The following is a 72089-nucleotide window of genomic DNA, read 5'->3' as shown; positions in this document are numbered from 1 at the left end:
TGGGAGGCCGAGGCGGGTGGATTGCCAGAGCTCAGGAGTTCGAGACCAGCGTGGGCAACATGGTAAAACCCCATCTCTACTAAAATATAAAAAATCAGCCAGGCATGGTGGTGCACACCTGTAATCTCAGCTACTCGGGAGGCTGAGATGGAAAGATTGCTTGAGCCCAGGAAGTGGAGGTTGCAGTGAGCCAAGATCACACCACTGCACTCCAGCCTGAGCAACACAGTGAGACTCTGTCTCCAAAAAGAAAAAAAAAAAAAGCAAATCTAGTATGGAGTACTTTTCAACTTTTAGATATAAGCCAAAAAGTTGGGATGAAAGCAGAAGGGTAAGAATAAGACATAAAACAGAACTTGCTTTATTGGGCACCCTCTGTTGAGGGCTATGCATTTGGACAGTGAGCCTGGGGCTGGGCTCACAGTGCTTAGCATCCACTTCTCCAATGGCTCTGTCCAAACATGCAGGCTGTAGGTCAGGCTGTCTCTTACACAATCACATACCCATTATTTGCAGAAAGGAGTAGGGTGAGGGAGGACAAGGAGAGAGAGAGGGAGAAATAAGGCATATCTCAGAACCACCCTTCAGAAAAAAACCTTACTCAACTCCAGAAGACCCAGGGCCAGATTAACCTCCTTTAAAGTGCCAGGGGAGAGGGCAGACTCATCTCCCGGGAGGACTATGGAATCAGCATTGACTTCTGCCCAAAGCCTCAGGACCAAACACTGGAAGGTTAATGGGTGGCTAAGCTGGTGAGGGTCAGACCCCTTACCTGGTTCACGTAAGGCAATTGTAAAACACGTTCTAGATTATTCCTTAACATGGTTGACATGAGGGCCTTTTTTGAGGCGTGCATGAGTATGTTATGGATATCATCAAAAGTCCCTAAAGCTAGCCAAGTGATATCATTGAATTAGTAGAAAACAGTACCTCCTAGATAAACATAGCAGTCTCTGGATGATCTAAAGTTAAAATAATGAAAAATAATGGCAGCTCTCACTTATAAACCCCTTTCCTTTGCTGATATTAACCTAAATTATCCTCAGAACAATTCTATTAGGTGGGCAGGGGAGAGCAGAGGAGAGGATAGCTATGCCAGCTATCACTCACCACAACCTGAATGCACATCCAGAGTTAATTGGATGATAAGAATAATTGCTTTCATCTCTTGAGCACATCTCACGTATTCCATGTTACCCAGGAAGCAACTGTGACCCAGAGACCCTAAGCAATTCCCCTGAGGCCATGCAGACACTAAAGACCAGAGCAGATGCCATCCCAGGGCATCAGACTCCTATGCCCAACCTCCTAAGGAACATGGGGCCCATTTCAAGGTGGATCCTCAGAAAGGTTCCGACTCCCATGCTGGGCACAAACAGGCTCCACCACCTACAAAAAGAGAACCAAGGGCACTGTTCATTTTGAAGAAAGCCAAATTCTTCCATTTGAAGAGCACTTCTTTATTCTGATAGTGTCCTTTCTAACCTTTTCTTTCTAGTAGAATGTCCTTTCTTTGGTAAATTGGTGGTGCTAAGAAAAGGTAGTTTGTTTATCTTAACATCATTTTTAAAGCAAAATTTTGTCAACATATATGGTCTCCAAAATATATATATCTGTACAAATTATTGTGAGCCACATTATCCTAGGGTCTGTGAGTGACCTATCTAGCATCTGTGTCCCACCTATGTGTTGGCAAAGGAAGGATGGTGACAAGGGCCCAGCCCCAGGGGAGGGGGAGAAGATGCCCCCTGTGTCCTGGCCACAGGGCAGTTCTCACCTGGTCTTTCTCCATTAGTGCTTGGTCAAGGAGTAAGGCTTATGCTTTACATCCCCACTCTTGGGACTTGGTGCCCAGGTTCCTACTCTTTGCTCAGAAGCAAGTGGCCACACCTGTTGGACAGCAGATGTCCCCAGAAGATGTGTCAGTGGAGTCTATACTCTGGAAAGCTAAGTACTGAGCTGTCCCTCTGTCCCTATTGCTCTCTTGGGACAACCTGAAGGTCTTTCTTGCTTTGGGGCTGGGAGTATTTTGCCTTCTTCCTCTTTCCAGCAGCCTCCCCCTTCCTTTGCTTGCTCTCTGGTCTTTGACAATGGAAAACGGCTTCTGCAAGAATCTTTTCACTTTATGCCCAGGTGTCTTCCTTCAGAGGTTTCTTTGGGTCTTTGCCTCAAGTTTGAGACCGGGGTGGCCTGGGGGACCCGGGGGAGAGCAGAGGAGAAGATAGCTATGCCAGCTATCACCCACAACCTAAATGCACATCTAGAGTTAATTGGATGATAAGAATAATTGCCTTCATCTCTTGAGCACTCACCCATTGTGGGGTGAAGGGCTGGGCGGAAGTCACTGAGTCCCAACAACCCTTCGAGGGAAGTTTTATTATTCTGCTTTTATAGAATGAGAAGACTGAGATATAGTGAGTCTGAGTAAATTTTTCCAAAGCATCATAGTTGGTGAATTAGGCTCGGTCTAACTCCAGATCCATCTAACTCCAAAGCCAGTGGGTCTCATTCTATGTGTACCGCCACCATCACCAGTGAGCAACCCTCCTCCTTCCACCTGGAGACAGGTCCCTTATGCACAACAAGCTGCAGCTCTTCAAGGGTCTCTGAGCAAGATCAGCTCTGCCCCTGTTACCACAGAGCTCTTCCACAGAGACGATTTCCATGGTGAGAAAAATCACAGACCGTGTGCCAAATTGAGATGCTTCAATGGGCAAGAAGTATCCAAAGGAAAGAGACCTCCCTTGGCTTCCATCCATCTGCACGGTGAACCTGGCCTTGTAAAAGCCTCTCTGCATTTTAAAAATCCTTGCCATATGTCACCAAAGAATCACAGACTTTGGGATTTCTTGCTATCAGAACAGACACCACTTACCCGCTCTGTCCACCTGCCTTCAGGCCCCTCAGTGGAGAGCTTACTTTTTACCTGAGACTTGAATGCAGTTTTCGGCTCATGTCACCTGTGATTCCTTCCATAGGACCTGCCGGGGGCCTTCACATAGGCATGGAATAAACTAGAAAGATCGAGCCTCCCATCCAGGCAGTCTGAAAGTATCACCTGGATCCTGGGAGCCTGTACATTAGAGCAAGGCTCAGACTCCTCCTTCCTAGCCAGGGGTCTATGGGGATTAAATCCAGAGCACAGACCCCAAATCTACACCTCAGAACACGTGGAGATAGGGTATTTGGGCCATGGGTAACAATTAAATCAGAACATAGAAAACAATTCAAGGCCAATTGTAAGATGTCGAAGAACTTTGAATTTCAGATTTTCAATAGGTTGAATATAGTTATCAAGGATGCATCGTTTTTACATTTCTTCATGTCTACCATTACGTCAATAAGAAAATCAGTCGTGTAAAAAATCTACTTAATGATACAAGGAGTTTCTATCTGGAAAAACAGTTCTAAAAATTTTCAGGAAATTAGAAATAAAATGCCTGAAATAACTGAAATAATAATAATTTTGGACTACAGCTCTTTAAAATAAAACTGTAGCTAATAAATTATTATCTACTCACTCAAAATAAGTTTCAAGAAAGGATAAAATATACCTGAAAATTAGAGTTGAAAATATTTATTTCTTGCAAACCTGTGATTGCCAGTAATAAGTTTTTGTTTTCCCAAAAAAAGAAAAAAAAAACCTTTTGTGAATTATTAGAAATTTACCAAAGGTTAAAGGAGAAGAAAGAGCTCTAATGACGAGCTCAATTTGACTTCTATGAAAATATCCAAAGTTCTATAATCAATCATAGCATATCTATTTATTTACTAATGCTGTGTAGCAAATTACCACAAAACACAGTGGCTTAAAGTAACCACGGTCATTTTTTATCTCTCTTGGATTCTGTGGGTTATCAATTCAAGAGCAGCTTGATTTTATGATTCTGGCTCTGAGTTTCTCACAGAGCTGAGTCAGATTTCAACTGGAGCTGCCATCATCTGAAGGCTTGATGGGGGCTGGAGAATCCAATTCCAAGATGGCTCACTCATATGCCTGGCAGGCCAGTTTTGGCAAGTCTTCTTCTCCCCATGTGGACTTCACCATAGGGTTATTTGAGTGTCCTCACAACCTGATGCTAGCCTCCCCCAGGGCAAGTGACCCCAGAGAGCAAGGTGAAACCTGAAATACCTCCTATGTCCCAGCCCCAGAGTTCACACATTGTCACTTCTGCCACATACTATGAGGCACAAAAAACCAGCACCAATTCAGTGTGGGTGGGGATACAAAATGGCATAAGAAATGAGAATCATTAAGGGCCATCTTGTAGCTAGTTATTACAGAACACTATGGACTAAGATATCATGGGTGGGATCATCATTATCTAAGCATATAAGATAACACACAATAATATATCTTTTAGTGCAATGAATTAACAGCAGCCAATCTAGTACTTTATATTTTCTATGGCTATTTTACTAAAAGCAATGTTGCTATTTTTTCATTAATAAATAGGTAAACAAAATAATGATAAAAGTATTTTTACCAATCATAAAAGTGTTTCTACAAAAAATCAAAATTCATTTTGATAAAATGTGGCATGGCCTGTGATAGAACGGGCAAAATACCAGGCTATGCAAATACAAAGGAGTCTTAGCAAACTTCCTGAAATAAATGCCAATCACTGTATGCATATGATCACCATGCATATGTGTATGTGTATACATAAATATATGTACCTACACCTATAATATATCTGTGTATTTTTATGCATATAGTTTGAGGTTTTTGAGGATTTGAATTATTTACAAAATGATATCACTATTGTTGTATTACTTAGGATTAGTTTATGTTATACATAACAAAAAAATAGACTGGGCGCCGTGGTTTACGCCTGTAATCCCAGGACTTTAGGAAGCCAAGGTTCGTGGATCACCTGAGATCAGGAGTTCAAGATCAGCCTGGCCAACATGGCAAAACCTCATCTCTACTAAAAATACAAAAAAATTACCTGGGCGTGGTGGCAGGCACCTGTAATCCCAGCTGCTCAGAAGGCTGAGGCAGGAAAATCACTTGAACCTGGGAGACGGAGGTTGCAGTGAGCCGAGATCATGGCACTGCACTCCAGCCTGGGCAACAAGAATGAAACTCCATCTCTCTCTCTCTCTCTCTCTTTCTATATATATATATATATGTGTGTGTGCGCGCGCGTGTATATATATATATATGTTTTAGCCAGTATATTATATATGTGTGTATATATGTCTATATATGTGTGTACATATATACATATACACACATGTATATATATAGAGACGTATATATATGTGTGTATATATATGTGTGTATGTGTGTGTATATGTGTGTGTGTGTATATATACATATATACATATATACTCACATACACACATATATGTATATGTATATATACATATATGTGTGTATACCTACATATATATACACACACACATATATATAAATAGTGGCTAAAACAAAATAGAAGATTTTCTCTCTTCCTTAAGAGAAAGCAAGAGGTCAGCACAAGGTTGATAAAGTAGCTCCAGAGTCATCAAGGACCCAAGCTCTTTCTCTCTTTCTACCCTTCAAATGTATGGTTTCCATTCTCATGTTTGTTTCATCGTGCAAGCTGGCTACTGGAGCTCCATCAATCTGAATTCTAGGCTATGAGGAAGAAGGAGAAAGAAGAGAAGCCAAAAGAGGACACAGCTCCCAGTGGGGCCAGTTGACTTTAAGGAGTTTCTCAAAAGTCCCACACGATGCTTCTGCTTATGTCGCATTGACTGGGACTTAATCACATAGTCTTACCCACATGCAAGGGCAGTTGGGAAATGTAGTCTTTATTCCAACCAGCTAACATGAGGGTTATTTCTCTGGTTCTCTTAAAAAAGGACAAGAAAATGGATCTTGCATAGGAAAATAGCAATCACTCCCAAATTGTCAATTTTTATAAGACGTGATTTACATTGCAGTAAGTATTGAGTAGATTTTTAAGTATTTGAAGTACTGGAAGTTTGTGAAACAAATGTACTAAACAATTCCTCAGTGATACGAGTTTATAGACATTTGTCTAAATTTAAATTATCATATTTTTACCATGTGAGTGTTACACACTTTTAAAAATATGCTTCAAAGTGAAATGAGGGATTTTCTTTTTCAAAGGAAACAAAAATACTGTTGTTATAATTTCAGAGAAATGATGAAAGTTTCAAAGAAGCTTGGAAGGAGTAAAGGGGTTATGCCAAAATTAATTTCTGACGGGTTTTGAAATAAAAATAACCTTCCCAGTTGAGTTGAAATATCAAAAAGGAGGATACTGGGACAAGAATGACTTAATCTTAAATGCTAATCTGCCGTGTCACTTCTAACTAACCCCAAGTCTGGGAATGCGTCCACAATGTTGTTGATAAATTACTCTTTATGCAGGAACACCTATTCACCATAAGTTTTCTTCCAAACAACCCTTGATGTTGTTGCAGAAATCATAGGCTGTGATACCTTAGCTACCTACACATTCCTTCCAGAGCACATATCCTTTTTCCCCAAACACAATCCCTGGGTCTAGGGGGTTATGGTGTGGCAATCTACCTGTCTTGTGGCCACCCAAGACCACACTTCTAACTCTAAGTTCTCCCACTGAATCATCCCATACTGACAAACAGGATTTGTCTACCTTTCCCTTTGGTCTCTCAGCTCCTTCAGCATTTTGGGGGGTTACTTTGCATATACGACTGTTTTACAAAACAGAAGTATTTCATAGGAGTGATGATTGCAGTGATGTGGTTGGTGTGTTAAGAGAACAGTAAAAATCAGTGTACAGAACCAACATTTGCGTATATAAAACAAAATTTTAATTTTTATGGTAACTTAGAGAAAAAGATAAAAATTAGAGCCATATTTAAATGAAAGGAGTCATTATATGTAATATAAAAAATCAAATATGTGTGAGAATTTTACAGATTCATTGCAAAACCTCATCCCAGAAGTTCAATATACTTGAAGCTCTCAAATTATTTTTCTGTTGCTATCTAGCTAAGTAATCCTGGCTGTTTGTTAGATGGTCTTCGAAAGAAAGTTATTGGGTCATCAGCACTATTAGATATTGGGCTGACCTAGCCCATCACTAGAGTGAGGGTAAGGGGCTCATTTCCAATTCTTATTTACCTAGAAATATACTTACATATCTCAAGGGGAAAAATAGACTCGCGGCTCAGTGGCCTGAGACAGGTTCCTATCAAGCAGAATTTGTAACCAAATTCATGGAGCCTGAAGGACTCTGTTGGTGTACAAAATTTGACTGCTAAAACTGTGAAAGGGTAATGGTTTATTAACGTAATTACCCTATGAGAATTTTACACTTCAATTGCTGTGTTAAAATTAGAAATGTAAGACGTAACTCTAAGGTTTATCCTTTGTTTATAATTGGGTCTCTTTCCTTCTTTCTATGATGTTAAATTTTAAATATTAAAAGGTTGTTTTAAGACAATATTCTATTTTGTTCAAAACAAATACATGGACATTTCTGCTTCTGGCCAAGATGGAGTAACAGAGACCTTCCTGTCTTAAACAACTAGAGAATGGTAAAAATAATGTTTTCTATAAACTGGGTGATTTAAAAAGTTCAGGGGCCTGTAGAGAAGACAAGTAAATAATTCCCTAAGGTTTCTCCAGCTCACTGTCTAGAAGAAGTTTTCAAGATTCAGCAAAGGGAAGAGAATCCAAACAGAGCCTGGTAGTCTTCCCGAGTTGAGAAAAAGAAATTGAAGTTTGGTCAAGATGGCAAGAATTTTCACGGCAAAATACTGGAGAGGAGAGAGCTACAAAGAGAGAGTGAGAGTTCTGGAGATTGCCAGAGAAGAGCCTTCAAATCTTTGGCTGAGAGTTCATCTGTGAATACCGGAGAGGCAGTTATCTGAGTCTGGCACAAAGTCACCAGAAAGTAGAATGCAGAACAATTCTCTGAGCTCACCCAGAGCTGGAAATAGTCTGTGTTCCCACCATCCAGAAAGCCTTTGTGATACGTGAGGCAATGGGCAAAACCCTCAGAGAATTGCTTTCCTCGTGGGGCTAGGAACTAGACCTAGATTAAAAGTTGCACTGAACAAGCCCTAACAAAGCTTAAAAGCAAGCCTTAAAACATCTGACTCCAAGTAACTTAACTAAGTGATAAAACAAAATTAAACATGAGTAAAGAATTCAAAAAATCTAGCACTTGAGAACAAAAAATTAACAATGTTCTGTGTCCAACAAAAGTTACCATACAAAGAAGCATGAAAAAAATTTACTCATTAGCCACTGAGCCAGAAATGATAGACATGATGAAACCAGCAGAAGAGGATGTTAAAAACAGTTATAAATAGCCCACATATGTTCATGAATGTATAGGAAAACATAAATATGATGAGGTGAAAGATGTAACATATGAGAAGACCCGAATAGAACTTCTAGAGATGAAAAGTAAAATATATCTGAAGAGCCATTAACAGCAAATTAGACACTGCAGAAAAAGATATCAGTGAAAGGGAATACAAAGCAATAAAAAAACTATTCAAAATGAAACAGAAAAAAGATGGGCGGAATTAACAAGAGTATCCATGACTGTGTATACCATTAAATGTTCTAACACACTGTATGGAGTTCTAGGAGAGGAAGGGCAGATACAGGGAACACATTTGAAGAAATAATGGCCACATCTGATGTTTTACAAATCTTTATGAAAACTGTAAGTCTTCAGATCCAAGAAGGTCAGTAAAATAAACTTTCAAACCATTTCAAGCCACATCATAACCAGATTTCTAAAACCTAGTGACCAAAAAAAGAACACTAAAACTTGTTCCTAAAAATGACACTTTAGGGCCGGGCGTGGTGGCTCATGCCTGTAATCCCAGCAGTCTGGGAGACTGAGACAGGAGGATGACGAGGTCAGGAGTTCGAGACCGATATGACCAACATGGTGAAACCCTGTCTCTACTAAAAATACAAAAATTAGCTGAGCGTGGTGGCGTGCACCTGTAATCCCAGCTGCTCAGGAGGCTGAGGCAGGAGAATTGCTTGAACCCGGGAGGCAGAGGTTGCAGTGAGCTGAGATCGTGCCACTGCACTCCAGCCTGGGTGACAGAGTGAGGCTCCATCTCAAAAAAAAAAAACAAAAAAAAACAGACACTTTAAACAGAGGCAACAAAGACAAGGAAAACAGGAAACATGAAAAGTTATGCACATCAGAATACAGTAAAGCCATGTTTTTAAAGTGCTGAAAGAAAAAAAATCAACCTAGAATTCATCACTCAGTGAAAAAATTATACTGGAAATCCCTTAGAAACCATTAAAAAAGTAACATGAAGAGGAATAACTACCATAAAAAGTGCTCAATGCAAAAGATGTCAGGGAATACAGAAAAATTACAAGGGAAACAGGAAATAAATATAAAATAAATCTCAGCATGGTAAATTTAAACCCAACTCTATTAATAATTACATTTAATGTAAATGGCTTGTAATCAACCTCACTCTGATGGCCTAATGATGTGTTGGCTTCTGTGGGCTACAGTTCACAATATCTTAATCAAACATGAATCTAGGTGTTGCTATGAAGTTATTTTGTAGACATGATTAAAGTCTGTAATCAGTTGACTTTAAGTAAAGGAAATTATCCTAGATAATCGGGGTGGGCCTTATTCAGTCAGTTGAAAGGGCTAAGAGCAGAGCTGAAGCCTCTCCGATGAAGAAGAAATCCTGCCTGTGGACAGCAGCATCCACCAAGCCTGAGTTCCGGTTCACCCTTCCCAGTGACCTGCCCTATGATTTCCAACTTGCCTAGCCAGTTACCACAATCACATAAGCCAATTTCTTACAGTAAATCTCTTACTATGTATCTCCTACTGGTTTTGCTTCTCTGGTTGAAATGCAACATATATCCATCAATTAAAAACCTTTTCTGAATCAATAAAGCAATAAAATTCGACGGCATGTTGTTTAAGAGAAATGCATTTTAAATATAAAGCCACAGACAGGCTGAAAGTAGCATGATAGAAATACACACACACACACGTGTGATATATATATATTTGCATTATATATATTTGCATGGAAATTATATATATATATATATATATAATGCAAATATCGATCAAAAAACCTGGAGTGCTTATATTAATATAGACGAAGAATTTTAGAATTTTAGAACCAGCAATATTAAAAGGGATTTAGAGGAAGCATTTTATAATGATAAATGAGTGAATTGATTAAAAAGACATAATAATCTACATGCATGTGTGTCTAGTAACAGCTTCAAAATACATAAACAAAACAATGATAGAAATGAAAAGAAATTGGCAAATTTGTAATTATAGTCTGGGATTTCAATCCTACTCTTTCAGTAAGCTATAGAGCAAATAGACAAAAATCATTAAAGCTATGGAAAACTTGAACAAGACACAAAGATGGGCATTGAAATTCCTTTTATGACTTATCCTTAGTCACACACTGGCACCTCTGCCATATTCTATGGGGCACACAGGGCCAACTGTGACTCAGCGTAGAGGGCCCTTCACAAGGGCATAAATACCAGAAGGTGAGATCACAGACAGTCATCTCAGAGGCCAGCTATTACTGGCCTCTGAGATAATAATAAGAACAGAAATGTCATGGGTGGGGTTATCATTATTTAAGATCATAGAGTACCATAGAGTAATATACTTTCTAATGCAATGCAAGAACAATAGCAGTCTGACAGTTGACATTTTCCATAGGCATCTTAAAGCAATGTTGTTCTTGCCTGCTTTTATTCAGGAATAAAGAGACAACTGGAATCAATGCACACCAGTTATAAAAACATTTCTACAACACATCAACATTGATTTTGATTAGATGGTGGCATGCCTCGTGATGGCACTACCAGTAGGAAGTGGGTCCATACAACTGGAAATGCAGCTTAACAAGAGAGTTGCTGACGAATACGTGAATCAATACATACGTGTAATTAATGTGTGCGTATGTATATGTATTTTTTCATTCCCATCATTTGAGGCTTTGTGCTGAGATGCCCAGCAAGAGTCAGCCCAGAGGTTCACCACAGCTAGAAGCTGATGCCATCATTACAGAGGGACAGTGCTGGCATAGAGACAATTCACTGGCAGATGATAATAAAAGTGACAACCTGCCCCACTTTTGAGCTTATAGAAAGCAAATGGTTTCAAGCATATTGAGATTGTAATCTTCCACTTATTCTTTCCCTTCCAAGACTACAAAAGCTTGCTTTTCCTATGTTGTATTTGCCAAAAAGCAAAAGAACACTCCTGAAATACTGTCATCTGAGACATTTAGAACCTTTCATCAAAAGACATGTGTCACAACAGGCATACCGAGCCTTGCTGACAGAGGAGGATCTCAGCTTGTGAAGCCTGTGCTTGTCTTCAGCCCGTCTCCACTCATCATCCCCTTAACTCTGAGTCCAGGTACCTGTGATCCAGCATCACACCTCCACCAGCCCCCAACCACAATCCTCACAAAGCACTGCCCAGATATGCAACTCAGTGGCTAGTCCCCAACTGAAAAGGACCCCCAAGCCATCAACAGTTCCTCTACTGAGGTCAGTTTTGCTGTCCAGGTACAACTGGAAGACCATAGTCCAAAAAAGGTCCTGGCATCTTATTCGTTAATCAGGGCCAAGCATATGATAGGTTCCCACTGGAAACAAAAGAGACAGTTAATGGCTACTCTTCAGACAGCAGGGGAAATCTATGGTTGCTTACTACCATTTGCATGTTTGGTTTATACCAGGAATGGCCATGAGAAGCCAGAATGTAAGACTTCAAAGAACCATGGCTATTTAGAGAAACCCTAGAATATAAACTGCAGGAAGCAGGGAACTCATGATTTTCTTGCCATTCACTCCTCAGCACCTAGGACAGTGCCTGGCACCTAGTGGGCACTTCAATACTTATGTAATGATATTTAATTTCAATGAAAAAAAAAACTTTTGCTGAGACTTTACTCCACAGCTCTTTGGACTAAGGATCTGGAGGCTTTACTTATTGTTAAGACCTATTCTTTCTTTTCCCAAATTGTTTATATAGGAAAGTTCAAACACAAGAAAAAGTTGAAAGAAGAATAAAATAAACAATCACACACTCACTATCTAGGTTTAATAATTGTTAACGATTTATTTGACTTCTTTTAACATTTCAAATACATTTATGTTTGTTTATGATTGTACGTATAAGCATAAATATATAAATGTTTATACAAAAATAAAATGTATATATTATATAAACATGAATATATATAATATATATGAATATATATATATATACATATAATATGCATACATAAATATGTTCTTATTTGTATATGCAGGTAGGCTTGTGTATCAGCTGGGTTCAATCAGAAAAGCAGAGTCACTGTTTATCTGTATTTCTTCATATCTGCAAGGCTGTTCTTCATGTTTTATGCTGGAGCTTAAGGCTCACAGAGCAAGAGTCAAGAAAGCAAGATGGATGTGGAACGGGGGAGACCAAGAGCAGGCTGGAAGCCACTAGTGTGAGCTGGGCCTTCACCTGGATGGACAGATGACTGGTCTTCAGGGAGCAGGTAAGTCTACCATTGGTAGACTCCCGTCATTCTTGTCGCTTCCAACCCTGATGAAGTGGGTGGCCTAGTGAAGCCAGGGGTCCCTCCCTATGAAGATAAATGCACACACCTGTCCCAGGAGCTGGAACAGCTGGAGGAGGATTCCAGAGAAGGCGGAATGCTTGCAGGCCCCGCTGACTCACACCAACAGGTGAGGGGAAGGGGGAAGACACGGGTCCCTCCTTATGAAGCTAAAAGCACACACATGACCCAGGAGCTGGAGCAGCTGGAGGAGGTCCCGGGGAAGGCAGAATGCTTGCCAACAGGTGAGGGGGAGAGGGGAGCCAGGTACTCCTTGATGATGCACTAGAACTGCCAAATGGCTGTGGCTTCCCCTCTGCCCTCAAAGTCTCCCGTTTGTCTTTTGTGGTCCAACCTAACGAGAAACATACAGAAGAGGGAATCCTGGGAACATAGTTCAGCTTAGTCAAGTTGACACATTATAAAGCCATGATTTCAAAATAGGTTTCAAAAAATGTTGGCCCTTTACCTCTAAATTCTTCAGCCTTCATGCCCAAGGCCTACTCTTACATGGCAGAAGAGAACAGCAGACCAAGGAACGTACAACGGCAAATGCTCAGCTCTCATGAGTGGCATGGATGTAAGTGTTTGCAACAAGGCCATGCATGATTGCAGTTTGATGCTGCTCTCATTTAATACAATACCTTCTTTTTAAAAAAAAGATTTTGTTAGATTCATCTGGTCTGGTATGGAGATGATTTTTATTTTCCTCTACTAAATGTAGAATGAAACCATCAAAATTGTTTTGACACATACGAAACTTTAAAAAATTTCTTCAGGAAAAAGCAGCACAAAACTTGTGGTGGGGACACTGCTTTCCAACTAGTAGCTTAAGCTTTAGGATTAGCCTATTGACAAATATTTTTTTCTCCTGTTCTCAAGCTATTACAGCAAAATTTCCATTCTGGAAAAGGCAAACCATTCCAAATCTTTCTTCTTAAGATCAGTACTAGAGACCAGGCGCGGTGGCTCAAGCCTGTAATCCCAGCACTTTGGGAGGCTGAGGCAGGCGGATCACGAGGTCAGGAGATTGAGACCATCCTGGCTAACACGGTGAAACCCCGTCTCTACTAAAAATACAAAAAAATTAGCCGGGCGTGGTGGCGGGCGCCTGTAGTCCCAGCTACTCGGGAGGCTGAGGCAGGAGAATGGCGTGAACCCGGGAGGCGGAGCTTGCAGTGAGCCGAGATCGCACCACTGCACTCCAGCCTGGGCAACAGAGTGAGACTCCATCTCAAAAAAAAAAAAAAAAAAAAAAAAAAAGATCAGTACTAGAGTTCTTATGAAATATCACTCTACCCTGTTCTGCTTTCTTCTCTTGGTACTGCTTGGATAGCCATTGCTAGAAGAAAGACTAAAACTATTAAAAAATTTATGTATTTTCTCTCATTAGAGTCAAAATATCCCTTTAGCTGCAGAAACTTGAGCTGAATTAGAAACAGCAGATGAAGAATTTGTAACCAAGCAAAACTCCATAGCAACAAGTAATTAAAGTTGATTATAATTGCAAGACATTTATTAAGGATTTCTTTAATTCCTAAGGAAAATTCAACATGAAAGGACATGTCTCAGGATTTCAAGGCACATAAGTTGGCAACAAGTAAAAACCATTCATGTTAGATTCAGTCATTCAAAAAGGGGTGCATATTTTAAGCTTGAGAAAAAGCTTTGCTGTGAGAAATCCAGCAAAGTCCACTACCCCATTTAAGCCCAGGTTGAATTCTGCATATAAGCTGGTTGCAACCTTGAGTAGATTCTTCCTCAGTGACAACTTCATTCCTGGTGGTGTGATTTCCAGACAATGAGCAAAAGTTTATTTAACCCACAAACACCCAAATTACAGCTCTAATCGTACTATTTTTACTACATCTAGCTGCACTGTTTTGTGAAAAATGCATTGTGACTTCCGACTTGCAATGTCAAAAACACATCTTTCCAGAACCCAAGAGCCTGAAAAGTAACTGTGGTGGAAAGAGGACATGTTGGTCAAAGAGTGAAGAGTACAGACTGAAGAGTGCAGCTAGACAGGAGGAATAAGCTTTAGTGACCTGTGGCACAAAATGGGGACTATAATAAATCATAATGCATTGTCTATTTCAAAAAGATAATCATGTGTTGTCTAAGAGTAGATTTTAAATGTTTTCACAGCAAAAAAAGTATATGAGGTGATGGATTGCTTAATTAACCTGATTTAATCATTCCATACTGTAAACATATATCAAGACATCACACTGGACCTCATAAATATACAAAATTATTATTTGCCAATTAAAAACAATTTTTAAAAAAATTTTACTTCAAGTTCTGGGGTATACGTCCAGAACCTGCAGGTTTGTTATATGGTATACATGTGCCATGGTGGTTTGCTGCACCTATCAACCTGTCATCTAGGTTTTAAGCCCCACGTGCATTAGGTATTTGTCCTAATGCTCTCCCTCCCCTTGCCCCCCACCCCGCAACAGGCCCCAGTGTGTGATGTTCCCCTTACTGTGTCCAAGTGTTCTCATTATTCAACTTATGAGTGAGAACATGTGCTGTTTGGTTTTCTCTTCCTGTGTTAGTTTGCTGAGAATGATGGCTTCCAGCTTCATCCATGTCCCTGCAAAGGACATGAACTCATTCTTTTTTTATGGCTGCATAGTATTCCATGGTGTATATGTGCCACATTTTTTTATCCAGTCTATCATTGATGGGCATTTGGGTTTGTTCCAAGTCTTTGCTACTGTAAATAGTGCTGCAATATGCATATGTGTGCATGTGTCTTTATAGTAGAATAATTTAGAATTTGGGGGGTATATACCCAGTAATGGGATTGCTAGGTCAAATGGTATTTCTGGTTGTAGATCCTTGAGAAATCGCCACACTGTCTTCCACAATGGTTGAACTAATTTGCACTCCTACCAACAGTGTAAAAGCGTTCCTATTTCTCCACAGCCTCACCAGCATCTGTTGTTTCCTGACTTTTTAATAATCGCCATTCTGACTGGTGTGAGATGGTTATCTCATTGTGGTTTTGATTAGCAAAAAATAAATTTTTTAAAAAAATCTTTCTCTCTCCAATTAAAGTGATATGATACAGATTCCTTGCTACTCAAACTGTGGTCTATATATCCAGGAGTGCCTGATATCATCATCTAGAAGCTCATTAGATGTGTAGACTATCACCAGCTCTAATGAACTAAAATTTACATTTTAATAAGAACCCAGATCATTCATAGGGACATTAAAATTGAGGTACACTCTTATGGATAATTGATTTAAATAATCAGGCAAAAGAATTGATGATTCCACCTTCCAACAGAAGGAGAGGGATGTCAGAGCTTGGCAAGAAACCTACCCATTCAAGTCAAAGGTCGTGAAGTTAATTTGGTCCACATTGGGACGTCAGGTGGCCAAACGCCACTCAACAATAACAATAAGCCTAATGTAAAAATAGAACTGGACATTGCAAAAGAAGGTGGAAGGGTCCCATTGAGGAGGCTTTGACACAATGAGGACAGGGTTCAGTCTATCATTGTCCAACAGAGCTTACTAAGGTATGGTAGGGTCTTGCTACTGGGCTGGGATTCAAGGAAAAGGCCACATTCTCTTGGGGGAGAAGCTGGGAGGAGCAGGAGAAAGCCAAACAAAGCAAAGCAGAATCCCAGGCCAGGAAACTGAGGCCCAGAGAGATGAATGAGACTACAACATGGAAAACGGGTGGCTCTGAAGATGAGAAGGCATCCAGGACTGAACCACCAGAGACCAGCTGCTGAGGCTTAGATGCCATCTGAACCACTCTGGAACCAGGGTTAGGGCAGAACTTGGGGAAGGAAGCCATGGGGATCTAGTGAGGCTCACAGGAATGAAAAGCCACAGGCTCACTATGGACATCATTTGATATGAAACGTCAGCCCAATAACCTCTTCCTTTCACAAATGCACACCAACGTAACAAGGTGTCCTTGTAGAAGGATGACTCGAATGCTGGTTGCCGGAAAAATGCCAACCCTAAGAAAGAATGCTCCCTTTCCTTTCCTTTTTCTTCTTATCCTTTTTCCTGACTGTGTGAGAGAACAACTCCTCTCTACCCCCATTTGTTGTGGTTGAGATAATACAGAACTGTACATATCTTTTCGTTTCTAGCTGACAGACAGTGAAGCTTCAACTGTTGGCTCATCCTTTTCATGTTGTTTTTAAATACATTATTCATTTCTTGAATAGATAATAAGTGTCTGTGGGCCAAAATTCAGAAAATAGCAAATATTAAACAAGGGAAAACACCTGCCTCCTTTACCTTCTCCAGTGCACAGTTTCCTTGTCTCCTGGTTTTCATCAGCTGCATAATTTCGACATGCCAGTAACCAGATCATTTTGGTCTTAACCCTACACCTTAATGGAGTCAGTCAGTGCTCCCTGGTGGTCTTTTTACCATACTTTTTTTCCAGTAAAAAATTGCCTGAATGTCATCCTTTAGTAGTTTCTTCGAAAGTGACTCATGGGAACCACACTCCCTAAGCGCTTGCAGGTTCAAAGATGTTTTCTGCTGTCTTATTTATGATGCATGGTACAGACTGCTATAAAATACACGTTTTCTCTTTAGGACTTTGTAGACTTTGCTCTACTGACTTCAAGGGTCGATTGAGGCTGTGAAGTGCTTTGAGCCAGGCTGATATTTTCCCGTTAAGAGGTAATTTGGTCTCTTGATCTACCTGTCCAAAAGATTCTTTCTTTCTCTCTGATGTTCAGTAACTTCACTCAGATGAGGCTCCATATCAATGGTTCTGTAAATATTTCCCTCTAAGACATACTGTTATGATCTTTCAAGTTGAAGAGCCAAGTCTTTCTTTATTTTTAGTAATTGTACTTGGATTTTATCTTTACTTTTTATTTTTGGTAGGAAGGTTGAATTTATTTATGTCTTAATGACAGATAAAATTGTACATATTTACTGTGTATGACATATGGTTGAAGTATGTACACATTGTGGAGTGACTGACTCTAGCTAATGAATCTATGCATTACCACACATAGTTTTATCATGTTTATGTTGAGAACACTTGACATCCGCTCTCAGCATTTTTAAAGAATATAATATATTGCTAACTATAGTCACCATTGTATATCTAGTGTATAATACAATAGATCTCTTGAACTACTCCTCTAATGAACAAGAATTCTGCATCCTTTGAACAACATCTCCCCAATTTCTACCTCCAACCTTCTTAAAATATGTAATAACATATTTGGTTATCTTCTTTGGAGGCATCAATTATGGGTGGTTTGAACTTCTTTGTCTGTCTTGCTTATTTCTCACTTTCTCTGCAATCCTCTTATGACTCTTGGCTCATATGAATTTTTTTTCCCATCTTTCTCCATCTTATCATCCATTACCTTTGACAGTTTCAACATCAGCTCTTCCCTTCTGCACTGCTTCCCATCTGGCTTTCCTTCCTATAGTCGTTTTATTTCTCATCCACCCCTTTCAAGACCTCTCTCAATTCATGCTTTATCTCATTCTCTTATCTGACCATGTCATCCCTGAGCCCCTATCTTTGGGCTCTGGTTTTCTAAAGAATTTTATTTTTTTTTATTCAGGCAAGGTCTTGCTCTGTTGCCCAGGATGGAGTGCAGTGGTGCAGTCATAGCTCACTGCTGCCTTGACCTCCTGGGCTCAAGCGATCCTCCTGCCTCAGCCTCCCAAGTAGCTAGGACTACAGGCACACACTACCATGCCTGCATATTTCTGTATTTTTTTGTAGAGATGGGGTTTTGCCATTTTGCCCAGGCTAGTCTTGAACTCCTGAGCTCAAGCAATCTGTCCACCTCAGCCTCCCAAAGTGCTGGAATTACAGGTGTGAGCTACTGTGCCTGGCTTATTTTTTTATAAAACTCTATTTCTTCACTAAGATTTTAGAAAATTCTCAGCAATTGGTTTAATCACAATGTTCATCTGACCCATGGTAACGTTTTTGCCGTGAGGCTTGCTTATCTGCTGTATATGTTTGCTATTTCTTTTCTCATTTTTTATATGTTGCTGTTGTATAGATTCTGTACTGATTCCTTCTTTATTCAGACTCATTGTTAGTGAGCTAAGCTCCTGGACAAACTATAGGGAGAAGCTGCTGGGGCCTATGGACCAGGGCCTTCTCCCAGCCTAAAAGACTTTTTCCTGGTGTCCAGTGAAGTTACTCATGACACAGGTTTATGTGTGAGTTTTTTGTTTTGTTTAGGTTTAGGTTTCCAATTTCCTTAGTCAAGAGAGATCAGCAGTTGCAGAGGACGTCTCCATTCAGTCTTTGAACACACCTGGACATACACCTAGACTGATTTCTACACACATCATGTGCCTATGTGGGCCTCTGTCAGTCACTTGGTTCCAGACTGGCTTTAGGGACAATCATGTTGCTTCCCTGCATATTCCTTTCCACATTTCCAAACAGAAGTTTAGGATTTTGCCTTTTATTGATTTAAGAGGGAAGTGTGGATGGAATGAGGATAGGAAGGCTATCCTCAAAACCAGGGGTAAAGCCAGGATTGGTGCATTTTGTCTGTGAATGAGTTAGTTCATTTATTATTCTTTTCCCTGGAACTATGAGAACAGTTACACTTGACTGATTTTTTTTTCTTTCTACACTGTAATTCCTTCCTGCTATTCAGAAGAGTTTGCCAAACCCTGATAGGTAGGAAGATGGATGGATGAATGGATAGATAGATAGATAGAGAGATAGATAGATAGATAGATAGATAGATAGATAGATAGATAGATAGATGATAGATTCTGAAGTTACCGGTTTCTTGGGAAAATTCAGGGAAGAGGCAGGAAAGTGAAGGGTAGCCTTCTTTCCACCAGAGCTCCAGGAGGAAACCGGCAAGAGAGGAAGCAGTGGCCCAGGCCCTATCTGAGAGAGGCAGGGGAGACCTTGGAAAGTATTTGCTGCCCATCCTTTTCCCAGGAAGGGCAATGAGACTCTTGTTTCTTACTTATATTTTGGTAGCTTGAATAATACCTCCCCAGCCCTATATTATGAATGTGTACTATAAAGTACACATATGGTATAAAGCCATATAAATGGCCAAGGTCCCCTGCAGGTGGGATTAACTTAAAGTGGAGGAAGGTAACTCTGGACAGCAACAGGGAGAGCTGATGCTGGGGTTGCGTAGACACCAAAATCAAAATAGTGCTATTTATGGAGCACATTTTTAGAAATTCTCCCATGTGATTTTCTCAAAAACGCTATGAGGTAATAAAGGCTCAGAGAAGTCAAATTTTTTGCTCAGAGAAATCCAGCTAAAAAGTAGCTGAACTGTAATTGAAATGTATGCCTGACTGTACACAAGGTCTCTCCTAGTAACTCAGCCATTTCACATCAGAGGTGGCTGACAGGAAGCAACCACCTGCAATACTCTCTTTAATACAAAGGAGTCTCTGTAGTCCAGTGGTTTGGTGTGCACAGAACTCACCTGACCTGCTTCTCCCTCCTGGAGTCTGCAGGATGACAACGACCTGTGTAGGGCATTGGGCACTCCTGCCTCCACCTTCCAACCTCTGTGTGACTTCCTGACACTGATACCTCCAAGTCTATGGTCCCATTCTCTCTTCTCACCCCATCCCTTCACAAGTCATGGAAAACTCCAAAGTGCAATAAACTTGGTGCCAAAAGAACCTGTTACTCTTTCCCCTACCTCCACCAAACCTTTGCAAAACTTCTGAAGAAATTTGAGCTTACTCTTTCTCAGAATGGAAGGAATATTAGAAGGAAACAATAAGAATGGAAAGGGGATGGAAAAACCAGCCTTGACAGGGGAGAAGAGGAAGCCAACATTCGCTGAACACCTGCTACATATCACACATGTCATGGTTGGCGTGTGTTCATTCTTAATCCTCCCAACCCACTACGGTAGGTAGAAACATCCCATCCTACAGGTAGGCAAACTGAGGTTCAGTGAAGATAAGTAACACACCTGAAGTCAAAAGACCCTTAAATCCAAAATCACTTTCAACTCTCAATCTCCCTGGCCCATGCTGTTTGCCCCAGAGCCAGCTAGCCAGTGGCCCTGTAGGCGAACCAAGCAGAAGGCCCTCTCCTCAAAAATATCCCACAGAGAGCCACATCTCTGATGAGGTGTTAACCAGGAGCAGGATTGCTAACAGTCCCCCATGTTGGCCATGCCCACCATGCCTGCTCCCTGGAGGATAAAAGGGAAGAGACTTTGAACAAGACTGTGTGTGTATGTGTCTGCCTTTCTCTCTTCTTCTGTCTCCCTCTTTCCCTCTGTCTCTTTCTGTCTCTGTCCCTTTCTCTTTCTGTCTGCCTGTCCCTCTGTCTCTGTCTCTCCATCTCTCATCACTCTCCCCCAACCTACAGACCACAAAGGTTTTCCCCACCACTTTACCATGGGCAGAAGTATTCATGGGGTCTCCACTATACATCCATGGAGAAGTAGGAAGTCAATTTTAGACTTTGAATCGCACTGTAGTTTCTAATCCATCAGTCACAAAGCAGTTTTTATTCATACTTGATACTTATGTTTCTATGTGACACAATTTAGCACTCTGAGGACAAGGGATTTAATTATTTATCCCTTTAAATCTTAACCGCAAAGCTTGTCTTGTTATCTGCCATATCTCCAGTGACAAGCATAGTCCCCGGCATATAGTGCAGGCTCAATATATATGTAAAATTATAGATATATGTCTTAACATGCATGTTCTGGGAAAGTAATTGAGTATGTAAATACAAGCATTGGGCACACAATTTTATGTTAAATGTCAGCTGTGCTGCTGTTGTTTTTGCTTTCACCTACAGTCCCAACATTTCAGAGGACTGAGGTCTTACCATGGATTTCGCTAAAATATCACAAAGGGAAATGACAAGAAGCCTTCATTTCTTCAGTTGTCAATCTATCTTATTTTGACATGGTCAAAAATATTACATTTCCAAAAATATATCAACTACAGAAAAGATACCCAAACATGTAGTATTAGTTTAAGCCACAGTTTACCTACATTAAATATACTCTGTTCTTTTGTCCCTACAGATTTTTTTTTTTTTTTTTGAGACAGAGTCTCACTCTGTCACCCAGGCTGGAGTGCAGTGGCCTGATCTTGCCTCACTGCAACCTCTGCCTCCTGGGTTCAAGCAATTCTCCCTGCCTGAGTCTTCTGAGTAGCTGGGATTACAGGCACCCGCCTCCATGCCCGGCTAATTTTTGTATTTTTAGTGGAGACAGGGTTTCACCATGTTGACCAGACTGATCTCAAACTCCTGACCTCAGGTGATCCGCCTACCTCGGCCTCCCAAAGTTCTTGGATTACAGACGTGAGCCTCCATGCCCAGCCGTCCCTACAGATTTTAACCTATTAGATTAAGATAAGCTATCCTTTCTCTTAGTATCTGAAGATAGATGAGCCTCTGTTGCTGATTTTAAGAGCCTACCCAACAGCCCCCTCTGTCACCTGCACACTAACTACAGCTAGGACCAGGCCCCACCACCAGTGTATAACGGACTCTATCCCAATTGAGCCTTCAGATGAGACATCTGGCCAACACTTTGACTGTAGACTATGTGAGACTTTGAAACAGAAGATGGTAAGTTATGCTCAGGTCCCTGACCTATAGAAATTGTGAAATGGGTGTTGTTTTAAGTGACTAAGTTTGTAGTGATTTGTTATATAGCAATAGATAGCTAAATACAGCAGCATTTGGAAAACCTCCTTTTCTCAAACTTCTTCTATACTGTATTAGTCTCACAGAGCTTCTATAACAAAGTATCCCCAGCCCTCCATATCTGTGGGTTCTGTATCTATGGATCTGACCAACTATGGATCGAAAATATTTGAAAGAAAAGAATGAATGCCTGTATCTGTGCTGAAGTATGTACAGAGTTTTTTCTTGTCATTATTCCCTGGGCAATACAGTAGAACAACTCTTTACACAGCATTTTCATTGTGTTAGGTACTATTACAAGTAACCTGGAGATGATTTAAAGTATATGAGAAGATGTACCTAGGTCATATGCAAATATTACATTACTTTATATAAAAGACTTGAACATGTGTGGATGTTGGTATCCATGCGGGGACCTGGAACTAATCCTCCAGGGATACTGAGGGATGACTGTGCCACAAACTGGGTGGCTTAAAACAACAGAGATGTATTGCTTCACAGTTTTGGAAGCTAGAAATCTGAAATGAATGCATTGGCAGGGCCGTGCTTCCTCTGAAACCTGTAGAGGAGAATACTTCCCTTTTCTGTGGTTGCTTCAATCCTTGACATTTATTGGCTTACAGCTGCATTAACTCGAATCTTGCCCCTGTTGTCACGTGGTTTTTCCCTGTGCAGCTCTGTCTTCACAGATCCTCTTTCCATAAAGACACCAGTCATATTGGATTAGGGGCCCACCTTAGTCCGGAATGACCTCATGTCAGTTTAACCAGTCACATCTGCAATGACCCTAGTTCCAAACAAAATGACATTCTGAAGTACTAAAGGTTAGAACCTTAGATATCTCTTCTTTTAGTGGGGCGGTGGGGGGCAGTGAGAAATTCAATTCATAGCCTATACCAGGGATGCTTTTTACTAGCATGCTACCGTAGCCTGAGTTAAACATGCTTAATCTGTTTTGACTACAGTGTTTTCACGGGGAGTAAAGGTTTGTGTTTTTCCTGATCCATGTGAGACTGATTAAATAAAAAATGAAAAGTGAGAAGTGGCAGGGACATCCATCACTTAAAATATTTAGCCAGCACTCTCAAAACCCAATGGTGCACAACTGCAGAGTGAACACTTCACCGGATGACCTTTCTGATATTGCCGGTCGACATGGTTATTGCTCAGTGGAGGAAGGTGACAGAGCATGAAAAAGATGGCATTTTGTTTTTCTCTCTAATGTGAGTAATAGAAGAGCTGGGAAGTTTATGGAGGTGGACAAGGACCAGTAGTTGAAGAAGAAATAAAATGTTGTATATCGTTTCCAGATGAGTGTTTTATTAATGGTAATGAGACTTTACATTTAGATAATGCTCCACAATTTACATTGATATTTCCTCCCTAGCAATGTGTCTTTTACATAGTAGTTACCCAAAACGTGTTGGAGAACTGATCACCGCAACGAGGTTGGGGGGCAGAGCAGCTCAGATGAAAAATATGCTGGGCAGATGTTGTTATTTTCATATTCAGATGTGTGAGCAGAACCTGGAGACATTGAGTTACTCTGTTCAAAGTCATTTCCAGATGTTAAAGCAAGTTGTCTGATTTGCCGTCTAGTAACCTTTGTTTTCAATATATTGCCCGGAACAACAACAACAACAACAACGACAACAACAACAACAAAAAGGTGTGTTACTGAGGGAAGGAGAGTGGGGAAGAATAATGTAAGCCACAAAGAGGAGAGAGATAAAAGAGAGTGGATTCACCCACTCTGAAAAGTGTCCCAGCCTGTGGGAGGAAGGGATGTCCACAGGCTTCCCTGGTCCTCTCCTTTTCCCCGGGGAGGCACAGGCTAGAGCAGGCATGTGAGGAAGATGTCCTCAGGCGGCCAAGGCCCTTTCTGAGCATTCCAACAGCAATGGGCAGGAACATTCCAATCAAAAAGCAAGAACTAACTGGAGAACTGGACTCTCAATTAGCATGCCTGCCCATATCAAAATGCTAAAATGTTATTGGCCAGTCACAGGCAGGCACCTTGGTGCTTCTGCAAGCCTCAAGAAAGGTGTCAGGTTGGGCGAGGGGGCTCAAGCCTATAATCCCAGTGCTTTGGGAGGCAAAGGAGGGAGGATCACTTGAGGCCAGGAGTTTGAGACCAGCCTGGGCAACATAGCAAGACCCTATCTCTACAAAAATTTTTTAAAATTAGATGGGCATGGTAGCAGGCACCTGTAATTCCATCTACTCTGGAGGCTGAGGTGGGAGGATTGTTTGAACCCAGGAGTTCCAGGCTGTGGTGAACTATAATCGCGCCACAGCACCCTGGTGCCCTGTCTCAAAAAAAAGAAAAGAAAAACCTCAATAAGTTGGGTTATGAAGATATGATGTCCCAAACGAATGCTGCCTCACTGACCTTATCCACTTTCTCTGACCATTAAAGATCTCTCCGAGAAGCCTGTTTATCCACCAAAGCACAGCGTGTTTAGAAAGGTGTGTGGAAGACCTGCTCCAGCTCGTAAGGACTGTGGACTGTGAGATGGAAAGAACGGTAGACTGTTATCAGGAGACTGGGTCCTGGTTTCTGATCTTGCTCTAAACAACCAATGATCCTGGACAAGTCCTTTAGCCTTGGCCTGTTGGACTCTGGTTTCTTGCATAAAATGAAATGTATTGAACATGATATTATATCACACTTATGACACTTTTGCAATAACAGGCAGCCCAAAATGACTTAAACAGTAAAGAATGCATTGGCTCTGGACGTGCAGGATGGGTTTGAGGCTTAATTGAACCCTGTGGCTCTGGCTCTCTGATTCTCTCAGCTCTGCCCTCTGCCAGGCGGCAACTTCATCTTCAGCTTTGTAGAGGAAGGAGAGACCCATAAAGCAGGAAAATGTACCCAGCAGGCTCCAGCAGACTCGCTCTTGCTCAACCCCGGCCTGCATAGACTCATGGGCCCACTTCTGAACCAGTCACTGGAAGGAGCTGGTGTTCCCACCACTGGCTGCGACCACATTGGCCCAAACTGTGAAAGAGACAGAAAGGATGTTGGAATAGAATTTGTGCATCTACTGTAGAAGGTCTCTAAAGTTTCATCTAACTCTAAAGAGTCAACAAGTTTTGTAAAACAATTTAAAAAATTAAAACTTAGAAAAATCAAGGAAACCAAACTAGAGACATGCTATTAAAGAAACCTAATTCCAAATAATTTAGTTAAACCGTCCCTGGGCCTTCTCGTGATACTGTGTGCAACTTAAGGACGAATGTCTTTTAGCTTTTCATATACTTCAAAAGGGATGTTATATCATCCTCTCCCTGACAATTTTTCTAAGACAGCCTCTCTTCATGCTATATGGTGGTATTATCTCTTCCTAAAGAAGAGACACTGGGAAAAAAGATGCTAGAAAGAGGAAGGCAAAGAGTTACTGTGCATCTGCTTTGTCCTTTTAGTGTGTGTGCACATGTGCATGTGTTCATATGCGCGTGTGCGCACGTGTGTACGAACGGGTGCGTGCGCGCGCGTGTGTACGAACGGGTGCGTGCGCGCGCGTGTGTACGAACGGGTGCGTGCGTGCATGTGTGTATGAACGGGTGTGTGTGCATGTGTGTATGAACGGGTGCGTGTGGGCATGTGTGTATGAACAGGTGTGTGTGTGCATGTGTGTATGAACGGGTGTGTGTGTGCATGTGTGTATGAATGGGTGTGTGTGTGCATGTGTGTACGAATGGGTGCGTGTGTGCTTGTGTTTCTTTTTTAGAATCAAGGAGTGTTATTTAATAGTTATTGGCCAAAGTAATAATGTTTTTCTTATTTGATTATACTAATCAACTTCTTTCTAGACTAAATTTTTAATATTATTTTAAAAATCTGTGTAATTTTGACCCTGAGTTAAAATTACACAGACTTTTTTTTATAAGCTTATGAGAGGCCATAGGGCACCTATAAACTTGCAATTAGTATTTGTGCCTCAGCACAATAGCTAGTTGGGTAATAATTTCGTGATTTATTATATTGTTTCTAATTATAACCTTGAGTATCAAGATAGTTGTTTATATAACAATCAAATGTTTTATTCAACTGAAAAAAAAAAGCAAGCTCAGCTCCTGGTATAATTGCATCTGTTTAATATAATTATGACCTTTATGATGATTATTTTAGCAAGGGCTTAACTTATGAATACTGTCTTTGAGCAGAGCACATGGAATGACTTGTCCACACGATGTGGTTCAGACATATTTGCCTCAGTACTTGGAAACGGATGTGCAAGTGGCCTTCACGTGGGCCATTTAAACGTCAGCAGGAGGATCAAACCTTGGAAGTCTTAGCGTTTACTTAGCCCACCGTCCTTGTTGCCCAGAATATGTCACCAAGTTTAAGTGACTCACAAACACTCCCAAGGAAAAAATAATTAAAAGTTAGCAAAATACAAGTGGAATCCCAGATCCTTTGACTCTAGATGAACAGTTTTCAGTAGTTCTTCTAGGCCGACTTCTTCAAAACAAAGATGCTCAAAGCCTTCTTGAGCTAACTTTACTGCCACCGCTGGTGGATTTATTTTATTAGGCATTAAAGAATGAGGAGGGAGCTGACCCAAACCACTTTTGTTCATGGTCCTTAAGAATAGTTTGCTATATTTCAGAATTTGCTTTTAGAGTTGAGACCAGTAAAAGAGAAGCCACAAAGAAGCACATTTTTAAATACACATCTGACACCACATTTAAGGGATGTGAGCTAATTGTGACTAAAATATATTAAATGGGTAACCCAGACAGCCTAAGTACTGGGTTGTGCCTGGTTTTCAGATGGTCGTTTTTCATGCTCACAAGGACTCATTTGAAATCATTGTTATATAAATGAATCATAGTTATTACATGTCTTCTACCAACTAGTAGAAAATAATATTTATGGAAATTATAGGCTTTGAGCAATAGGCTTCAGGCAAGAGAGGCACATATGGCGCCAATGCAGAGGGTGTATCCCTTGACCCAGTAATTCCATCTCTAGGAAAATTTCCTAAGGAAATGGTCAGATACTCAAAATGTATGTTCAAGTGTAGTTCATTTCTTATTAGTTATTGTAGTTCAATTTTCAAATATTAAATATTTTATGATAAAGAATAGGTTGGCTTCCTCATACTGCAGAATAATGTTCTGCCATTAGGAAAAATGTTTATATATATTTTTTGGGTATTAGTTTTCTGTGACTACTAAAACAAAGTACTATGAACTGGGTGGCTTAAAACAACAGACATGTATTCTGTCACAATTATGAAGGCCAGAAGTCCAAAATCAAGGTGTTATAGGGACATGCTCCCTCCCGAGACTCTAGGAGAGGATGCTCCATGTCTGCCCCAGCTTCCAGTGGCTCCAGGTGTTCCTTGGCTTCTGGTAGTATCACTGCTACCTTCGCTTTTGTGGTCACGTTGCCTTCTTTTCTCTGTGTCTGTGTCTTCCCCTCTTCTAATAAGGACACCTGTCTCTGGGTTAGGGCTTATCCTAAACCCAGGGTGATCTCATCTCAAGATCCTGGACTGAATTATATCTGCAACGACCCTTTTCCCATCTGAGGTCACATTCACAGGCTCTGTTTGGACATGTTTTTTGGGGAGGGGGAATGAGGGGACCACAAGCCAACCCACTATAACGAGTCAGAAAGGCAGTAGATATTACTATACACGGTCCTCCCTCCAAAGTGGAAGAACATAGAAATGTAACAGGATGCGAGACGGGCCTGGGGAACCAAAATGACCAAAAAGACCCTGCTTCTAAGCCCATATGCAGAATTTTCAAAGGGAATGAAGGAGAACTTGTGGCCCATGGCATGGAGTTCTTGGCAGGACCACAGATTTGCAAAGGGGCCAGAGGGAGGGAGTCTTTGGAGAACAGACTGTGAAGACATCTCTGGAGAGAACAGTTTCCTTGCTGTGGAAGCCCACCCTTGGGGAAAAGGAAGCGGATGCTAGTGCTAAGCCATAGCCTTGGAGGGAGCTTCAAGGGGACCATTTGAAGTTAGTGATACCTGGTGTCCAATCCAAAACTGAGACGGAGAAAATGGACAGAGGACGGGGATCCAACTGCCACCAGGAGATTGAGGGACCAGAGCAGAGCTGTGCAAGCACTTTGGAGGAAGGGCCAGGAGAGGGCTGCGCTAGGAGGACCAGCCTGCCCTCCAGGGTTTATGAGGACAAACGATGCATGGGTGCTTCCTGGGACTACATGTGGGCAAGTGGGGAGCAAGCCAGTGTATTCTCTTCCAGGGGCTGCCATAAAACATTATCTCAAATGGAGGGGTTTATACCAACACATATTAATTTTTTCACAGCTCTGGAGGTTGAAAGTCTGAAATCTGGTTGTTGGCAGGATTGCTTCCTTTGGAAGTTCTGAGGGACAAACTGTTCCATGCCTCCCTCCTAGCTCTCAGCGACTCCAACGCCCCTCGGCATTTTCTGACTTGTGGGTGTGCAACTCCAATCCTGCCTCCATCATCACGCGGCCTTCTTTCCTCTGCCTCAGCATCTTTGTTTTCTCTTCTTATAAGGACACCTATTATTGGATTAGAAACCACTCTAATCTAGTATGATTTCATCTTAAACAAATTTAACTAATTTAAACTTAATTAATTTCATCTGCAAAGACCCTATTACCAAATAATGTCACCTTCTGAGGTTCTGCGTGCATATGAATTTTGGGGTGACACTATTTAACCCAGGACGAGATGGGGTCATCCTGAGTCAGTTCACATGAAGTGTGGAGGGGTAAGAGACACAGGGAAGGAGGGCAGGTGTGTTGCAGGTTGGCCTGGGGCTGAGCAAGGAGCTGCAGGTAATATTTGGAATGCAGCTGGGGCCACTCTAAGCCCAGGGGAAAAGAACACCAGGGAGAAGGGAACACAGGGTATTTCTTAGGAGCCCTGAGTGGAAGAACCAGATTACCGTCTGCCAGGGCCAGGGCACCAAGCTACCCAGTCCCCTGCAAACTGTCCGGTCCCCAGCCTGTGCTTGCAGGGTGAGGGTGGATAACAGAACCACCTCCTTTTCCCCTTCGCAGGTTCAACTGCAAATGCAACTGAAAGGAAGAGGCAACAAATGTGATACTTGGCTTAGAGTGTTGACTGTATTGAGGACATATGCTAATATGTGTGTATTGATATGCACTATGCCCATGTATCCTGCAACATGGCATCTTCCTAATTAAAGACGTGGGTCTATTTTAGCACTGGAATTGACCACAGAGCTTTTAATTATCTGAGAGTAGCCACGGTCAGCCAGTATTCCCATTCTTGGTGAGGGGAGGATTTCCACAATAGATTTTAAAGGGAGCACAAGAGACACAAAATGTATGTGGTGGGATTCTTGGTGAATTTTTTTTTTTTTTTTTTTTTTTTTTGTAATCTGAAGGATCCTTTTACAATGTAATGCATTTTGTTGAAAATCTGAGGTTTGCCCCCACAGAAGCAAACCAGTGAAGAGTTGAAAATGGAATGTTCCTAACACCAGGTGTGGTTTGGAATGGAAAACAGTGACCTCACCCACCCTCTGAGACACCAGGGTGGTAGACTGGGTGATGTCCCAGCGGGCCCCAGTCCGAGTGAGGGGAAGCAGGCGAGGGGAGATGGCGTGGTGGGAAGAAAGGAGAGGAAGAGCAGGTTGAGAGATGCAGGAAGACGTCAGCAGCTGCAGCAGCCAGGAGAGATCTATTTTGGAAGAAGCTGCGGCAGCTCCTGCGCTTCTGTCCACAGAAGGACATGCATGTTCCAATTTAACTGTGATAATTGACTGGAACCTGGAGAAAATACCAAGCCTTGCTCTCGTCACCACGAGCCTGGGGCCCTGGGAGCCCACGGAGCCACGGTGCTTAACAAACTCTGCCACTGAGTGCCCTCTAGCTCGAAACACCCGGAGCAGCTGGGGAATCAACCTTGGAAACACAGCTTTGTTTCTCTCTCCCTCCTCCTCCAGTTTATTCACAAAGCCATTACCTCCCCCGCATCCTACTTCAGAGAAAAATAAGTCTCAGATTTCCTGTCTGTTCATTAATTTTGTTTTCCCTTTTGAGACAGGTTTTATCTGGCTTTTCAGGATGCCAGTTTTCTGTTGAGTGGAAGCCAAGGGAGTGTCTATTTGGATGTCAAAAGAAAGAATGCCAGGGTCATGGGCAAAGGGAAACTTGGAATTAACCCCAGCTCCTTGTCTAATTTCATGAACTGAAAACTTCGGGCCTCCAGTCTAGGATTTAGGCAAAAGTGTGAGTGTTTAACCGGGTCCTTTAGGGTAAAATAATTCCACACCCGCATCTGCACAGCTTCTGTAGCTGCATCAGACTCAGAGAACCAAGGTCTCTGGATTTCCTTATGAAGCCACTCAATGCACATTTTTTAGAAAGGCAGGCAGGACTGCAAGGGGGGCTTGCAATCATTCTGTAAGAAGCAAACACTGGGCCGGGTGCGGTGGCTCACACCTGTAATCCCAGCACTTTGGGAGGCCGAGGCGGGCATATCACAAGGTCAGGAGATCGAGACCATCCTGGCTAACATGGTGAAACCCTGTCTCTACAAAAATACAAAATGTTAGCCGGGCATGGTGGCGGGCGCCTGTAGTCCCAGCTACTCCGGAGGCTGAGGCAGGAGAATGGCGTGAACCTGGGAGGCGGAGCTTGTGGATCCCACCGCTGCACTCCAGCCTGGGCGAGAGAGTGAGACTCGGTCTCAAAAAAAAAATAAAAACAAAAAAAATAAAGAAGCAAACACTGACAACATCTGATAGCCAGAGAGGTATATCAGGCCAGCAGTGTGGCTATCATCTCCTTTGCTTCATATCTATCCAGAGAGCTGCAACTCCATTGATTGTTTTTTCTTTTAATACAGGGGAGAAGATAGGAACCAGAGAGCTAAAATGTTAAGTCTTGGTTTTGCCTCTTACTAGCAATGCAGCAAGTTTTCTCTAAGTCATCTTTTCCTTATTTGTAAAATTGGGATAGTGATTGTAGCTACCCAGTAGGGTTGTTTTAAGAATTAAATAATATAATACATGTAAGATTCCTGCCTGGCCTGCAACATTCAACACGTGGCAGCCATTTGGATGGTTTGTGGTGGTTGTGGTAGATTGAAAAATGCCTTCCCCACCCACAAAGGTGTTCACATCCTCATCCCCAGAATCTGTGAATATGCTACTTCCATTTTGTTTGGGCTGCCATAACAAAATACAACAGGCTGGGTGGCTTAAGAGTAGAAAAGTATTTTCTTACAGTTCTGGAGGCTGGAAGTCTGAGATCAAAGTGTCATCAGGTTTGGATTGTCCTGAGGCCTGTCTCCCTGGCTTGTGGGTGGCTGTCTTCTCCCTGTGTCTTCACATCATTTTTCCTCTGTGTGTCTGTGTCCTAATCTTATCTTCTTATAAGGACGCTACTCATGTTGACCCACCTATATGAACTCACTTTATTTTAGTTTCCTCTTTAAAGGCACTGTCTCCAAATACAGCCACATTCTGAGAAACCAGAGATTAGGACTTAAACTTACGGGTTTTGGGAGACACAATTCAGTCCATAACAATTCCCTTACATGGTAAAAGAGGAAGGTCTTATTAGGTTAAGGATCTTGAGATGAGGAGATTATTCTGGATTATCCAGGTGGACCCAATGTAACCACAAGGACTCTTCGAAGAAGGAGAGAAGAGAGTCAGAGTCTGAGAGAAAGCCAGCCATATGATGATGGAAACCAAGGCTGGAATTTCTCATGGAGAAGACAGAGAAAGGGACCATGAGCCAAGGAACGCAGGTGGCCTCTAGAAGCTGGAAACAACGTGGAAACATTCTCCCCTGGAGCCCCCACAGGAACCGGCCCTGCCAACACCTTGATTTTAGCCCAGTGAGACCCATTTCAGATATCTGTCTTCCAAGACTGTAAGGTAATAAATCTGAATTGTTTTAATCTACTAAGTTTGTGGCAATTTGTTTAGCAGCAATAGGAAACTAATACAAGTATAACTACCAACTGCCCCCCCAACCCCAAATGTGTCACATGAATCATGACATTGGGTGACGCTATTTCTTTGAAAATAAATACACTTCAATTTTCAGAGAAGTTTTAGGTTCATGGTCAAACTGAGTAGAAAGGACAGAGTTCCTGTATACTCCCTGCTACCATGCATGCTCAGCCTCTCTCATATGAGATCAACAACCACACGCCACAGTGGTGCATTTGTTACAACTGACGAACATGCACTGACACATCATCCCCCCAAATCTATAGTTTCATTAGGATTTACTCTTAATGTTGTGCATTTTGTGGGTTTGGACAAATGTATAATGACATTTCTCCACCATTGTAGTATCATACAAAAGAGTTTTACCGCCCTAAAAATTCCCAGTGCTCCAACTATTCACCCTTTCCTCTCCCCAACCCCTCACAACCACCCATCTTTCGACTGTCTCCATAGCTTTGCATTTTCCAAAATGTCTTATAGTTGGAATTGTACAGCATGTAGTCTTTTCAGATTAGCTTCTTTCACTTAGTAACATACATTTAAGTTTTTTTCCATGTCTTCATGACTTAATAGTTCATTTTTTTTTTGGCACTGAACAATACTCCATTGTCTGGATATGCCACAGTTTATTTACCCATTTATCTACTGAAGGACAACTTGGTTGCTTCCATGTTTTGGCAATTATAAATAAAGCTGTTGTAAATATCCAAGTGTAAGTTTTCAAATCATTTGGGTAAACACCATGGAGCATGATTGCTTGATCTTAGGGTACAAGTATGTTCAGCTTTGTAAGAAACTACCAAACTGGCTTCCAAAGTGGCTGTACCATTTTGCATTCCCACAGTAATGAATGAGTGTTCTCATTGCTACACATCCTCAAGAGCATTTGGAATTGTCTGTGTTTTGGTTTTTGGCCATTCTAGTAGATATGTAGTGGTAGTGTATTGTTGTTTTAATTTGCAATTCCTTAATGGCATGTGATGTTTAGCATTTTTTCATATGTGTATTTGCCATTTGTATATCTTCTTTGATGAGTTCTACTTACGTCTTAAAGTTGAGTAGTATCAATCTTCTGGCTTTCTTGTCGTTCTTGATTTCTGTGTTCGGGGTTTTCATCATCTTTATATACACTTTAGAATCAGTATTGATATCACAAAATACCTTCCTTGGATCTTTACTGGGATTGTTTTGAATAATTCTAATTATACATTATTATATTTGATTTGTTAATATTTTGTTGAGAATTTTTGCATCTATGTTCAAGAGCGATATTGGTCTATATATTTTTTATTTTCTTGTAACCTCTTTGTTTGGTTTTGGTTTTAAGTTAATGTTGTCCTCATAGAATTAGGAAGCATTTCCTTTGCTTCTGTGTTCTAGAACAGACTGTAGAGAATTGGTATAATTTCTTCCTTAAATGTTTGGTAGAATTCACCAGTGAACCCATCTGGGCTTTGAGCATTCTATTTGGAAGGTTATTCATTATTGATTCTATTTCTTAATAGGTATAGGCTTATTCTAATTGTCTATTTTTTCATGTGTAAGTTTTGGCAAATAGTATCCTTTAAGGAATAGTTTGTTTCACCTAGGTTATCAAATTTGTGGGCTTAGATTTATTCATAGCATTCCTTTATTGTTCTTTTAATATCCATGGGATCTGTAGCGATGTCCCTTCTTTTATTGTGATATTAATGATTTGTGTTATCTCTTTTCTTTCTTTTCTTTTCTTATCTTTCTTTTCTTTTCTTTTCTTTCCTTTGTTACCCTGGCTAGAGGCTGCTACATTTTATTAATCTTTTCAAATAACCAGCTCTTGGTTTTATTGACTTTTCTCTGTCGAGTTCCTATCCTCAATTTCACTGATTTCTGCGCTAATCTTTATTATATTTCTTCTGCTTACTTTGGATTTAATTTTCTCTTCTTTTTCTAGTTTCCTAAAGTGTAAACTTAGACTACTGATTTCAGATATTTTTTCCTCTTTTTCATATGCATTAAAGTTCCCCTTTAATGCATATGAAAGTTTTCCAGCACTCCACAAATTAAGTTGTATTTTCATTTTAATTAGTTCAATTTTTTTTGGAATTTCCCTTAAGAGTTTTTCTTTGACCCATTTGTGACTTAAAAGTATGTTGTTTAATCTCCAAGTATTGGGGAATTTTTCAGCTATCTTTCTGTATTAATTTCTAATTCAATTCCACTGTGGTATGAAAGCAGACATTGTATGATTTATATTCTTTTAAATTCGTTAAGGTGTGTTTTATGGCTCAGAATGTGGTACATCTTGGTGAATATTCCATATGAGCTTGAGAAGAATGTGTAATATGCTGTTGTTAGATGAAGTAGTCTGTAGATGTCAATTATATCCAGCCAAGTGATAGTGCTATTGAGTTCAACTATGTCCTTTGTGATTTTCTGCCTGCTGAATCTGTTCATCTCTGATAGAAGAATGTTAAAATCTCCAACCATAATAGTGGATTCATCTATTTCTCCAAGCAGTTTTATTGGTTTTGGTCTCACATATTTTGATGCTCTTTCATTAGGCACATACACATGAATGATTGTTGTTTTCGTGGAATATTGACTCCTTCATCATTATATAATCACTGTCTTTAACCCGGATAACTTTCCTTGCTCTGAATTCTGCTCTGTCTGAAACTAAAACAATGACTCCTGCTTTCTTTTGATTGGTGCTAGTATGATATATCCTTTTCCATAGCTTTACTTTTAACCTATACGTGTCTTTATATATTTAAAGTGGGCTTTTTTTAGACAAGATGTTGGGTCATATTTTGATCCATTCTAACAACCTCTGTCTTTAATTGATGTATTAGGTTGGTGTAAAAGTAACTGCAGTTTTTGCCATTAAAAGTAATAGCAGGCTGGGCGCGGTGGCTCTCGCCTGTAATCCCAACACTTTGGGAGGCTGAGGCGGGCGGATCACGAGGTCAGGAGATCAAGACCATCCTGGCCAACATGGTGAAACCCCATCTCTACTAAAAATACAAAAATTAGCTGGGCATGGTGGTGCATGCCTGTAATCCCAGCTACTCGGGAGACTGAGCCAGGAGAATTGCTTGAACCCGGGAGTCAGAGGTTGCAGTGAGCTGAGATCGTGCCACTATACTCCAGCCTGGTAACAGAGTGAGATTCCATCTCAAAAAAAAAAAAAAAAAGTAATAGCAAAACCCACAATTACTTTTGCACCAATCTAATATTTAGGAAATTGATGTTTAAAGTGATTATTGAGATCATTGGACTAATATTTACCAAATTTGTTACTATTTTCTGTTTGTTGCACTTGTTCTTTGCTCTTATTTTTGTCTTCTACACTGTTTCTGCCTTTTATTTCAACTGAGCATTTTATATGATGCTATTTTCTCTTCTGTCTTAGCATATTATATTTCTTTTTTTTCTTTCTTTACTCTTTTTAGTGATTACCTCAGAGTTTCCAACACACATTACAACTAATCCAAGTCCACCCTCAAATAACACTTTGCCATTTCATGGGTAATGCAAGTACCTTATAATAACAAAATATTCCTAATTTCTCCCTCTTCTTCCTTGTGTCATTGTTGCCATTTATTTCACTTATACATAAGCATATTATAGATATATTAGAACACAATGTAGCTATTATTATTCTGAGCAAACTATTATCTGTTAGATCAAATAAGAATAAGAACAATAAAAGTCTTGCTTTGTCTCCACTTATTCCTTCTCCAATGCTCTTCATTTCTTAATATAGATACAAGTTTCTGACCTATAACATTTTCTTTCTCGTCAAACAACTTAACATTTCTTTCAAAGGCAGGCGTACTGGCAACAAATTCTCTCAATTTTTGTCTGAGAATGTCCTTATTTCTTCTTCACCTAAGAAGGATAATTATATGCAGAGTAAAGAAGTGGGTTTCTTCTCTCAACATTTCAGATATTTCACTCCACTCCCTCCCTGCTTGCGTGGTTTCTGAGAAAACGTCACCTGTCATTGTTATCTTTGCCTCTCTCTAAGTAAGGTGTTTTCTTCTTCTGGCTTCTTTCAAGACATTTTCTTTATCTTTGATTTTTCTGAAGTTTGAATATGATATGCCTGGCCTAGGTGTATTTCTTTTGGGTATTTATCCTGCTTGGTGTTCTCTGGGCTTCCTGGATCTGTAGTTTTGGCATCTGACATTATTTCGGGGAAACTATCAGTCATTGTTGCTTCAAATATTGCTTTGTTTCTTCCCCTCTTTCTTTGTCTTCTAGTAGCCCCATTATACATATGTTATGCTTTTTGTAGTCATCTCACAGTTCTTGGATACTCCGCTCTGTTATTTGTTTTGTTTTGTTTTTGGTTGGGGATGGGGAGTGGGGTTGGTCATTTTTTCTTTGCTTTCCAGTTTTGGAAATTTCTATTGACATATCCTCAAACTTGGAGATTCTTTCCTTGTCTGTGTCCAATCTACTAACGAGCCCATGAACAGCATTCTTCATTTCTCTTTCAATATTTTTTATCTCTAGCCTATCTCTCTGCTTACATTATCCATCTGCTTTTGGATGTTGTCTATTTTTTTTCATTAAAGCCCTTAGCATATTGATCATAATTTTGGAGTTCTAAAAATTATTCCTGTACTGAAAATTCCAAAATTCCTGCCATATCTGACTCTGGTTCTGATATTTGTTCAGTCTCTTCAAACTGTAGGGTTTTTTCCCTATTAGTATGTTTTGTAATTTTTTTATTGAAAGGTAAATATGATTCCTCGGGGTATTTTTCTCCAATGTTCACTGTGAGGATGCTAGAGCATCTCAGGGTGAAACACAAATATGTGGAGACTTCTTTTGAGTGTGTCCCCTGGAGTTTTTAAAACTCAGAGCTGTCCATCATCCTGATCCATCAGCAATTCATCAATTACAGCTCAGCTTTCCCTGCCCTGGCATGGTTTCCCCAGAGGTTTATGCTTGCGGATTTCTGCTCTGGAAAGTTGTGACTCTCTGTATCCACTCATCTATCTCTCCAACTTCACGATCAGAAAATTCAAGATTTTTATTTTTATAGAAGGGATTTCCTCCCCGTCCAAGGGTTTGGACAGGGTGAACCTATTAGCAAGTAAAATATTGATTGAGAAACTGATCATTTAATATATTAATATAGTCACATTCAAATAGGACTTTAGAAATGAGTAGACAGCATTTGAAATAAAATGGTCTGCACAACAAATAGTACAAAACAATAATGGACAGTGAAGGGAAATATTCAGCTCACTTTATTACTAACGAGAAAGTTAAGAAAATACATGCTTGATACTTTGCATAACTTGGATCATAAAAGAATAATAGCCAAAGCAATCTACTACCAAGGAAGGAAAACATGGGGGTCCATCACGGACATCTGGGACCCAAACCACATCCTACATTATAAGGGCACAAAAATACCAGGAGGGAGATGTAGAAACTTGAGCTGGGCAAGGAAGAGGTCAGCTCTGGGGCCCCACCCAGGAGTGATACAGAATATCCTGGTGAGGTGGAGGGCACAGATGAAGGTGGAATCGAAAGAGGGAACAAGAAAAAGTGTGGTTTGGGGGTATATATGCAAACTCAAACGTGTGCATTTGAGAAATCTGCGGGTCTCAGACTGTGGCTTCTCTCACTGACCTACTGCTGTTCCATGGAAATAAATGTGGTTGGAAAATCAATAAGAATGAGCAGGTTGAGCAGGTTTCTCTTTCTCTGCCTGTTGGTACCTCCAGGAAGACTGGTTCTTACCCTGGGGAGTCCTTTTGCAGGGTGATCTTGGGGGGCTGAACTGGGACTGTAGCAACTGTGAGAGTCCAGAGATGCAGCAGCCACACTCCTGGCTGATTTGGGGAATGGGCTAGCACTGGATCGGGAAAGTAGGGGTGAAGTTTGTCAGCCGCTACATATGTGACCCTAGCTCTCAGAGCTCCCATGGGCAGTGGAGTGTGTAACTGCTCTGTGTGTCTAATGCTTCATGACTGATATGGACTGAATATTTGTCTCCCCCTCAAAATTCATATGTTGAAGCTCTAATCCGCAATATGATGGTATTTGGAGATGAAGCCTTTGGGGGGCAATTAGGTTTAGATGAAGTCCTGAGGGTGTGGCTCCATGATGGGATTGGGGAGTATCCTTATAAGAAGAGGAAGAGGGGTCAGAGCTCCTTCTCTCTCCACTGTGAGCACACAGTGAGAAGTCAGCCACCAAGTCAGCCACCAGTCAGAAAAAGGGCATTCATCAGGAACCAAATCTGCTGGCACCTTGATGCTGGATATCCTGGCCTCTAGGACTGTGAGAGCCATAAATGTCTGTTGTTTAAGCATTCCAGTCTATAGTATCTTGTGATTGCCCCCCAAGCAGACTAAGACACTGCCATTGTTCCTTTGTCCCTGTGTGATCCTAGAAGCTCCCTACAGCTCACCCCAGTTAGAGATTTCATCTGTTCCTTGGACCAGTGGCCCCAGCCACTACCATAGCAACTATAGCTGCGCCCCAACTGTGCAACGCCACTTCCAGCCTGTGTTTAGACATCAGGACTCAGCCTGGTCTGCTAAATATCTGGAAACGCCACTTTCTCACTCAAATTCTTCCTCTTGCCAAGCAGTCTGATCTGACAGGGGTCTTCAGCAAGAAAGAAAGATAGAACTTGTCATCTTTGCAGTACATAACATTCTATAGAGTAATTCATAACTTGCCCCTTTCCCACTTCTCTTACATACATCCTTTTGTGACCACTAACATTCCAAAATCACTGAGGAAATGAAATAACATATTATGAAATGCAATATAAAATTATTCTCATGATCAAAATTAAATATCTTGTTGCAACCTGGAAAGAAAAATAACATAGAACAAAATAGCCCTAGGAGGCTGCCTCCAAACTTGAGGAGGGCACCGGCTGATTTTCAGGCTAAGACATCACCAAAGGTGACAAGAACTGACCGTCCAGCTTCTCATACATGTGATAACCTGGGCGAGGGAGGAACAATCTGGTGTACGTGTTGGCAACAAGTCAGACGACACTGAGACATTCCAAGGATAGAAAACAAGAAAGAACATTAAATATTTGAACTCTGGCAATTTTTAATCCCAGCTGTGAAGGGACAGGAGGGTAAACACAGTCCATTTATAAAGGGTGTGCACATTCCCAGGGGCTCCAAATAATGCAACATTGTTTCACTCGTCCATGCTGCTGATAGTTTCATAGTAAAAAAGTCACTCCAGACAGGTTGGCTCCGGTCACACCTGCCTCTGGAGAGAGGCCAAAATTGTTCTGCTGCAAGCCTCGCGGTGGCACCCAGACATTTTAATAGAGGAGCTTTCCATTGTTTGTATTGTGCCGTGATTTCTACAGAGGTGAGAGCTGAGAGGGAATCCTGGCAGTGACCACATTCTGCAACCCCACAAGTGGGGACAGGTGTGCTCCACTCAAAAAGCCACCATTCTCTTTGTTTAACAGAAAATTAATGACACACCTGGATTCCGGCTTGAAGGAAGTAGATCATGTTTGTTTTCAGAAACAGGCTCGGCTGAGGGTGCAGAGTATGTGGGTCCCACAGCCTCCGTCTGCATCTTCCATGACGTCTCTGTTGCTGCCTACAGCCATGTTCCTTACTGCGTGTGTTTCTATTTCTACTGGTCTGCTAATGCCCAAGGAAAGGCAGTGCTCTGAAAAGGCATGGGCTGAGCTGGGGCCTGGTAGCCAGGTTAATGATGGAATTGGCTCCCACCATCCCAAAGGACACATTTCTAAAACACATGAGATAGTTCCAATGCCAGTACCCCTTACACACCCCAGCACTCTCCTGGACCAATGATCGTTGCCAAGCAAAGATCTAATATTCCGATGCCAGTACCCCTTACACACTGCAGCACGATCCTGGGCCAATGACCATTGCTAAGCAAGGATCTAACATTCCAGGCCTAGTATTTGTTTGCTACTATTCTCTCTCTCCGGAAGAAAGTGAAATAAAAATGAAGAATATTATTGCCAACTTTCCAGAAGAAAGTGGAAGGAAAAGCCTTGGAAGAGGTTGCTGAATTCAAAGATTAGCAGATTACAAAAATATGTAAATTAATATATATTACTTTATATATAGTTAATATTCTATTCAGACCATAAAGAAAAATCACACCTGCCCTCTGTGGATGTTTAAAGATGGGTCCTTTACAGAGGAAGTCAAATTGTCCCTGTTTGCAGATGACATGATTGTATATCTAGAAAACCCCATCGTCTCAGCCCAAAATCTCCTTAAGCTGATAAGCAATTTCAGAAAAGTCTCAGGATACAAAATCAATGTGCAAAAATCACAAGCATTCTTATACACCAATAACAGACAAACAGAGAGCCAAATCATGAGTGAACTCCCATTCATAATTGCTTCAAAGAGAATAAAATACCTAGGAATCCAACTTACAAGGGATGTGAAGGACCCCTTCAAGGGGAACTACAAACCACTGCTCAACGAAATAAAAAAGGACACAAACAAATGGAAGAACACTCCATGCTCATGGATAAGAAGAATCAATATTGTGAAAATGGCCATACTGCCCAAGGTAATTGACAGATTAAATGCCATCCCCATCAAGCTACCAATGACTTTCTTCACAGAATTGGAAAAAACTACTTTAAAGTTCATATGGAACCAAAAAAGAGCCCGCATTGCCAAGTCAATCCTAAGCCAAAAGAACAAAGCTGGAAGCATCACGCTACCTGACTTCAAACTATACTACAAGGCTACAGTAATCAAAACAGCATGGTACTGAAACCAAAAGAGAGATATAGACCAATGGAACAGAACATAGCCCTCAGAAATAATACCACACATCTACAACCATCTGATCTTTGACAAACCTGACAAAAACAAGAAATGGGGAAAGGATTCCCTATTTAACAAATGATGCTGGGAAAACTGGCTAGCCATATGTAGAAAGCTGAAACTGGATCCCTTCCTTACACTTTATACAAATATTAATTCAAGATGGATTAAAGACTTAAATATTAGACCTAAAACCATAAAAACCCTAGAAGAAAACCTAGGCAATACCATTCAGGGCATAGGCGTGGGCAAGGACTTCATGTCTAAAACACCAAAAGCAATGGCAACAAAAGACAAAATTGACAAATGGGATCTAATTAAACTAAAGAGCTTCTGCACAGCAAAAGAAACTACCATCAGAGTGAACAGGCAACCTACAGAATGGGAGAACATTTTTGCAATCTACTCATCTGACAAAGGGCTAATATCCAGAATCTACAAAGAACTCAAACAAATTTACAAGAAAAAAACAACCCCATCAAAAAGTGGGTGAAGGATATGAACAGACACTTCTCAAAAGAAGACATTTACACAGTCAACAGACACATGAAGAAATGCTCATCATCACTGGCCATCAGAGAAATGCAAATCAAAACCACAATGAGATATCATCTCACACCAGTTAGAATGGCAATCATTAAAAAGTCAGGAAACAACAGGTGCTGGAGAGGATGTGGAGAAATAGGAACACTTTTACACTGTTGGTGGGAGTGTAAACTAGTTCAACCATTGTGGAAGACAGTGTGGTGATTCCTCAGGGATCTAGAACTAGAAATACCATTTGACCCAGCCATCCCATTACTGGGTATATACCCAAAGGAATATAAATCACGCTGCTATAAAGACACATGCACACGTGTGTTTATTGTGGCTCTATTCACAATAGCAAAGACTTGGAACTAACCCAAATGTCCAACAATGATAGACTGGATTAAGAAAATGTGGCACATATACACCATGGAATACTATGCAGCCATAAAAAATGATGAGTTCATGTTCTTTGTAGGGACATGGATGAAGCTGGAAACCATCATTCTCAGCAAACTATCACAAGGACAAAAAACCAAACACCACATGTTCTCACTCATAGGTGGGAATTGAACAGTGAGAACACTTGGACACAGGAAAGGGCTGTGGGGTGGGGGGAGGGGGGAGGGATGGCATTAGGAGATATACCTTGTGTAAATGATGAGTTAATGGGTTTAGCACACCAACATGGCACCTGTATACATATGTAGCAAACCTGCATGTTGTGCACATGTACCCTAGAACTTAAAGTATAATAAAATATATATATGTAAATATATATATATATATAAAATAATAAAGATGGGTCCTTTACTAGACCAGAGTGTTGGAGGTTTTAGGGACAGGAGGCGATGCCGTGGAGAGACTACAGAGATGGAAGGGACTTCACAACCCGGACACCAAAACCAAACAAAGACGGCATAGAATAAACTACAGTCAGTTCTCACTTAGGGAGCTTAATATAAACAACCTGAATGAAACAGTGGCGTATTTACAGAGTAGTAAACCATGACCAAGTGGGGTTGTCCCAAGAAAGCAAAGATGGTTTAATAAGATGATTTGTTAACAATTCATTCTACTTTTTTTAATCAAAGAAGAACAAAATGAGATAATTTCAAGACATTTAATAAAGTTCAATATACATTTATGTTGTAAGCTCTTAATAGTGGAAGAACAGATGCAACTTTAATGTGCTTAAAAATATAGACCCTCGTACACCAAAACAGAAGTCAGCATTGTCCACGGTGAAACACTAAAATGCTTTTTAGAATGGAACGGGACACAGAGGAGTCTATCATCACCCTGTAATTTAGTCCTGTTGGAATAGACTCATCAAAGAAATAGGAAAAAGAAAGAAATAAAGTTTAAAAAAATGAAAAGAAGGCAAAATTAATATTATTTGAAAAAGTTATGGTTGTAATACATGGAATATTCAAGAGTGTCAGCTGAAAATCTATTATTAACACTATGAAAAGTCAGCAGGAAGAGAGGCCAAAATCCTAATATAAGTTAGTCAATTTTATATTATGAAATATAATGACAAAAGATCCCACTTATAATAACAATGAAAACAATTATAGCAATAAATAAATCTTACGGGAAATATGCAGAACACATATGAGAAAATTCTTAAACTCCAGAGGGGCATAAAGGAAGACTTTAGTACATGGAAATGTATATTTTAGTCTTATGGAGCAAAACTCAAAAATCCAAAAATGTCATGTTTTTCTAACTTAATTTGTAAATTTGATGTAATTAATTTGATTTGAAATGCTATCAGAGTTTTCTTCATAACCTGACAAGCTGATCCTACAGTTGAAATAAAATAAGCATATGAAAATATTCAGGAAAGTTCTGGAAAAATTATAGAAGAATCAGGGTGAGATAGGGACTAGCCTTATCAGACATTTAAAAGCTGTAACAAGTAAAGCAGTTTGCTATGGAGCAGAATTAAATAGTCACATCTACACCCAGGCACAAATGACTGATAATGACTTAGTGTAATATTCATCCAGGAAATAGTTTTCAAGGGTTCATGATATCTTCAGACACTGCCATGGTAATGCATGTGGGTTTCAGTCCCAGCAGGAGACTGTGATTAGTTTGGGAGATTCTCACATCCTCAAATTCTTTCACTGCTCAATCAGCCCCAAAGCAGACCCGGCTCCAGGAACGGAACCAATTTGGAGCACATTTCTAAGTGGCTTGGGGAACAGAAGCCCCAGTCCTCTGGATCTCTTCCTGGCAATACCTGCTTTGATAGAAAGCTCGCTTTGCTATAGATTCCCTAGACTGCGAAACCTGGAGGAAAAGCAGCAACAAGGGTATTTTATGGGGACACTGATGACTGTGATACCTCTTACTCCTTAGCCACCAGATAATTCTTTTATTAATAAACTTTATTTTTTAGACCAGTGTTAGGTTTCTTAAAAAGTTGAGCAGAAAATACAGTGAGTTCTCAGACAGCTCCTTCCCCCACCCTAAACCTCACCCCACAGAATTTCCTCTACCATTAACGTCTCACACGAGTGTGGAGCATTAGGGTGTGCGCTCTGTGTCGCACATCCTCCGGGTTTTCACAGTGCATAATGTCATGCATCTCCCATTTCAGTATCATACAGAGCAGTTTCACTGTCCTGAAAGTCCTCTGAGCTCCATGGATGATTTTTCAAAATTAAAATCAGAAATAGGCCGGGTGCGGTGGCTCACACCTGTAATCCCAGCACTTTGGGAGGCCAAGGCGGGTGGATCACGAGGTCAGGAGATTGAGACCATCCTGGCTAACACGGTGAAACCCCGTCTCTACTGAAAATACAAAAAAATTAGCCAGGTGTGGTGGCACACGCCTGTAGTACCAGCTACTCGGGAGGCTGAGGCAGGAGAATGGCATGAACCTGGGAGGCGGAGCTTGCAGTGAGCCGAGATTGCACCATTGCACTCCAGCCTGGGTGACAGAGCGAGACTCCGTCTCAAGAAAACAGACAAAGAAACAAAAATTAGACATAAAGAGAAAAACAGAGCTCTTCTGACACTGAACTGCTTGCTTTTCTAACAACAAGAAATTTACAACCATTTTTAATTGACCTGAAATACGCCAGTCACTTTGAGAGTCCTCAACTCCTAAAATCCTTAGCTAACACCAATCTTATTAGTTTCTCTTCAAAAAATTTCATAGTTAATGTTACTTTAAAAACAACAACAACAACAACAGCAACCAGGCAACGAAAGAAAAAGTCTTACAGGAAAAATAAGGCATTTATTACAGATTGAAACTGATCAGAAGAAAAATCACAGAATTCACAAAATCATTCTTTGTTGGAACTTTTCTTCCTTCCATTGCATTTTGCTGTTAAAAGAAAAGGAGCGTGAGGTTCAGACCACCGTGGCATGCGTTCACATTCCAGCTTTGGAGGCCAGGGACCCAGGACTCCTGGGAATTATTCAAAACCAGATCCGATGATACCAGACACTAGAGCAGCTATGCAAAGCAGCAGCTCCTTGAACAAACCAAAAGGGCGAGGGACACCTGCAGGAGGAAGAAGAGGTGACTGGGTCTGGGGAGCAGATACACAACCCCAGAAAGGAAGCTCAAATCTCTCATAAAGGGAAGAATCAAAGAGACCCCAAGCAGAGGCTGCAGCCAGGTGTTGGGCCCCAGGCAGGTCTATGAAGGTGTTTGTGGTGTGAGGTAAGGAAGGAAGGAACCAAGCAAAAGCAAAAGAGTAGGGTGGCCACAGCTGCCACCGTGTGCGGGTGTGGGGCTGGAGATCAGGATACGCCATCCAGCCATTCATCCATTTATCAATTCATCTGTTCAGTAAACATGTATGCACTGAGCATTTGCTGGGGGTTACAAAGATGAGGCATAGTTTTTACCTCAAAAATCTCCCACAACCTAGTGAAGTGGGTGAAAGTAGTTAGAGTACAGCTTGGTAAATGCCAGTTCCAGAGACGCCTATGTGCAGGAAACCCAAGGAAAAGGGTTCCTGAAGAGGACATGTAAGCTGAACTCGGAGGATAAGATGGGGTGGGGATACTGTATCCCAGCAGAGGGGGCCTGAGAGTGGAGGTGAGACCCAGACTGGGACCCCAGGAGAACAGTCAGCTGTGTGAGGCTCTCCCATGTGACTCAGGAGACAGAAGCAGCACGCAAGGCTGGGGACAGTGGGCACACACTGCCGGGTGTGTGGGCGAGGACTGTTGAGGCTCACACTCTGAGGGAGCTCATCCCCATCCTCCAGCACAGCAAGGCCCCGGACTCATTATAAGATGACTCTGATGACAGTGCACAGGTGCCTTTGAGGGGAACAAGACACAGCCACCAGGAAAATGCTGAACATAGCAGGCTAGAGGTGCAGCTGGAACTGGAGCCAACAGCGCAAAGAGGACAGAGCTGTGAAATATTTCGGAGGAAGGATTAGCAGACCTCGGTGACCAACTGGGTGAGGTGGGGAGGAGGTCTGAGATGCATCTGCTTCAGGCCTGGGGGACCTTGGAAGATGAGTTGGAGACAGGGGGAAGAGTGAGTCTCCGAGGGAAGAATTGCATTTTGAACGTGGTGTGGAATACCCAGACGGAGGTGTCTGGCAGGCTGCCATTGATTGGAGTCCAGGCTGGAGGGACAGTGTGGAGGAGAGGGGGAAGAATCCCCAGACAGCTGGGTGTCAAAGCCCTGGGGGTGCTTGGCATCACCCAGGAGAGGGAAGGCCATGAGCAGAAGGAGAGCTGAGGCCGGAACCCTGGGTAACATCATGGTTTCAGGGGCAGCAGGAAGAAGCCGGTCTGTGAAGAGTAAGAAGTCTTGGCCTGAGAGGGGACCAAATCTCAGAGGTCAGAGGGTTTCAAGAAAGAAGGAGTGGTCACCCACATCCAACGTGGCCGTGAGGTCCAGGAGGAGAAGGGGTGGACATGGGGATAGGACAGCAGTGAAGTGGCTACAGAGCAGGGTGGTGACGGGTGCAGGAGGAGAGACTGCCTGAGGCCCTGGGGAACTAATGCAGATGGTGTTTTTAAAAAGACAGGATGAGAAGAGATCAACGGAGAGTAATGAGAAGCTAGGGATAAACGAGGGGCCAGGAACCCACTCAGCAGTCAATCCTCATTAGTCACAGATGCTGTATTTGTGAATTCGCCTACTCACTGCTCACTAACAGTTATTTGAAACCCCAAAATCAGTACTCATGGTTCTTTCTCATTCATTCTCAGACAGGCACGGAGCAGCAAAAACTTGGAGTCAACCTACCCACACCTTCCCAGCTGAGGTCAAACAAGGCAACGCTCTGCCTCCATGTCTTAGCTCTCCTGCTGTCAACAAGTGTCCTTTTCACGGTCTATTTAGTGCCCCATTTTTTTTTTTTTTTGCATTTTTGTGCTTTTTGTTGATGATGTCACTGTTTAAAATAGCCCCAAAGTATAGTGCTGTCAAGTGTTTCTAAGTGCAAAAAGGCTGTGATGTGCCTTACAGAGAAAATGTGTGTGTTAGAGAAGCTTCATTCAGGCATGAGTTATAGCGCTGTTGGCCAAGAGTTCATTGTTAATGAGTCAACAGTATCTATTAAATACGGCATCTAAACAGAAACACACATAAAGCAAGGTTATATACTAATCAGTTGAGGAAAACGTTGGGAACAGAGGCTCAGAGAATTCTAACCCTGCATTGCCTATATGAGCAATAGCTTAGTATTCACTAATTCAATGTTTGAAGCAACTTTATAGACCATAGCTGCCTCAGATAATAAGAACCAACTCTACTTGGTGCAGCAATTAATACAGTGTCCTGTGAATGTGAATCAGAGTAAGTGTAAATGAATACAACTGCACATAGCCATGTCTCTGCCACTGGAGTCTCGGTTGGATCTTTTCTGTCTTCCGTGGGGCATCTGGCTGTCTTCAGTAGGGGGGCTGTCATGGGAGACCATGACAAGAAGTTGTCATGAATGAGTCTGACACCTGAAAGTGGAAATCACTCAGAAAGCTGGCGGTGGTGGTGCGGGTTTTAGGGACCGGTCCTTCCACATAGTTGATGATAAGCAGATATGTTGCTAACACTTCCTATCAATTAAAGTCTTTGCCATCTAGTTGGTGACTACATTTCTAGTTTCACCCAACGCATGACAAATGCTTCTTAAACAAATAAGTCTTGAAGTTTTGCCCTCTCATACTATTTTTTTAAATACAGAGATATGAGAAAAACAGGGAGGAAAAGGGAAGAGGCTTTAGAAACAGACAGACATCAAGAGTTCAATTCCAATCCCAACATTATCTCTGAGGGCAGGGGCCTCTAAATGCCTCTGCTTCCTCCTCAATGAAACAGAGAGAATAAAACTTCATTTGATTGTTCCAAGGTTTATGCAAGAGAATGTATGAGATGGGTCCAAACACAGGCCCAGGCATACTTGAGAGCTGTGATATTCATGGGCACAGAGGCCAGGCATAGAGGGGCATTTAATGAACATTTGTTAAATAAATGGATAAAATCATGAGAATGATTCTTTTTACTGTGCCCTTATTGACAAAAGGCCTCAATAAGAACTGCCCCCTTTGCTGCTCTTGGGCATAGTTTAGGAACTTCACACTAATAATCAAGATTGTGACATAAAGAAAAATGCATCACTCATGCAGCTATGGTTTGGGTGCTGAGGGTCTTCTGGCCACTACATAATTGAAAAGTCAGAACTATTCCAGCTACAAAGATAAGAAAGTCTAAGATTCTCAAAGAGATTTTTTCAACATGAGAGTTGGGACCTGATTTTCTACATTTCCTACCTTAGAGCAATAAATAAGAAAAAAATTCAGAGTATTTTATTTAAATATTACATTTCACTATCTACTCATATATTAAATCATTTTCTGGCAACATGAAAGAGTCCTAGAACAGTGTTTAGGGCTCTGGGGATTTCATAACAAATAGCCCAAGTCTCTACCTTCAAAGAGCTTCCCAGTGGAAAAATGACACTCACAATTTCAAAAGAGTAATTTTGTTTCTGGTCATTCACTCATTCATCCTTCCCTCCCAATCTGATTGATTGTATTCTATACACTGTTCTTAGCCTTATGAAATGGACAAAAGATATTTTTAATAATTTTTTATAGACATATCATTAATAATATTTTTACATGTTGTAAAACTGCAATAATTAACAAGGAGAATGCATCCTCAAGAAGTTTATGGTCGGCCAGGCATGGTGGCTCATGCCTGTAATCCCAGCACTTTGGGAGGCCAAGGCAGGTGGAGCACTTGAGGTCAGGAGTTTGAGACTAGCCTGGCCAACATGGTGAAACCCCATCTCTACTAAAAATACAAAAATTAGCTGGGCGTGGTGGTGCGCACCTGCAATCCCAGCTACTCAGGAGGCTGAGGCAGGAGAATCGCTTGAACCCGGGAGGCGGAGTTTTCAGTGAGCAGAGATTGTGCCACTGCACTCCAGCCTGGGCAACACAGCAACACTCTGTCTCAAAATAAAAAGGAAGCTTATGGTCTAGTATGGACAAGAAAAAGCAAAAAGTAATAATAAACCCTTGAAGGAATTGCACCCTGAGAGGTTAAGGAACTGAATCACCATTACAGATGGGAGAGCAGGCTCAGAACCAGGCCCGTGGATTCCAGATCCCATCGGATTGACCTCCTCACTAGACCCACTGTGCCGGCCTTACCAGCCTCATTCTGTGATTTCAGGGAACCCAGCACAGTGTAGAAACCTGCTCTGCTAAAGGTCATGGGAGGGCAGAGACATAACTGGGACTTCAGTCAAATCCAATGTTCAGGTCAGGGCTGCAGCTGTCTTTAAAAATAAATGGTTTGAGTGATCAATTCCTTCATAAAAATCAAACGATGAATTTATATTGCAATACACATATGTATACACATCCAACGTTATCATATTACTAATAAACAAAATACAGCCAATCCATTGAGAACTCTATTCTCCCTGCCCATAACCCATGATGTTCTGTAAAGAAAAAAAAAAAGATATCATTTACATTTATAAAAAAGGAATATGATGCATCTGTTGCTTCATAATGAGTAGATTCTTGATCTCAGTATGGAGCTGGTTTTTATATTTAGAGTTGCGCCATACATTAAAAAGAAAACCTACCATTTGTGTCTTTCATCCAAGAAGGGCTCAATGGTGAATTTCCCTTCTATTTTAGTAAAATGTCAGTTGACTTCTTTCAAATTTCAATGGTTAAAAATTAATTATACCATGCTTAACTGATGTTTTTGGTAAAAGGATTTCAGGAACCCAAAGTGAAAGATTTCATTCACTTAAAAAATATTTACTGAGTGCTATTTATTGAGTGTGCTGGGCTGTGTGCAGGGCACTGCGGGACAGTGGCAGTTCAAGTTCCTTGAGACCTCCTCTTGGGGAGTCCGGTAGTCAGATGGGTGACAAGAAACAACCAATGGCAGTGCCCTGTGATGAGGAACCTACAGAGGCCCAAAAAGGGACATCATCTCTGATTCAGTGGTGGTGGTTTGTGGTGTCAACGTAGACCTCCAAAGGGAAGTGACAACTGAGCTGGGACCTGAACGGTGAGGCAGAACTAGTCAGGTGGCTGGTCCCAGTAGAGGCAGCAGCCAGAGGAGCTGCAAGTACCTCAGTGCCTCAGGAGCTGAGCGGCCAGGTGAGGCTGGAGATGTGGGCAGACCCAGCTCATGAAAGCCATTGTGAGCTACACTGGGAGTTTGGACTTTATCCTGAAAGCATGCAGTGTTATGCAGACTGTAAAGCCCGTGAACACTCCAACTTCATTATTAACTTGTGTGTGCACATGTGCACATGTAAAATACCTATGCATGGAATCGACATCTATAATTCCATCTTGAGATTCCTCTTACGTGTGCCCTTCATGATAGCTACATTTGCTCCAATCCCATCCCTAGTAACTGGGAATTTATACACATGTGAAACTCTATGAAGCTCAGTGCCAGTATGATAAACCAGGACTCTGTCTCTAGCTTTCTATAGAACTGGGGCAGATAGGCTGTTCCTCCTCTTGGCCCAGTGTCTGGCTGTTGCCCACCTCTGCTCAGTCCCACAAGTGAAGCAAGCATTAGTTTATATGGGGCAAGGATCAGAGTCTCCTCCATGTTTCACGATAAACCTGAGGACAGCAAGCAAGGTAGACAGTATGGGATCAGAACCTGATGCAAGAATACAATCAATAGTTCATTGGTGATGGTAGTGAAGTGATGGAGCAATGCCAGAGAAATGTGGGGGTGAAATGAATAAGACTGGACCCCAATGTATGTTCCAAGAAGATGAAGGATGAAGGGGAGTCAGTGATGCCCTCAAGATTTTTAGCTTGAGCAAATTAGGTGGATGGTAATGCCATCAATTAAGAAATGGAGCTTGTCAGGAAGCTAGTTGAGTTTCAGGGACACCCAGGATACACAATGGCAACACCACCCAAGAGGCAGTTATAAAGGCCTGGATCCGGACCTAGAGTGTGGTAAGAGACATGTGTTTGGAAATAATTATGCATCATTGATAGTTAAAGTCAAGCAAGAAGAAGAGATAAAAGAGTAATCTACAGCATAGGGAAAGAATTAAACTAAGGAGATCATACGAATGCTCACCAGTATTTAAAGCATACATCGGCCAGGCGCGGTGGCTCACACCTGTAATCCTAGCACTTTGGGAGGCTGAGGCAGGCAGATCACCTGAGGTCAGGAGTTTGAAACCAGCCTGGCTAACATGGTAAAACGCTATCTCTACTAAAAATACAAATATTAGCTGAGCGTGGTGGCAGGAGCCTGTAATCCCAGCTACCAGAGAGGCTGAGGTGGGAGAATCGCTTGAACCCAGGAGGCAGAGGTTGCAGTGAGCCAAGATCATGCCATTGCATTCCAGCATGGGCAACAAGAGCGAAACTCCCTCTCGAAAGATAAATTAATAAATAATAAATAAAGTACACATCCAGAAAAGGAAGCTAGATGAGATTTCATAGATGTGAGGTGAGGAGGTTGAGGAAGCAACCAGAGACCGCAGTTGTGCCAAAAAGTTTAGCAAGGAAGGAAGGACGGAGGGAAGGCAGTTGCTTAGATGGATGAGATGGGCCAAAAGAACGGGCTGTGCCCTTGTTGTTTGTTTGCTCCTCACATGGACAGACTTGACCACATCAGTGGCAAGAGATACAAATGTTATGGGAAAAAGATTGAGGGTGCATGAGATTGAAGAGGCAATTGAGGAGAAGTCTTGGGAAGGAGGTCAGAGAAGCCGAAAAGCAAGGATTTGAATAGCATATTGCAGATATTTGGAGGTCAGCAGTTTTAAGGCGTTCACTCCACGTAGCTTCTATTTCTAAATACACTTGTGTGCACCTGCATTTTCTTACCTCAAGGCCGTTACTCAAAGTCAGTATTTATTCTTGCTCTGTGCCGGTGGTTTGGGTACCTTCTGTTTCCAGGAGGCAATACCCTTCTCATGATCCCTAAAGATAGAAAAGGGAAGCATAGGCTCTGTCAGTCACATCAAGATCTGAGACAGTGTGGACAATGTTACTACGAATTAATGAGAAGGATTGTGACAAGCATAACCTGAACCCATCTGCCATGAGAATACCTGAGGGTGCGATAACTTCATCTTCCTTATTCCATTCCCTCTCCTTCTCCCCTGTGTTGTGTTTCAGCTTGGTCTAGCGCTCATTTCTCCCCACTCCGTATTACTACATGTGATGTCTCAGCCACCATGGATGCCCTGGAGGGCAGGAACTGCCACATTTATCTTTCAGTCCTCCAAGGGATCTACCCAGTGTTTGTCACACACATTTATTGAATTAAATTAAATCATCATGTTCAAAGCAGTCTCCAAGACAGCCGCACTTCTGTGTCAATGATGCTCCCCCAGGCCCAATGTGTTTTTAGATTTTGGCTTAGAAATTTCTTCTGAGATATATAAAGTCACATTAATTTATAGCCATATAATATTTTTAGTCCCAAATGGCATTTGTCCAATACAATAATCAGTTTCCAAGATGGCTTCCTGGTATTCACACTCCTGGGCAGTCCCTTCCCACATTGGGGCAGGATTGGCCTGTGTATTTAATAATAGATTATGCAGAAGTGATGATATATCACTTCCAAGATTAGTTTATAAAAGACTGTGTCTTCTGCCTTCAGTGCTCTTGCTTGCTCATTCTCTCTCTCTCTCTCTCTTTCTCTCAAATAAGCATCTCTGGGGGGATCCAGCTGTCATGATTTGAGGACATTCAGAAGTCTTATGGAAAGGTCATATGGTGAGAAACTGAAGCCCTTGGTCCAACAGCCTGTAAAGAACTGAGGCTTCCCAACAACATGTGAGTGGGCTTGGAAGTGGCTCCTTCAACCCCAGTCAAGCTTCAGATGAGATCACAGCCCAGTCAACGTCTTATCTGAAACCTTTTGATAGACTCTGAGCCAGAACCACCCAGCTAAGTTTCTCCTGGGTCTTTGACACTCAGAAACTGTGAGATAATAAATGTGTGTGGTTTTAAGCTGCCACATTTTGGGGTAATTTGATATATAGCAATAGATAACCAACACACCCAAGTTGATTATTAATCTGATTAATCAGATTTGTCTCCAAATATCTTTTGAATATTCCCAACATCAAATCCAAGGGCAAATGTTTGCCACCAGTACAGAGATTAAAAAAAAAAAAAAAGCCATGGATTCTGAAGACAATTCTAAAAGAAAAGCTCATAAAAACGTTTCAGCAGTGGTCATGCTGTCATAATAACTGTATATTCTCCCAAAGTGACAACTTGGATGAGATATAAAACAGGCATTAAAAAAAATCAAGCATCAGGTTATAAGCTCTAGCACTTCAAATAAACTGGAGTTTGCCTAATGAAGGTCAGACTTTGAGCTCATTGAAATGTTAATATCTCTGTTATTCATTTTAATGGGGAATGCTGAACATCAGGTGGATTTCGCAGTTCTTCTGGGAGGCAGCATGAAACAGGCACAGGTTTTAGATTCTGACAAATCTGATTAAAATCCTACATTGGCAATGTAGCCACAAGCAAATTACAGGAACTCACTAAGCCTCAGTTAGCTCACCTACAAAATGGGAAAGAACATAGTGCTACCTCACAGAATGTTTGTGACACTGAAGAAGAAAATTGTGTTAGGCAATTAGTACAGGGTAGACAATTTGCATATGCCATTTAATGCCATGAGTTCTTACTGCTTTATTCGTCTATATAAGCAGGTAACACACGTGGTTGACAGGGCTATCATGAGGACCAAATGAGAAAACTGATCTGTACAGGAGAGGGACAAAATAACTTTGTTTCATCCATTTGGTGAGAAATTTGGTTGAGTATGGCAAAAAGAAGATCATTAGACACATTGTATGCCTGTATCAAAATATCTCATGTACCCCATAAATGTATATACCTCCTATGTACCCATAAAAATTAAATTTTTTAGTTTAAAAATACGAGATTATATTAGAGTTCATGCTACTTTTTAAATGCTCCAGAGAGTGTCAGAAAAAAAAAATGGTGAATGCTTATTTCCTGAGCCAGATTTGATATTTTGATTTTTGGTAACTTTTTTTTTTTTTTTTTTGAGACGGAGTCTGGCTCTGTCGCCCAGGTTGGAGTGCAGTGGCGCAATCTCGGCTCACTGCAAGCTCTGCCTCCCGGGTTCACGCCATTCTCCTGCCTCAGCCTCCCGAGTAGCTGGGACTACAGGCGCCCGCCACTACGCCCGGCTAATTTTTTGTATTTTTAGTAGAGACGGGGTTTCACCGTGTTAGCCAGGATGGTCTCGATCTCCTGACTTCGTGATCCGCCCGCCTCGGCCTCCCAAAGTGCTGGGATTACAGGCGTGAGCCACCGCGCCCGGCCTCTTGGTAACTTTTAAGTCAGTTAGTGCCTCAAGGCTACCTTTTTAATGATTTGCAAAGCAAGTTTATACATTACTATTCTTTTCCTTTTTTACTTAAAATATTTTGTATTTCAGAGATTTAACTCCTATGAAACAGGAAACAGCTATGAAATAGGATTTCTCAGGAGTCCAGATTGATCAGAAAAGGGTCTGGTGGCACAGCAGGAAAGAAATCACTTACCAAGTGACCGATCATAAAATTGTTCACTTATGGACTCGTCTGAAATGAGACCTGTAACACAGTAATAATCATAAGACAAGACTCCTCTCACTGCTCCAGAATGTTCTATGACTTTACTGTTAATGCCACAAATATGCTTCTTAAGCAAAGAAGCAGTGAGAGATCACCATTGAGTTTTATTGCCGTCAGCACTAATAGGAAAAATGCCTCCTAAATCATAGAACACTAACCCAACCCACTTTGTATTAAAAGCCACACAAGAAAAGAAAGAAGGAGAGCCCTTCCTCCCTGAACTAAGACATTCAAAGAGATGATCAGATCTAGTTGTATGGCTGAAAGACGATAGAATTCAGACTGTTTACTCCTGATCCTCCCAGCTAGATATTCTTAAGGGGAAAACCAACACTGGCTCTGCTTACTTGGCAGAGATGTTGGGGCCATCAAATGGAATTATGTATGGAAAAGCTCTGTTGTGAATACAAAGGAATAGCTAAGTGAATAGTTGTATCATTATTACCTAGTGATAAAAAATAAGCAAAAGCAAAACAAAATGTTAATTTTCTATGGCTGTAATTGTTGCAAGATTACATACATATGTATTTCTAGTTTTAAATGACTCACTAACAAAGAGTTGCAATATGGAGTTATTTTAAGAAAAAAAGTTAAAAAGAACAGATCTTAACTTACCAAATAGATAATTGTTTCTCCATTTATGAGATCGAAACATGTCCCCAAAAATCATCTAAAGAAATTCAGGCATCAGGATGTGTCAGCACATGAAAGAAAGAAAAAGGAAAGACACTGAAAAATGTAAATGTCATCTGGAAGACTCTGATATATGTTATATAATCCATTTTTAATGAAATAGGCAATACGTTATATTAAATAACTTTATATATATCGAACATATAAGTCTAAAAAAGCACATGGGGAGGAGCAAACTACGTGAAGTTTAAATTACCCACAGATCTTTCCCCTAGACTGAGAATGTACTCCCAAACGTTGCCGGCTTCCAGAAAAGCAAAACCCTGTTACACAGACTTGCACACAGACTAAGTTTAGATCAAATTTTAGAGTTTTCTCTCTACAAAGTCGCTGTAATATGTTCAGTAGGAAAAGGTGTCCACAAGAAGTTTTCATGAAACCACTAAAAGTCCATGCAATCATCACAAAGTAAAGTGGTTGCTTGGCTCGCAGTCTTTCTACCAAGAGTCTTGGTAGGCTGTCCTCCCTGTCCTGAACAGTCAGGTAATTTCTTGGCCTCCATCACAGTAGTTGGACTGGGAAGGGACACATACCAAGACAATTTAAGAGAGAAAGAACATTCTTTTCAACAGATAGTGCTGATACTACCAGATATGCACATGCAACAGAATGAAGTCAAACCCCTTCCTCACAACATATGCAAAAATCAAGTCAACATGGATCATAGACCTAATGTAAGACTACAGAAACAACAAAACAAAAAATAGATAAACTGGAGTTCATCAAAATTTAATTTTGCTCTTCAAAGGGCACCATCAAGAAAGTAAAAGACAACCCATAGAGGGGGAGAAAATATTTCAAAACAACTAAATAAAAAGACAAATAGTGCAATTAAATCATAGGCAAGGATTTGAATAGACATTTCTTCAAAGAAGATGTATAATGGCCAATCATTAGTCGTTAGAAAAATGTAAATTAAAACCACAATGAGAGCTAGGCACAGTGGTTCATGCCTGTAATCCCAGCACTTTGGGAGGCAAGGCAGGCAGACTAGCTGAGGCCAGGAGTTGGAGACCAGGCAGGCCAACATGGCAAAACCCCGTCTCTACTAAAAATACAAAAATTAGCCATGCATGGTGGCACGCACGTGTAGTCCCAGCTTCTTGGGAGGCTGAGGCACTACAATTGCTTGAACCCAGGAGACAGAGGTTATAGTGAGCCGAGATTGTGCCACTGCACTCCAGACTGAGTGACAGAGTGAGACTCTGTCAACAACAACAAAAAAAACTACAATGAGATACCACGTCACACTCACTAGAATGGCTAAAATAAAAAAGACAGGCACCAACAAGAACTGACAAAAATGTATAGAAATTGAAATCCTCATACATTACTGGTGGGAATGTAAAATGGTACAGCTGCTATGGAAATAATGTGGCAGTTCCTCAAAAAGTTAAACATAAAGTCACTATACGGTCATTAAACATAGAGTTACTATATGATCCAGGAATTCTGTTTCCAAGAGAATTAAATACATGTGTACACAAAAACTTGCACATGAATGCTTCTAGCATCATTATCTATGATAGGCAAAAAGGGAGAAATAAACAAAATGTCGATCAATGAATGAATGGATCAATCAAATGTGGCTCTGTAAAACGGAACAATACAAAGGAATGAAGCGTTGATGCATGCTCCAACATGGATAAACCTCCAGAACATTATGCTAAGTGAAACAAGTCAGTCACAAAAGAATACAGGCTGTATGATTCCATTTGTATGAAATGATCAGAATGGACAAATCCATAGACACACAAAGTAGATTAGTGGTTGCCAAGTGTTAGGAGGAATGAGGAATAGAGAACGACTGTTACTGGAGTCTCTCTCCCGCGTGATGAAAGTGTTCTGGATTTAAATGGCAGTTGTGAATATGCTAGAAACCACTGAACTGTACATATTAAAAGGGTGAATTCTATGGTATGTAAATTATATCTCCACCAAAATGTATTTTTAAAGGGGGGTATCAAAACATCACATTGTACACAAGTAAATATATAAAATTTAAAATAAATTAATAATAAAGTTATATGCATAAAAGAACAAAAACAGGGGACACCTAAGCCAGGCCAATAGAGGGAATGCCAAGAGGTTTCTCTAACTGGCAGCAGAGAGAAATGCCTCCTTTCCCTCCTAAGTACAGAGGACATAAGCCTGGAGTAGCTTGAGGCTTTACTTCCTGCTGCAAGGGGAAAGCCTCTCTGCAGCAAGGGTGGGCGTGGAGTGCAGGAGGCACAGTGACAGAGAGAGAGAGACAGAGAGAGAGGAAGGAGGAGAAGATGGAGGAGGCTCAGAGAAGAAAGGAGAAGGAGAGGGAGAGGGAAGAGGAAAGGGAGGAAGAGAGAGAGGGAAAAGGGAATGAGGGGGAGAAGGAAGAGGGATGGGCAGAGGGGAGGGGAGGCCAGGAGAGAAGGGGAAGGAGAAGAATGTGGCACATACAGGACTGAAGGACTCTAAGTCGAGTTGTCCCTGAAGCCAACTTCTCTCCTTCCTTTCTGGGAATGTGATCCAGGGAATTACCTCTTTTTGGCTTAGACTACTTCTGGTTGAATATCTATCTTTTGAAATGAAAGGCAGTAAACAAATTAAATGCCCGTCACCCCTCCCCTAAGCTCAGAATTCCTGTCATCATTCTTCCTCAGTTTCTCTCTCTTATTTTGGGTCTCGTGTCAGAAACCCTAGCTGACTTCATCCTATCCGCTCCAAATCAGAAGGATTTGTCTAAAGTCAAGCTCACTTATTAGAAACTGAAGAAAGAGAAAGAGAGCTCCAACCTGCAACTGTACTACATTGTACCATTTCAGCATCGTACTCCTGATGGGGCCTGCGCCAGTACGAGGTTGAGTGAGTGCTTATGCACCATAAGGAAAGCTTTTATCCTCTACACATTTCAATTTCGGGATTGAAAAAGAAATAATAAAAACTACCGATAATTCACCTATCTGTTTAGTTAACGATAGGAGAATATTTGCAAATTTAGAAATTTATTTTCTCAATTTTTTATTGTTACTATACTTTTAAAAATTATGTCATGGAAAGTCCTGAATATTTTATATTCAGGGCTTTCATTATGTCCTTACCAGGCTTACTCTAAGTCTTTATTAGTCATAATTTGGATTTTGGGGCTTATTTGCCATGGCTTCCACTTTTCTTTACCTTATATTTCTTACTCTGGAAATTCTTCTACATTCTCTATATGTTTTTCAAGTGATCTTTATTTTTATTAATCTGGGAGTTTTTTTCAGTTTTATTTCTTCTATTTCTTCCTTCCAACAATAATTTATTTGTTCTATGACTAAATGTATCCTAATCTAATGTCTTTCACATTTATAATATCGCCATTTTTTTCACTGAAAATGATTACCAGCTGTTCTCTCATTTCTTCTCTGTTTCATGCAAGAAATTCATTTCAGAGTTTCCAGGAATTACTTAAGTCTCTATCTGTTTTCTTCTTTTCTTTTGAATTGTAGAATTTTTTAATTTGAGAATTTTTAAAAATAAATTTGCTCAAAAATGTTTATGATCACCTAACCTCTAAGAACAAGCAACCAGGGAGTTTATTTTAAGATCTAGTTTTTTACAAGGGCTAACTTAATATCTGAGTCTTCTTAGAAAACTTGGAATTGGAAGAAAAGAGAGTGGTCTTCACTATGCAATTAGAAAGCTGCAACAGATTTGTAGGCTTTGCAAACAACCAGAACCCACTTTCCAAATCAGGGTGGAAGAGGCGTTAACTTAGCTGGCCATTTACTAAATTCATTTGGTGTTAAAGGTCATAAAATGAACCAGAATCCATTTCTCTCAACATTCACTGCTAAGCCCTAGACCCAGTTAGCATTCTCTCTCACCTCTTATTTATTTCATATTTACTCCATATTTATTCTTACCTAGTTCCAATCTATTCGTCATCTGATTCTGTTACCCTCCTCTGCTCCCAACACACACACACTTAAAACTCTTTCATAGCCCCTTTGTCTTTAGGATAGAGCCAGGCAACCTCGACAAGACCCTCAAAGTCCATCTTGACTGCTAATGTTCCTCCAGCTCCACCTTGTGCCTCTCTCCCCATGTTTTTCTCATTCCTGTTGTAATGGAGTTCTGTCCATTTCAACCCACCAGCTTTCCTGGCAATTCAGGGTACCCCACCTGATTTCCCCTATGCTTGAAATACCCTTCCCCCTCCACACTCTGCCCTGTTTGTTCTGACTTCTACCCGCCTTCCAGTTCTTGGCTGGAAGGTCAGTTCCTGGGGGAAGCTGTCTGCTCCCCAGGTGACATGCATTCCTCTCACTATGTGGCCCCCAGTGCCTGCCTGATAGTCAGGGTAATTCCTGCTTAGTGGGCACCTTTCCCCAAGCCGTGTCTATAAACTCCACAAAGGCTAGCACTGTGCTCGTCTTCCTCCCCACTGTCTTTTTTCTCATATGAACCACAAATCAAGATTAACAAAAGACTTCTGAAGTGATAAGCTTGGTCCTTGTCATTTCTGGTTAGCTGAGCCACAGTGTATGAGTGTGTTACAGCAGAATGTATTTGACTTCCTAAATATTTCAATAGGGTCTAAGAAAGGAGGCCCATGGTACTTGCCCCAGCACTGAGAAAAGAAGATTCTTCCACTATGGCTCCAGGATGAGTTCAGAGGTCACCTGGGAGTTGACCTTCAAAAGTTGCCAGTGTGACGGGATCAATCAATAAGGCTGTGCTCAACTGAACTTTTTGTGGAGAAAGTCCTAATAAACTGTGTGAAGTTCTTTTTGTACCAATAAGGCCATCCTCTGCAATAGGAGTGTCTCAGTCATTAGTTTCATTACTTTCTAATTCTAAAATGTACCTCCAGAAGAAATAGTTAAGGCAGGAGTATATTAATTATATGGGAAAATTAACTTTTATGTGTAATTCTTAAAGTAGAAATTTTATAATATTTTAATGTAATTTTCACTACAGAGTTAAATCTTGAAAAACTGAACAAAAATATAAAAAGGAAAGAAAGATTATGTTAGACAGAATCATCCATATAATGTTGGAAATATTTAAAAATATCTGTCAATAATATTATCCTATTACACATGAACAAATAATATGTCATGTTTTTATCCGTAGTTTAAAGTGAAGAGATGGCCTCTTCTTATCATATTCTTGTCCATTTCTTCCCCAGTTTTCTTGCATTTATACAACAAGTATTTAGTGAGCTGTGTCAAACATTGTGATGCATCACACATTGTCCTAGACTGACAAAAACAAACATTCCCTGCCCTCATGAGACATACAGTCTAGTAAGGAGAGCAGCCAATAATTGGACACTTATATAATATAATTTCAAGGAAAAAATGTATATATTATTAATATTACAGTATTATTGCAAATCAAACTTTCAATGCAATTGAGGAAAAATAAGGGTCCTGCCATCCATTGAGTATCCCAGTGCCAAGCCAGATCCTTCATGTCCATCAGCTTACCGGATTTTCTCAACAACGTATAAGGTGGTCTTTATGACTGCTAGCATTTAACAGATGAAGAAGCCGTGGATCATGAGGGTTAAATGAAAGTCAAGTATCCTGACCTGGACTACAGAGCTGAGAAATAGTTTTGAACACTGGTCCAACAAAAATGTCCTTCTTGATTGCACTAAACCACAGTGCCAGCAAGCCACATACTTAGATCTGAAACTTTAAAGGTTTGCTAATTTTACTTGAAGGCCATTTCCCAATCCCAGGGAAATCAAGTGTGTGTGCGTGTGTATGTGTGCGTGTGTGCATGTGTGTGTGTGCATGTGTGTGTGTGCATGTGTGTGTGCATGTGTGTGTGTGTGAGAGAGAGAGAAAGAGAGAAGACGTACAAGAGTGAAAGAATAAGCTGGGAGAAGTAGGGGATGTGGACAATGAGGCTGTAGGTGTCCAAGAGAGAATCCCACTGTGTCAGCAGAGTTCGGCATCCCCAAGCCCAGGTGATGATCCAGCTACCCAGCAAACCACTCTGTTTTTCACAAACCCACACAGACCCTAAGAGGTGCGGTCTGGGAGGAGACAAGGCCCCAGTCATACCTCTTCGCTGCTGCTGTAAGACTCAGACGTGGAGGAAGACCAGCTGCAGCGAGCATGCACGCCCTGCACCTGCTGGGCAGATACCTTCACGGTGCTTCTGCAAACAGCTGTGGACTGGAAAAGACAAAGGGGTGAGTTCTCTCTTCAGCTGCTTGTGGAAAGGGATAGCCTCCACTGAGTAAATCAGGAAATAAATGTCAGGTTTGATGAAATGACAAAGAAAAACTTCACAGAGGCATTTTATTTTTTCAAAATGAAAATTCCTCAAGACCGAAGCAAAAACAAATGGAATATTTAAACATCTCTTTGCTGTTTGACCCATTACAAGTCTCTAGGAAAAGCAAACATTTCCCCCATGAGTGCTAACTGGGCTGCCCTGAGTCAATTTTCATTCGGACAAAAAGAAATGACGAAGAACCCCACAGGACTTCACTCTCTTCTTCTTTGCCCTCAGATTTCATTAGAAATAGAAGCTTGTGACACTTTGGTGTGAGTCCTTTGTAAAACAGAGTCACAGTGAGTAGTTTCATGAAACAAATAACACATCAAACAATCCTCTTTTAAGTAACAAAACCCACGAGCTTGAACCTCAGAATGCAAACACTTTGGAAAGCAAATTTTGGACTGCTGGCGTTGCCCTGTTCAGATGGGATTATTGCCCATGGGTGTTGACTAAGTGTCTGTGGAGACTAAAGCTATTCCACCTTGGATGCCAATCTGCCATGATGACTTCTGATTAACCCGTTTCTGGGAATCCCTCTAAGATTTCCACTTTCATGTGCATACCATAAATCCTGGCCTTGGGTCAAATTCCCTACAATATGTAAGCCCTGGATCTGGGAGGTAATGGCACAGGGATCCACTGTCTCACCTCCACCCAAGACATGCATTCTGTTTGTAAGTCCCTATGAAGTGTTTTTTGTTTGTTTGTTTGTTTGTTTGTTTTTCTGAGAAACTGGATTTGGGAGCCTCTTTCTTCAGCCTCTCAGCTCCCTTGGCCTTTGGGGTTAGGTTTTCATGGTCCTGCTTACCACGGAACAGTGCTGTACATGTTCTGGTCATGAGAGACACGAAAAAGAACATGCCATGTTCCTGATCTCACTGAGCCTGAACTAGTGGGGAAGACAGATGTCATTCAACAGTCAATGGTAAAAGAACGTGACATGTGCCAGGAAGAGTCAGTGTTTCATAATCCTTTGTAAGAGAATTTTAAGTGTGTCTGGGATTTGTCTCTGGTGTTGTATTCACTTTACCTGATACAAATTCATCCTCATGTTAAAAAGCAGGAAACTGAGGCACCAGGGATAAAGTAATTTGTCAGGATCACTCAGGATCTCAGACTCCACAGCTCAATGTTCAGCCATGGAGTAACACTTCCCCCACCAGGGGACACAATGTCCACATGTTAGCAGTGTGGCCAGATGCTAGCCAGGCAGCGACCAAGTTCTTTGTGTGACTCCAGGTCATGGAAGAAGTGAGGCTCTTCCTTTTGTTCATTTCTGGGATGGGTCTCCTCCCACTTACCACATAGTAGTCCCTCTGGAAGGCACATGTAGTGGGATCTTCTCCAGAATCCTTCCTGCATGTAGTCTCCCGGATGCTGAACTCTAAATTCATGACCAAGTTGTTCTCATCTAGGACCTCAACCTTCACAAAAATAAAGTTTCAGAGTGTGATCAATGCATTTCTGAAGTTTATGATGTTATAAACCATTGTTTCTACCCCATAAGAAAAAAATTACAGAATTGTCCACCATGAAAGCAATAAATTATCTTAGCAATCACCTAGTTCCATGCCTTTCTTCTGCAGACCAGAGAGGAAAAGTGACTTAACAAAGTCGTACAATAGTTTAGTGACGAAAATGAAACCAGAATGTAGGTGTTCTAACTCCAAGGCCAGTATTGCTTCTAACACTTTACAGTGACAATTGATCCTCACTATTTGTGGATTCCATATTGGCAAACTCGCCTACTCACTAAAATTTATTTGTAACCCCAAAATCAATACTAGTAGCACTTACTTTGGCAATCATCTAGGGACAAATGCAGAACGACAAAAATCTTGAGTCATCCAACGTGCATGTTACCAACAGAAGCCGAACAAGGAGACATTCTTCCTTCTTGTTTCAACTCTCATATTGAAAACAAGTGTGCTTTTTATGGTCTATTTCATGGCTTTTTTTGCATTTTTGTGCTTTTTGTTAGTAGCTTTATGTTTATGATGGCCCCCAAGCCTGGTGTGGAAGAACCCACTAGTGTTCCAAAGCACAAGGCTGTGATGCAGCTGACATGGAAAATATGTGAGTAAGGTAAGCTTTGTTCAGGCAGGAGTCACAGTGCTGTTGGTCATGAGTTCAATGTTAATGAATCAACAATATATATTAATTTAAGCATCTTTAAGCAGGAACTCACAAAAACAAGGTTAGTATTGATGGGTTGATGAAAATGTTGTGACCCAAGGCTCACAGGAACCAAACCTTCTATTTCCCCTAGGAGCAATGATTCTGTGTTTGCTAATTCAGTGTTCGTGGTGATTTTATACAACATAACTACTACAAGTAAGAAGAATCAACTGTACATATTTCTAAGTGTCATTTTCCTAAAAGACTGCTCCATAATTTTTTAATAATTCCAGAAATAAATAATTGAGCAACGAGTGCTCTCTGCAGTACAGACTATTCTCCAGCCCTAGCTTCCTGCTTGAGCAGTTCTCATATGTGAACGAGTTTAAATGATTTTATTCTCCTTTCCACAAAGGAAAATAATCTAAACTCCATGACAAATCTGGGGAGTTCTGATGTCACAAATTCCTGTGACTTCTTGAGTACTCACTGTGTGTTCAGCACCAGAGGCAGAGCAGGGAAGATGCCCTGTGGCTTAAATTCCAGAGGAGGTGCCACACAGTGGACATATCAAAGAAAACTATACAAGATCATCCCGGATAGTTATGGGGCTATCAAGAAAAACAACAACATAGCAATGGGGGTGAGGGAAGGAAGCAGCTGTTTTAGAGAAAATGCCAGAAAAATCCTCCCAAGGAAGGCAAATTTAAACTGAGCCTTGAAGGATGGGAAGAAGCTCATCCTGTGAATAGAAAGCAGAGCCAATGCCCTGGGGCAGGGACAACTCCTACTCTTGTGGCTGGAGCAACCTGACCAAGGCAGGAACCATACACTGTGACTTTGGAGAGATGGAGCGTGTCAGGTATGGTCTTGGAGCCCACGGGAAGGTGTTTAGATTTAATTCTCACTGCAGCGAGATGCTATCACAGAGTTTTAAGAGCAGCACGTGAATCACCGTGGCTGCTGCAAGGTAAACAGATTGGGGCAGGAACAAGGGGGCAGCAGGAAGCCAGCGGGGAGCCTGCCACGGTCCAGTACCTGACAACACCCCCAGGATCCAAGTCACTTCTTGCCTCTTAGTTTCTGAACCCACCTTGCAGCAAATTGAAGTCAGCAACACATTGAACGTACTGCCCAGGGAGGAGAGAGATGGAGGCAGCGCTCTTTCTGTGAGAGCGAGAACTACTTACAAGTAGGGAATAATAGGTACATGCAGAACATTTTGTTTTGGAAAAAAAGTGGCAAAACTCCAAGCTTAGGACGGGGATCTTTATGTCTCCTAACATAGGACACATAATGAGTGCTGATAAAAGTAGAATTTTCTGAAAGTAAGTAGAAATAAAAACTCAACCTCACCATTAATTACTACCTCATATATTTATAATTTTAATATATTGAATGTTAAATCGGTGTCTCATTAAAAAATTAAAAAGTAAAAGCCTCTCCCATCAGCTGAAGTCCATTGTTTGGGGCCCTCCACTGCAGGGTGAGCTTCAGCAATTCACCTAAAAGCAATTTGATGGAAGCAACTGGCAACAGAAAAGCTTAGCTGAAAAGATGAAAATGTGGGTGTTTTGAGGGTACAGATCATTTTATTGAGCTATGAGATAACTTTGCAACCTCTTTTGCATCTTGAAGGGGACTTTCAAGAATAGGGAGAAACATCTAACAATTTTGCTGTTTCATTTGAACTCACTTTCTGCCAGTAAATTTTTATTCTGTGTAATTCAAGAAATGTGGGACAGCCTAAATGCTGAACAATAAGAAGTCAACTCATTGTGGTTTTGATTTGCATTTCTCTGATGGTCAGTGATGATGAGCATTTTTTCATGTGTCTTTTGGCTTCATAAATGTCTTCTTTTGAGAAGTGTCTGTTCATATCCTTCGCCCACTTGTTGATGGGGTTGTTTGTTTTTTTTCTTGTAAATTTGTTTGAGTTCATTGTAGATTCTGGATATTAGCCCTTTGTCAGATGAGTAGATTGCAAAAATTTTCTCCCATTCTGTAGGTTGCCTGTTCACTCTGATGGTAGTTTATTTTGCCGCGCAGAAGCTCTTTAGTTTAATTAGATCCCATTTGTCAACTGGGAAGCGGGGAGGGATAGCATTAGGAGATATACCTAATGTTAAATGATGAGTTAATGGGTGCAGCACACCAACATAGCACATGTATATATATGTAACAAACCTGCACGTTGTGCACATGTACCCTAAAACTTAAACTATAATAAAAAAAACTTACCAAGATACTCATAAAATAAAATAATTCATTTCCAAAAAAAAAGAAGTCAACTGGAGAAAATTAAAAACCCAGCATTATTGCTGAAACAAATTATGAGAATTTACAATCAGTATTACAGTATGGTCCTATTTTTATTTAAAAATACATTGTATACCTTCATATGAATAAAAACACTCCAAAAGGATATCCTCTCATGGGTTTATAGTGAGTGTTTCTCAGATAAATGGATAATGAATGTTATTTTTCATTTTCCCTTTCTTGTATTTTTTGACTTTTTGTAATGATTACATTTTGGTTTTTATTTTTAAAAGAAATACAAATATATAAAAATAAAAGACCCATAGCAATTCCATTTGACAATTGTAATGGTTAATTTTATAGTGTCAACTTGACTGAACCATGGTGCCCAGATATTTGGTCAACATTTTTCTGAATGTTTCTGTGAAGCTATTCTTTGAATGGGATTAATATTTAAATCAGTGGACTTCAAGTAAAGCAGATGACCCTCCATTATGTGGGTGGGCCTCATCGAATCAGTTGAAGGCCTTAATAGAATAAAGACAGAAATCTTTCCATCAGAAAGGAATTCTGCCAGCAGACTGCCTTTGGATTTAAACTATAAGTTATCCCTGAATCTCCAGCCTGCTGGCCTACCTCATCAGATTTTCTTTTTTCCTTTTGGGCTTGCCAGTCTTTGAAATTGCATGAGGCAATTCCTTATAATAAATCTCTGTCTCTCTCAATGTCTCTCTCTCTCTCTCTCATATATTCATATGCATCCATTTATATATGTATGCATGTCATATTGGTTCTGTTTCTCTGGAGAACCCTCACTAATAGGGTATCAATGGTCACTTAGGTTTTTCAAATGAATCCCTTATTAATGGACAAAAAGTAAAGATCAGAAATGGCTAGCTGATAATAATTTAGAAAGCCAAAAACCAAAAAATGCAAAGAGGTTGGAAGGTAAAATGGACACACAAAAAAGGCATGGAGACCTCAAGGATCCCAAAACTGCATGGCTTTGCCTCCAAATGTACCTCAAATCTATCTGCTCCCCGCATCCTCCCTGCCCTGACTTGAGACCCCACACCAGCATCTCACCATGCTCAGTTTCTCCCCTCACACCCCACTCCACACAGCAGCTAGAGAGATTGCAATGGACTGTTTGTCCCCCCGCCCCAAACCGTATAGTGAAACTCTAATCCCTGATGTGATATTTGGAGGTTGGGCCTTTGGAAGGTTATTAGGTCTTCAAGGTAGAGCCCTTATAAGTGGGATTAGCATCCTTATAAGAAGAGGCTGGAGAGTCAGCTAGCTCTCTTTCTGCCATGTGAGGATACAGCAGGAAATCAGCAGTCTGCAGCCCAGAAGAGGGTCCTCACCAGAACCAGACCATGCTGGCACCCTCATCCCGGACCTCAGCCTCCTGAATTCTGAGAAATAAATTGGTGTTTTTTATGCACCACCTAGACCATGGTTTGTTATGTGTTCGTGGTACTTTGTTACGGTGGCCCAAGTTAAGCAGAGATGTTTTGCAAATGCAAATGTCCCTAGGGGCTACCCATTGCCCTTAAAACAGACCTCAAACTCCTCAAAATCATGACCTAGGCATGTCCCACTCATGCCCACCTCTCTGACCGCTCTCCACTCCCACCTTTCTCTCCCAGGCTCACTTGGCTCTAGCCAGCCTCCCTCTCAAGGTCTTTCATCCTTCAGGGCCCTCCCACTGACTCTGCCAGCTCACCCCAATATTCCTCAAAACATCTTTCCACAGTGGGAACTTCTTGTCATTGGAGTGAGTCTTAGCTCAAAGATGCAGCATCAGAGGACACTGTTGCCCCATCTGACTGCTGCCCCAGGCAAGGCCTATCATGTCAACCTGCTTACCCTCCTTTATGGTACTCTCCACTATTGGAAATGAATTTGATTTATTTAACTGTGTCCTCTTCCTCTTCCCCTTTCTTCCCCTTCCCCTCCCTCCCCATCTCCTTTCCCTCTCTTTCCCTGGTAGAAACTGCTCCCTATGAAACCACAGCCCTACTTGTCCTCTTTGCTTCCCCCTCCCCAGCATAGGGCCAGTGCCCACCTTTCCTTTCTCTGCTTGTGTCCACTGAGGGAACAGTCCAAGTGAGCCTAATGTCAAGGTTGGAGCAAGAAAACCATCAGTGCTAAAGTCATGTGGATTTTTCCTTTCTCCTCCTTTCTCAAATTTGGAGCCCAGGAGGTGAGTAACTTGAAATCAATTACAAGAATATTTGATCTAGGTCTGTTGGTAATACCCAGTGGTTCTTCACCCAGACCGCACATTAGAATGAGCAGGAGAACATTTAAGAATATGAGTCCCGCCCTCAGAGACTGGGATTTAAGGAGTCGACCATCCCTCCTGGACATCAGAAATATTTAAAGCTCCCGTGCAATGATGATGTGCAGTCTGAGTAGAGAATCACTGCGCTTGGTAAGCAAACCTGAGGGCAAAGCGGAAGGGCCCGACACTTCTCCCTACAACCATTGAACTGTACCCCCAAATACTCATGAATAAACCACTTATTTGCTTTGAACATATTCTTAGAAGTGAAACTATGCAATTGAAAGTTTTAAATATTTATTAATTTAACATTTAACATGCTAGTAAATATGTTTAACACATATTTCCAACTTGCTTTTCAAATACAATTTTACAAAATTACAAACTCTCGAGTGGCAGTTGTGATGTTTTTTTCACCGTTATTCTTTTACCTTGTTATTCTTCTTTTTCACATTGCTATTTTAATTCTGCACTTTTCTTCTATTAGGGAGGTTGAATAGCTTTCCAAATCTTTCTTAGTCTTTTGTATTTCCTCTTTCGTGAATTGTTTGTAACCCCAGTGCTAGTGATCTATTCACTCAACTCTCTCCTGAGGGCTTTGCCTTTTAGTGTATCCCTCATGTCTGCTAGGGTAGAGAGAATTGGTATATTTGGAGCCGTCTATAGGGTGTTTATAGAAGACGTGGTTAATACACACAACATAAATCAAAATATGAAACACTCCCAATAGGAAAAAATATCACCAGGAGAGATCAAAGGAAGAGAATCTCCCTTCCAGTGGGAGAAGAAATAGAGTTCTCAACAAGAGGGCACGGTGACTGTAGCTTGACCAATGAATTTGAATAATCAGAAAAGGCAGGGAGAGGCAAGAATAGGCAGACCTCCAGGTAAAGGAGCAGTGTACTTGAGGTGGAGAGGCAACATTTTTCATGTGCTCATCAAGAGTCACACACATCGCATATTATTGTATCTATTTTTAGGTGCATGTGCGTCTGGGCTCAAGTCTGGGTGACTATACCAAGATGGCGCATGAGCCAGAACACGCTCTGGTGGCTGTGCCTCACAATAGCTCATCTCCACAGGCCAGATTTCCACGGTGTCAGTAATTGGTTCTCTTGGGATCTATCCTCATGCTCTTATTCATCTAATAAACTGCTAACTTTCTTCTGTAGTGAGCAATAGCTAAATCGAAAGTAAATTTAAACTGTTCATCTGCAAGGTTGGCAAAAAGACCCCGATTCCACACCACCACAAGTGGATTTCATTAAATGCCAATGGAAACTGGCATTTGAAATACAATACAAGCAAGGAAAGGGGGTTCTGTATTCTGATCCAGGAGCAGCTCAACCTTTGGTGTGGCAGCTGACCAGTGCCTCCACACCACAACATCCAGAGCAAGTGACTCCACTCTGGCCATGATTCTGGAACGGCACCTAAAAAAAGCATAGCCCATAGTCTTCATGAACTATAATAAAACTAGAAAAGAAAACTGGGTCCTTTTGGTTCATTTCCCTTGAAATTTGGAAAAGAGAAACTAGGAGCCAGGTTCTGAAGAAGATCACGCTGAATATGTTGTATTTGGAGACTAGAACTAGGAAATCATGAGCCATGCGCTCTACAGAGTAGCAGAAGGAACAAGCTAAGAGTCAGTCCAGGAGGGATGGGAGAAGGCAGCAGGCAGACAGAGAGAAAGCAATGCCCATCTGGCCTCTGCTGCCTGGACCTTCAGCCATGTCTTCATTCTCATTCCCATGCTGCCTGGCTATACAGAGCCTTCATTCCTAAGATGTGCAACTTTATAGACCCTCTCTACCTCCCACCTTAACCTAAATTTGCTTGAAAATATGTTCATCCCTCCCTCCAAATGAGCCCCATGCAGATGATAATAAGGCAGTGAAATTACCTGGGGAACAGGAAGAAGGGAGATGACTTGCTGCTTATGTTTCTCATTTCCTTTGAAGGATATTTTTACATTTCTTTCCTTGCATATCACAGACTTAGTCATTGGAAGCCCAAGTGATTACTCTTTCTTTAGCTCCCAAAGCTAAGAGGAAACAGACTATTACCAAATTGACAAGGAAAGGTGAATTTCTTTGGCTCAAAAGCCAGATTATTTCCACTAAGTATTAGGAGCAGAACTGCTGAATTTGAAAGGAGGCTCATTTCCAATAAATGAGAAGTTCTTAATAAAACACCTCAGAAAGAATCACGAGGACTTCAAGTACAAAAGCAGGCTGCAGGGAACCAGAAGACAAGGTTAGAGAGGAGAATACAGCAGAAGAATCAGTCATCAAAAGTGGTTTGGATAGCCTCATGACAAAAAATTGTAATTAAATCCTTTCTCTGTCAAAGAAAAGAGACAGTATGAAAGAGATGACTAGCTACTATCATTTTTAAACTGGAGAAAATTTCTTAAAAGTATATCCAATGAACTGACAAAAGGCAGACAGCATTGGAAGGAGGAGTAGAGAAGATTTCATTTTGCACTTACTCTTTTTAATGAGCTTCTGAATGCCCGAAACAGATACGGACTCAGTGACTGGGAATTCACTTTTGCCACAGAGGCACTGAGGGCATCCCTTAAGGAGGATGGATCGTAGTCGTACACTGGGAAACCTGGACACGCAAGCACATGGGGCACAGTGAGACAAGACACAGGCGCCAGCATGGCTCTGCATGATCCAGAGCAGGTGGCCAGGTTGGTGAATACCTTACCTGAGCAAGACCAGTAGTTCATTCCAAGAGCAAACATAATCAATATCTTCATCATCATCGTCATCTTCTCCATTCTGGAAATCATGATTGTAATCGAGAGACAGAGAGTGTCTCTCTATGTGTTTGGGGATGACAATTCTTCCTAAGAGGAGCTGTCTTTATCAAACACTGGCTGCTTATTTTGACTGCAGCAATCTGTAACTTAAACAGAAACAATTGATCCTGGGGTCAATATTTTCTGCTGACTTTTCCTATGGAAAGGTTCCAGTTTGAGGACACTTTTGAAGTTTACAACTCACAAGAGAACTTTAGCCCAAGGCAAAAGGCATCAAGAGGCTCAGGATTCCACGTGTGCTGTTTATTTTTCTCTATTTTAATTTCATTCTTTTGGGGGAGGGGATATAATCTTACATTCAACAAAATGGTTAATCTTAAATTGTTGTGTATTGAGATCCCCTCATGGTTCTAAAGATCTTGCAGTTGACTACTTAATGAAAATAGTGTGGGTATAAGATCTTCTTGGAAATTATGACTTTGGAGAAGATAATTTTATATAGGGGTCCTAAATATTCGAAGCAAGTACAAGTGCAGTAAAAAGCTGGGACACACCATCCTATTAACCAATCTTCTGTGCTACTGGACACTTTTGCACATCACCTGGATAATAAGGTATTTACATATTATGATTCCCATGCACCGTAAGATCCCAAGGTAGTTTTTGAATGATTAAAAAGGAGAACTACTTAATTGGAAGTACAGTTTGTGTTGTATGTAGGTCATTGTGTTCTTATTTGTGGATTTCATGCATAAGAAGCTGTGTTTTGTCTCAGAAAGACCTGGACTGGGATCTTGGCTCTACCATGTACCAGGTGTATCCCCTTGGGCATGGCATTCAACACCTCTGAACCTCAATTTTCTCATCTATAAAATGGGCATAAATGGTTAGATGTCAGGTGTGTTCTTAGTCAGGGTTCTCCAGAAAGGAGAACCAAAATATAGAGGGAAAGAAAAAGAGAGATTTTTTAAATATATACTTTAAGTTCTGGGGTACATGTGCAGAACCTTCAG

At 41.1% G+C, this 72089-nt stretch overlaps 1 protein-coding gene across 1 annotated transcript; it reads right to left on the bottom strand.

Moving 5' to 3' along the window:
* Nucleotides 1–44791: 44791 nt before the first annotated feature.
* SPP2 (secreted phosphoprotein 2) lies at nucleotides 44792–71191 on the bottom strand. The gene is made up of 8 exons (XM_003813123.4): nucleotides 71022–71191; nucleotides 70798–70922; nucleotides 62941–63063; nucleotides 61417–61530; nucleotides 55301–55355; nucleotides 54614–54664; nucleotides 51894–51989; nucleotides 44792–45081 (listed from the first exon to the last, which is right to left on the bottom strand). The coding sequence occupies exons 1-7, from the start codon at nucleotides 71104–71106 to the stop codon at nucleotides 51904–51906; spliced, it is 639 nt and encodes a 212-aa protein (XP_003813171.3). The 5' UTR covers nucleotides 71107–71191; the 3' UTR covers nucleotides 44792–45081; nucleotides 51894–51903.
* Between the last annotated feature and the right edge of the window lie 898 nt (nucleotides 71192–72089).

The sequence above is a fragment of the Pan paniscus genome, chromosome 13 (genome assembly GCF_029289425.2).
Source record: "Pan paniscus chromosome 13, NHGRI_mPanPan1-v2.0_pri, whole genome shotgun sequence".
In the NCBI taxonomy this organism is placed as follows: Eukaryota; Metazoa; Chordata; class Mammalia; order Primates; family Hominidae; genus Pan; species Pan paniscus.
This window is presented reverse-complemented; position numbering and strand designations above follow the sequence as displayed.

Bases quoted from the DNA above. Each gene is read 5' to 3' on its own strand.
- SPP2 (XM_003813123.4), bottom strand. From the start codon at position 71,106: ATGATTTCCAGAATGGAGAAGATGACGATGATGATGAAGATATTGATT. The intron at 63,064-70,797 runs GTAAGTGCAAAA...ATTTTTGTGAAG, and splicing joins TCAGAAGCTCATTAAAAAGA to GTTGAGGTCCTAGATGAGAA. The intron at 55,356-61,416 runs GTATGACTGGGG...GAATTTCTTTAG, and splicing joins CTTACAGCAGCAGCGAAGAG to ATGATTTTTGGGGACATGTT.